Here is a 72,089-nt window from a genome sequence, read left to right on the forward strand (position 1 = left end):
TTTTCTTCTGCTTGTTTTCTTTTCTCTTTGTCAACAGGTGATCCAGGTGATTGATATATTTATTTATTTATTTATTTATTTTTTGTCTGCTTATTCTGTTGGTTTTTGTTTTTTGCCCTTCTCCCCCTTCCCTCTTCTCAGTTGTTTTTCTTTCCCTCTTTCTTTCCCTCTTTCTTTCTCCCAGTCAAGTCTGTCCCATATTCAGCAAGTGAAAATAAAATAAACAATAAAAGGTGAATCAAATAGACCAATACGGCAAGGCTGGGATGGTGGATTTAGTAAAGTAAATCCGTTGGGCATCTTTCTTCGCCTTTAGACAATAATTCTGATGGCAAAAGAGCCAAACAGGACAGGCAAAAAAAAAAAAAAAAAAAAAAAAAAAAAAAGAACACCATAACTAGCGCAGCAGCCAGATCCTGAACTTCAGCAGGTAACTGATGAGCAGTCAGGCTGCAGCCTCCGTCTCCACCTGTTCATGCTTCTATGGTAGAATCACTGGATAGACCCAGAACAAGCTGGAGAAATTAGATCTCTTGGCTGGCCTGGGAACGCCTTGATGTTCCCTTGGATAAGCTGGAGGAGGTGGCTGTTGAAGTGTGTCTCCCTGTAACCTGAGCCATCCAGCATCTAAGCCCAGTCTGAGTCAGGCAGCCTTCAAACGTTGACGCTGCTGCTAGGTCTGTCAGAGGTGAGAGGTCCCATAATGAAACCAGTTCCAGCTCAGTGACTGCTCCACCAGGGGCATCCCCAGTAACTGGTTGGAGTTTGAGCGTGGACACACTGCCCCAGTGAGTGTACCCCAGCCGGGTATCCCTGTGGAACCAGAGCCAGCGAGCCTAAAGATTTTCCTTTCTATTTGTCTGAGACCTCTGAGTTATCCAGCCAAGCCCGAGGAGGGCTCCTGTCTACCTCCAAGTCTCCAGAGAAACTCTGCCTTTGCAGCCAATCTTCAAAGCTGCCACTGTTAGCAACACGTCCGTCCTCCAGAGAAGTTCTTTCACCTCCTCCATTTTCATACTGTTCACACGTTCTGACCCTCTTCTCCTCTCTGCTTCCGGGCCAACCCCACCATTGTTTTTGTTTTTTTTTACTTTTACTTTCCTCTGGGCAGAAGCTGGATTACATCGCGGATCAGTTGGCTGCGGTCGTGAGGTCTCAGAATCTGTTCTGTGAGCAAAAGACTGAAAAGACCACGGAATTGAAGGTAAATAACATCATGGAGAAACTCGCAGCTATCCAACGGGAGATTGAGAGACCAGTGTCGGAGTGTTAAAAACAGCTTGAAATTCTCATGAGTTGTTTGTAAAAGAAAAATCACCATTATAATGCGGCTACCCCTTCGGCGCCAGCTGTGGGCTCAAGGCTGGAGCTGAACAAAAACTCCCTGATAACGACTGTATTTAGTCTGTTCCTTCCCATTCCATGCAAGGCCACCTGGGTTGGCTGGTAGACTGTTTACTTAGCCTGTTAGGGCGAAGGACACTGTCTCAGCTGAACTATGGACACACACACACATACATATACACTGATAAGCACTCACACATCCCCCCTCCCCTTCCAATGCCTTCGATGCTTGTTGCCTCCTGGGAACACGAGGCGGGTCTGGGCCCGCGCTGGAGAGTCGGCGCAGTGGCAGGATGGCTGCTGTGTTGCCTGGGATTACTCCTTATCCCCTACCCAACCCTGTGGCTTGTCACGTGCTCTATAATGTTGTTCTGTGGACATTTATGTGCATTCTGCGCAGAGGAGTTTTTTGTTTCCTGTTCTCGTGCTGTCCTCTATAGCCCAGCATGAGCAGAGGTCTCTTTTTTTCCTCTTGTACTTTCCCATTGTAGTGTATATTTCAGTGTTTTTTTTCTGTAATGCAACCGTTCTCTGACTTGTATCTCCATGTGATGTCTGTGTCGTGTGTGTAAGGTCGGGGGGGCGGGTTCATTCCACTGCAGGGCAACCTGCCACTGCATGTGGTGAATACAATTTGAACTTGAACTTGAACTGTTCCTGCTTCCCTCAAAATTTTTGCCATCACCCCAATAGTGAAAAAAAACTGGTCTAGATCCCAATAATTTTGATCATTTCCGTCCTATTTCCAATCTACCATTCCTTTCAAATATTCCTGAGAAGATAGTTGCCACACAACTCCACTCACATTTAACTAATAATAATCTGTATGAACAGTTCCAGTCTGGTTTTCGTCCCTCCCACAGCACAGAAACAGCACTTATAAAAATAACCAATGATCTTCTTATTGCAGCTGACTCCGGTTTACTTTCCATTCTTATTCTCCTCGATCTGAGCGCTGCTTTCGACACTATTTCTCACTCTGTACTTCTCAGTAGGCTAGCCTCCATCGGTCTCTCCCATACTCCACTAGCCTGGTTTAAATTGTACCTGTCTGATCACACTCAGTTCATTCAACTCAAATCCTTCACTTCCCAGTCCTTTCCTCTGGTCACTGGCGTGCCCCAGGGATCTGTCCTGGGGCCCCTTCTTTTCATTATCTACCATCTTCCGCTTGGACACATTTTTCATAAATATAATATCCAGTTTCACTGTTATGCTGATGACACCCAGCTTTATCTGTCCACTTAACCTGATTCTGCTCTCCCCCCATCCTCCCTCACCCTCTGCTTAGCCGAACTAAATTCATGGTTCTCTTCTACTTTTCTTAAACTCAACAATAACAAATCTGAGCTTCTCTTGGTCGACTCTAAATCAACATTATCCAGGACCAACAGTTTCTCTATTACGATCAATAACTTGCCGGTCTCCGTTTCTTCCTCTGTGAAAAGTTTGGGTATCATCCTTGACAGTACTCTATCTTTCAATTCACACATTAATAATGTTACTCAGTCTGCATATTTTCAATTGTGCAACATTAATTGTCTCCGTCCTTTTCTCACTCCACACGCCGCTGCCGTTCTTGTTCACAGCGTTGTTACTGCTCGGATCGATTACTGTAATTCACTTCTTTTTGGTCTTACTCAAAAATCCATTAATAAGCTTTAATGTGTCCAGAACTCTGTGGCTCGTATCATCACCAGGACCCCTTCCATCCATCACATCACTCCTGTCCTGCAGCAGCTTTGTCGTTTCCAACCCACTTCAACTTGCTTTCTCCCTGCATGTTTTTTTTTATTGGTTACACACATTAATATTCATAAAGCTTGTTGCTGTATTCTGGTTGCAAAGTGTGATTGTGCTGTGCAATCATGTGTGTGGTTATATGATGGGAGTGCAGCTCTCCCAGATTGTTGTTGGTAGAATCTGTTCTTCTCAAGGCTGCTTGTTCCCCTTATCAATGTCGTGCACGTATGCGTAGGTTACATAGATAGCAAACAGAAGCATTCTAGCTTTTTAAATGGCAACCTACAACACATACATTAAACCTAACAACTTTTGTACACATTTAAGGCTGTTCATCATCTATCTCTGATGATGATCCCATCTCGGTGTCTTAGATCTTCTTCTCTTTCTCTCTCTCTCCCCCCTGTCTTGCCACCGTGGCTTTCAGCTGCTCCTCAACTCTGGAATTCACGACCTCCTGATTTAAGAAATATCTCTTCCTTTTCTCTCTTTAAGTCTAGACAAAAATGCACTCGTTCAAAATAGCTTATCCCACATAACCTCTCCACTCTGCTATGTTAAATTAGTTTTATGCCTTATGACTTTATGATTGTGTAAACTGCCTGCTTTTCTGTTGCTTTTATTATTCTGCTGTGTACAGTGTCCTTGAGTGTTCTTCAAATCAAATGTGGTAAATTTAAACTGATGATGGTGGTACTCTAATGTTTCCATTACTGCCACCATCAGGCCAAACTTCGCTATGATTATAATTATTTAAAGTTGTAGTTATTCTGGGACCACTAACTTTTGTACATTTTGTTTGTACATTTACATATTTTACACTATTTAACCGTTTTTGTTTTTGTTTTTAAAGAAAAGCAGAACGATGTGCAGCCAGAGTTTATTTCATTATTTAAATCAACAAACTGAAGTTACAGGTTGCAGACATGGTACAGAGAGGGTGGAGCTGCCTGTAGCTGTCTGTGGTGCTGAAGCTTTCAAACATTTCATACCAACACTGACTACAACTGTGACCACAGGGGGGCAGCATAGAGCCAGAGAGTGTTAGTGTCGCTGTTCACCCCTATAGTAAGAAACAAGAAGACTGATGAAGGAAAAGCTTCTTCCACTGGTGTAACACACAGGTTTGTATGAAGTCACACTAACTAACCAGCAGTAACCCACATTTGATCAAAGCAGGGGCAGAACTTAAATTACAGGTTATAATGTGTCATCACAGTTGTTGTCAATCCAAACACACTTTCTGATCTTTCTAATGTAACTCACCTCTCCACCTCTCTGGGAACATCTCAGGTCGTCCAAAGTTTGGACGCCTATCGCCCCTCACCAGCTAGATTATTTTGATGGTGTTGTGTTTATTATGTTGCTCTCTTTTTTGCTTGTTTTATCTTTTTCTCTCAACGGGTGATCCGGGAATTTTTTTTTCTTTCTGTCCTCCTTCCTGTCTGTTTTTCTTTTCCTTCATCTTTCTTCCTTTCCTATCCCCCAGCCATGTCTGTCCCGTCTGTAACAGCTAACAGATCATCTGCAGAGGAATGGCTTATTTGAAGAGTTTCAGTCAGGTTTCAGAGCTCATCACAGCACAGAAACAGCTTTAGTGAAGTTTGCAAATGATCTTCTTATGGCCTCTGACAGTTCAATTCAATTGTATTTATATAGCTCCAAATCACAACAACAGTCGCCTCAAGGTGCTTTATATTGTACAGTAGATACAGAGAAAAACCCAACAATCATATGACCCCCTATGAGCAGCACTTTGGCGACAGTGGGAAGGAAAAACTCCCTTTTAACAGGAAGAAACCTCCGGCAGAACCAGGCTCAGGGAGGGGCGGGGCCATCTGCTGTGATTGGTTGGGGTGAGAGAAGGAAATTGTGTGGGATAAAAACATTTCCTCCTGTGTGACTTTCAGAGACTCACTCCCTCACCTACATCTACACGGCGCTCTCCAAACCTGTCGGCCTCCCGGGCATCCACGAGTTCACAGCCATGGGTTTGCTGGACGACAAGATGATCGACTACTTTGACAGCGAGCATCAGGCAACAGTTCCCAAACAGGAGTGGATGAGAGAGCGTTTACCTGCTGATTACTGGGAAAGAGGCACACAGTCCCGCAAGAGCAAGCAGCAGTGGTTCAAGGTCAACATCGGCATCCTGATGGAGCGAATGAGACAGAATGACTCAGCCAGTAAGTCTTTGCTGTTTTAATGATTTAATCACTCAGGTAAAATCCATGAAATCTGAATGATCAATAACGAAGCATGAAATGAACTAAACTGTCTGTAGAGGAATGTTTGAGCTTGAAGTTCCTCAACTCAGGAACAAATTGTTCCTGCTTACTGGTTTAAATTAAAAAGGTTTTAATGATTTGATTTATGTTCATATTTTCTCCTCTGATGTTTATTTAAACATTATTTATTTATTTCACCCTCCTGCTTCCAGACCTCCACGTTCTTCAGAGGATGGTGGGCTGTGAGGGTGAAACTCAGCCTGACGGCACGCTCAGGTTTGTCCGAGGTGTGTGGATGTACGCCTATGATGGAGACGACTTCCTGTCCTTCGATGATAAAAATGGAGTCTGGGTCGCTCCGACTCCCGAGGCACAAACCACCAAGAGGAAGTGGGACGGCGTCCAGGTGCTGAAAGAGTACACCAAGGGACACCTGGAGGAGGAGTGCATCGATTGGCTGAGCAAGTTTGTGAATTATGGACAGAAGCAGCTCAAAACGAAATGTATGTATGACATGAAAAAATTGTGTTTTTAAATTCATTATTAGTGGAGCCTGTAGAGTAGTTTTAGTTATAAAAGTTATAAATTCATGAACCCTTTTTTAAATTTTTAGCTCAGTGTGTGACAACATTTCACATTAAAAAGTATCAATAATGTTGTTTTTTTATTTCTAGTCTATTTTTTAACACCTCCTGAGGTGGAGGTGCAGCCACTGCTGGGCCTTCTTTACCAGGGTGTTGGTGTCGTGGGTCCAGGTGAGATCAGCATAGATGTGGGTGTCCAGAGGAGACCCAGGACAGGAGAGACATAATATATCTCGGCTGGCTTGGGAGCACCTTGGTGTTTTCCTTTTTTTTTTTTTTCTGTCCCATTTGGTTCTTTAGCCGTCAGAATTGTTGTGTGAAGACCAACAAGGATACCCAATGGATTTATTTTGCCAAATGGATCATCATGGCATTGCCGTATTGGTCCATTTGATCGACCTTTGACCTTTCGACTTTTACTTGAGTAATAATATTTTAAAGTAATGGTACTCTTACTTGAGTACAATTTTTGGATACTCGACCCACCTCTGCTGATAGTGTGCAGCTCGTTTCCTCCACCGTCTCCACTCAGACACATCTGCATGTAGAACTGTGAAACTCTTCAACAACAGTCAGTCTGGATCACAGTAAACTGTAGGATTACACTTCAGCATGTGATTCATTCACACTGCATGTTAATGAACATGCTGCTGAGGTCTGATGATGACATCAGAGTTGAGCTGCTTCACACATGCAGAACAAACCACTGAGTTCATCCATGATCACTGACAGTCTGTGTTACGTCTGTTTACAGGACGCAGACGTGGAGCCAACGACAACCAAGGTAACATCTTTATTTTTCTCTTATGAAGTTTGATGCTCAGAGACTCGAGTCAGTCTGAGCCGATCCTTTAACACCTTTAATCTGACAGTAACAGGACAGTAGCTGTCTGTCAGTTTGGTCCCTGCAGGATCACAGACAGTCTGTGACTCAGGTCCCTTCAGAGAGCTCTGCTCTCATGTTGGTCCCTGTGTTCAGTGTAGGTCAGCAGTTCATGTAACGAGCACATGTTTAACCTGTGGGAGAACACAAAGCCACAGAGAGGCTCCAGCTGAGTTTGAACCCACAACCTTCCTGCTCAGTGAAACCACCACAGCACCTGCTCACATCCCAAATACTGCATCTACTGCTTCCATACTAGAGGAACTGCTCCTGACACTTCCTGTGAAACACTGCCACCTGGTGGTGAAGTTTGAAATAAAGTGTAGTGAGGTCTGATTAAGAGCGACTCCTTTAAACGAGCAGCACAGCAGATCTTTGGTTCCTGCTCTCTCCTCTGTTTGTGCAGCTCAGTCTGCTGCTGAGCTCCTTCCTTTACAACAGCTGGGCTCCACACAGCCAGCTGTGAGCTTTGGCTCCACCCTGCAGTGGTTCACACCTGAGCCCGACAGGTGAAACATGGCTGCTGTCAGGTGTGTGCAGAGGACAGAGGTTCCTCTCTGTGACTGCGCTGCTCAGTTTCTCTTTATGAAACAAACAGAAGAAAAACTCAGACGTACTTTTGACTTTCAGTTTCTCTGTGGAGTCACTACTCTTTAACTTAACTCTGTTAAAATGTAATTTTTTATATGAACAGATCAAAAGACACAAACATGAAGCACTGACTGAATAAATATGTCCTTTGGTCTTTTGTGTTTGTTTACAGATTCTCCTCGGGTTGTTTACACTACTACACCACGTAAGCACTTTATTTTTCTGCTCTGGTTTTTGGTAAACGTTATCTTTTAATTTAAGTTTTAACACATAAGCTCTTATTATTTGATGTGGTAATAATATTTATACAGCAGCAGCTGAAAACCATAACCTCCTAGGACCTGCGTCCACATATGTGGACGTCACATTTTGGGTTATTTAGACCAAAATACTTAATTTTGCTCTACAAGGGCCTGATATCCATTTATGAGGACATTATGCTGCTGCTGTTCTATCAACATTTTAAACGAATATCCTCATACGTGGCTCTGATTTTTCATAAAAACAAAAATAAGGTAAAAAAAAATCTGGTAATTCTTTGTTTTTACATTTATCAGGTCCCAATCAGCCCAAATATCAAAGAGAAATTAAAAATGCTGCTGTGGAAGAGTTCAGGTCTTAGGAGACTAAAGCTGATTTTAACCTGCAGTTCATAAATAAAAGAATAAACAGAAACAGATCAGCTTCAAATGTTTCCTCACATGTGGAGCAGTTTGTCCTTAACTAACCTGTGTGTGTGTGAGAGAGAGAGAGAGATTACCTTTTTTTGTAACAACAAACAAAATCAAAACAAACAAAACAAAAAGGTTTTTAGGATAGTCGAGTCATTTCCTTCAGTCTTTGTGAGATGTTCAGGAACACTGGGGAATTACCAAGTTAATATTAATGACTACAAATATAACCTAGTGTATACTCTTCCACTCTTAACTACATGACAGCACCACTTATCACCATAACCATTTGGAAACAGATCAATAAGCAATGATCACTAACATCACATCAGTGTGTGACTAAAGTTTGCTGTTTTGCTTCATTCAGCTCAAAATGTTTGTCGTCTTTACAGGAAGTGTAGCAGCACCTACAACAAAGGATGAGTGTCTGTTTGGAGGATGTGATGCTGACGACAAACTTTTCAGAGGCAGCAACAGTAAGTCTGTCTCAGCTAACGTGTTGTATCAATGTGTAATTATAAGTCACATAATTTTGTACTCTGGTTTGACTGATTTTAAACTCATGTTGCAGCTGAATACTTTGTTTTTTTACCTTTCACAGAGCACATTTACCAAGACAGTGACTCTGGTGAGTACTTCTGGTTTATGCACTTCACAGATTCACAGTTTAGCATTCTTTTATTTTTTAATCCATTAAAAAAAAAAAAAGTTTTTATTTTTTTTTTATGCTTAAAAACGCCATCTGGTGGTGGCTCAGCGTATGTGCGAGGGCGCGCCCAAACACACGGCCTCGGGCACGCGCCCTCGCACATACGCTGAGCCACCACCAGATGGCGTTTTTAAGCATAAAAAACAATAAAAACTTTTTTTTTTTTTAAATAAAAGAATGCTATTTGATATACAAGAAATTTAAATAATCAATTAGTTCTTTTTAGGGGGAAAAAGCAATGAGCTATGAACTAGCATATTTTTATGAATATCATATTTTTATTACTTACTTTATTACTTTATTACTTCCTAGGACCATAAATCTCTCAGTTTGACATAAGGGGTATAATATCACTCTCTTATAGCTGTTGCTAATCTCAACCATTGTCCCTTGTTGGGCTTACAATCACAATACATACTTTTTACAATAAAACATAGAACCAAAATACATCATAAATAAAATTAATAGACAGTAAATTACATGAGTGTTACAAACTGTGAGATCACAGGACAGCTTATGAGGGTTTAAGGTACACAGGTGTGATCATTGTAATGGGGTGACAGTAGTTGATTCTTTGTTAATAAGGCCTTGATGAGTTTTGGGACAAATTGAGTGAATTGCAGAAACAAATTATCACTAACATCACATGAGTTTGTGGCTTAAGTTTGGTGTTTTGCTTCATTCAGCTCAAACTGTTTGTCGTCTTTACAGGAAGTGTAGCAGCACATACAACAAAGGATGAACTTTAACATTTTGTGTGTGTGTTTCTAGGAGGGGACACTGACTATGACGAGGAGGCTGATGAAGACTCTGATGAAGTCAAACCTCTCAGAGGCAGCAACAGTAAGTCTTTCTCAGCTAACGTGTTGTATCAGTGTGTAATATTTTTGTGTAATTTTTGTGTGTAAAGTTACATAATTTTGTACTCTGGTTTGACTGATTTTAAACTCATGTTGCAGCTGAATACTGTGCTTTTTTTCCTTTCACAGTGTCCATTGACCAAGACAGTGATTACGATAGCTCTGACTCTGGTGTCTCTGACTGATCTCTCGTAAGTATCTCAGATGTGCTTCACAGATTCACAATGAGTTAATTTAGGATATTAGAAAGTTGACATATGGAGAGGGATGCACCAGCCTGATATTGGTCTTGCAAAGCTGGATCAATAAGTTGTTAGACATTAATGAACGTGATGATTATGACATTTGGAATTATTGTACTAACTAGAAAGCGAAAATTTCAGAAGAAATTTAAAGTGTGCCTATGCCGCTGCTAATCAGTGTAGTTTGCCATTCATACGGCTACAGAGAGCAAAACTCAGCAGAGCAGCCATTCTCCACCATGAACTATGGTAAAAACAAACACCGCTCGCGCCTCACAGATGACAGCTTACAGTTTTGTGTAAAGATGAGGTGACTTCGTACAGCCCCGATTTGCAGACGCTGTGCACAGAGGTTCATGAGCAGAAGTCCCATTGTACCACGGCAGACCCGACAATGTTTGCATGAACACGCTTTGTAGCATTACTTTATTCTTTATTCTTTATTCTGAATGAGTAACAATGGTCTACAGCCAATATTGTGAATTAATATACAAACTTTGGTTGTAAGATTCAGATAACTGTTTAATAAAAGCTAAATATTTTATATGAGAGTAAGAAAGAAAAGTATTTCTTTGTGCCCCCCTTTTCCCTGTTAATGCCCTACCTGGCCCCCTGGCAAAACTTTGCTAGATCCGCCCCTGCACAGTTACCAGCTGTCAGCTACTTAGAAAACAGAAACAGTTCATAACTTCCCTTCAACTCATTCATGTCACCTAAAAGGTAAACCTGTTTCTCCATCACCTGTTCAGCTCTGATGATTCAGTAAGGACATCTCCTGGTTTCATCTTCATGTTTCCCTCTCACCACATATCCAAACATCATGACCAGCAGCTTTACAGCTGTGGCTCCAACAAACATCAGCTGATACTAGAAATTAATATTAAATCAATTCTAACAGCTGATCAAACGTGCTGCTGTTGTTTAGCGACATCCGCTGGTTTCCTCTTTCTGGCGCAAAGTGATAAACAAACAAGAGAGAAAAGCCGATCAGCTGATCATTGATCAGTTTCATGATTGAAGTTGCAACAGGCGAGAGAGGGGAGAGAATGACAGGGGAAGAGGCAGCTGTGCAGCGTAACGACAGAATAACTCCAGCTTTGTGTCTTTTTCCATTCTAGCTGAAGTTCGGGACAAACTGTTCCTTTTCAGCTCAACACGAAACGCGTAATATTTTCTCTGAATGTGGGACGATTTCGTTTGTACGGGACGGTTGGAAACTCTACTAAATAACCTTATAAATAAAATAAAGTTCAACATCAGTAACATCATAGCACCACCCAGCTGTATAGAAACTCCGTCATGCTAGCTAGCATGCAGTACGAGTTATTGTAACTGACTGTAAAAAGTCAGCACAACGAAAATAAACTCCACCTAAACTTGGTTTATATCTGACCAGATAAACTGCAGCTCATAACTTCTTACCTGAAGTTCAGTGTGTGTGTCTTTCAGTTTCTCTCGTTATGTTCCCTTTCAAACTTTAGAGACTTTATTTGAAAGAAGACACTAGTGTGAGTGTAAATAAGAGCAGTGAGCTGTAAAGACCGATTAAAGTGAAATGAGATGAGGTCAAATGAATGTGATGACTTTTTAATTTATTTTTTTTTTTTAACTTTTACATTTTCTAATAAATATCAGTAGGTTTCTATTGTTGAAGTCTTTGTTATATTTAACTGATTTAAAGTTTAAAAAGTTCAGTGTGATTACACACAAGAGTTTAAGTTGGTGCATCCCTCACTGAGAACCTGCTGTTACTCTACATGTAAAATAATACTGTTGCTCCTCTCTGCAGCTGATTCTGACAAACAAGGTCAGGCCCAGGAGTCATCCTGAATCTTCAGCTACATCAAGTTTCACGGCTCGCATGAACTAGATTATTGGCATACAGGCTACAATAATTAAAAATAATAATGGTAAATATAAATAGTTTATTTTACACTTTACAGATTAAAAATCTGAGGTATAATGTGGTTCTTTAGATTTCCATGAAATGGGTTTTAAAAGTGTTCATGCTTCCTCAATCTGAACCTTCATGACAGCAAAATTTATGAGTCAGTTTTGATAAGTTTAAAACTTTTAGAGTAAATCATAAATCTGAAAACATGTTTGTAAAGATATTTGAAACATTGTCACTGGTTTATGCACCTGTGAGAATAGTTTCATACCGATTGGACACAAAGCAGACGCTAAAGTCTGCATCTGATAAAGTGGGCGGAGCTCAGCAGTCACACCTGCTGCCTCTGCAGGAAACATCTCCAGGCAGGTGGAAGAAAATGTTTTAGTGTGACGTCTGTTAATGCATATAATGTTTTTATGTAGGAGAAATATAATTAAAATCATAATATTTAGAAGTGAATACATGAAATAAAATGGTTGGATACTAAACAAAGCATAAATGTAATGTGAAGGTTGGTGCTTTAACCCTTTCACTGTAAGTTGGCTTAATGAATCAGACCTTTACAAACAGCCAGACCTCAGGTGCTCATGAGAATTAAATGATTTTAGATACTCTGGTGTGATCATTGTAATGGGGGCGTGGCATAAACTGATTATCTCCTTTTTTCTTATGGCTTTTATGAGTTTTTGGCCAAATTGAGTGAACTTCTAGATGATTAAAAAAACTACAGTCTGTCTGTGTAAATACATTTATTGTTTTATTGTGCCTTAAATATTCATTTGCAGTGAAACTTTGTTTGAAAATAGAGAAACTTTTTCTGTGGGAAATTTAGGGCAGAAATCTGGAAAATGTTGTGTTTCAGTATTTTCTTGCATTTACATGTAAGCTCTTAATTTGAAAAGTTCTGTTTCCAAGGTAATTTCTACTTTTATTCAGCACGAGCTAGGATTACTTTATTGATTGGATAAGATGCTTTAATTATATTCTAGATTTTAAGTTTGAACTTTACGGTAAAAGGTTCAGTCCACATGATGAAACTGTCTGTGGATGAATCAGTGAAATATTTGCTGTAAGACTCAAATTCTTCTTGTAATCCTGAAATGTCTTCCATTGTGTGGGCGTTTACTGATAATAATGATGGATTGTAAAGCATCGTATATTTGAAGATTGTGTTCTTTCTTTAAAAAAGTTATTCTGTTTACTCTTTTTTCCCCATTTAAAAATAAAAATTTCATTTGTTTCTTTCTATTTTTTCTGTAATAAAAAATATAAGAATAAGAAAGTGTAAGACTTTTAATTCATTTGAAAGCCTGATGCTTAGCCTCGTCCACCCCAGCTGTGAAACTCAGAAACCAGTCTTACTTGTTATCATCTATCGTCCACCTGGGCCTTACACACAGTTTCTGTCTGATTTCTCAGACTTTATATCTAATTTAGTTCTGAGCTCAGATAAAATAATTATTGTGGGTGATTTTAACATCCATGTAGATGCTAAAAATGACAGCCTCAACATGGCATTTCATCTGTTATTAGACTCAGTTGGTTTCTCTCAAAATGTAAAAGAACCCACCCACCACTTTAATCACACTCTAGATCTTGTTTTAACATATGGCATAGAAACTGAACATTTAACAGTGTTTCCTGAAAACCGTCTCCTGTCTGATCATTTCCTGATAACATTTACATTTACAATCATTGATTACACAGCAGTGGAGAGTAGGGATGGGTATCGTTTAGGTTTTATCCGATACCGGTGCCAAACCGGTACTTTTGAAACGGTGCCGGTGCTTAAACGGTGCTTAAAGAATGGAGAACACACACTTTGTCCAAAAACCTCTCATGTTTAGCTTTTTTTTGTAAAAAGATAACAATGTTAGCCTTTTCTGCAGCTATAGGGCATATATGGTATCACTCTTGGCTGGAAGCAGTGCTTAAACAATGGAAAAAACACAAACTTTGTCCAAAAACCTCTCATGTTTAACGGTTTTCAACTTTTTCTTTGGTCATTTTAACCTTTTTAACCAGAAGGGTGAAGGGAGTATCTGCCATCAAACAAGAAGACAGCTGCATGTAACTACGACGGTGTTTGCTAGTTCACCTTACATGCATTAATGTAATAACGTGGTTAGCCTACTCAACGTAAATTACACACGAACAACATCGTCCTCTGCTATTCTCTTGTGGGGTGTCCCACAGGGCTCAGTTCTAGGCCCCCTAAAAAATTTTTTTAAATCAACAGACTTTAACCGTTTCCACTGTGAGGGTTGTTGTTTCTGGACTTTTCCTTCCTGTCATGCTGAAATGAACTTTGACCTTCAGTGTGTTAACGCTGTGCAGGCAGCTCGCTGCAAACTAAGCAGGAAGGTAAAGTTGTGTTTTGATGTAATTGAAGAAGAAGAAGGAAAGCTGTTTTAAACGGATTCATCTTCACTTATTCACACGTTGTAAGTTTGACAAACTGAATTTGTGCTGGTTTCAGTCTCTTGGTTCCTGATTTGTAGCTAAAAATAAGAAGCAGCTACTTTCAGCTGTTTGAGAGAAACTGAAGAAAACATTTACTGAAGTTTTAGGACCAACAGACTGATGAATAAACCAAGTAAACCAAAGTAAAGACAAGCTGCACTTTGACTTTTATTAGAACAATTTGCTGGAACTACAGAGTAATGAAGTACTTCAAGGTTTTGTGTGGATGACTTCCAACCTTACTGTACAGCACAGAGCACAGAGGGACAATATATTTAATCAATATATGATGCAGAATGAACAAGTAAAGACTGTAAGCTGAGTCTGAGGCTCATGCAGGACATTTCATAGTGAGGTGTCTTTGGTTGGATTATTCAAACATTTACATCAAAGCACCAAACTCATTTCTCACAGATGAAGGTCAGTGATCCAGAACTACTGTACTGCATCCATCTCCCATCATCGTCACAGCAGACTCCACAGTAACCATATTCAGGATTCCCATGTCCTTCTCCCCAGAACCTGTCAGAGAGATTTTATCTGATTTGAAACTGGACTAAACTCATAACTATTGTCACATTCATATAAATATGAGTCTCTTTTGGAATATTTCCAATATTTCCTGTATTTCTTTCCCAGGTTTCTCGCCCACTTTCCCTCCTTTAGACTTTTCTCTGAGAATCATCATGCACACTAAAACAGCTTTCAAGCTTTGATGAATATGAAATCTTCCTGCTGTAAAAATGGAGAATAAAAAGAAGTCAGAGCTGACTTTCTGCTGTTTGAAACTGTTTTGTCAGCTGTTTACAGACATCACTTTGAAATGTGTGTCTATCAGGTCATATTTACTGAAGCTTCTTCCTTCATATGTTCTGAAGTTTTACAAACACCAAAGAAGAAGAGACAGGAATTCTCTGAAACAGTTTTTGTTCTGTGAGAAAAGAAACATTACAGCACAAAAAACATGAAGACAAATTGAACAAAGTGAAATGTGTCGGTCGCTGCTTTGAACATGTTTCAATCCTGATTTCTTCAAACTGACTTGTTGTAACTGAACGTCATCACAGACTGCAGATGAAGAGAGTTCAAGCACAGCTGTTCATTCAAAGGAGGATTTCTGCTTTTCTTTGCATTCAGTTTGTGGGGCTGTTGGAAAATAGCTCAACTCATGTATTGCTGATCTATCTTCCAAAACATCAATGTTTCACTTCTAAATAATAACTCTGGAATATAAACAAACTAATGTCTCACGTTTCTGTCAGCGGTGCTCCGTCCACCCATTCCCATTCATATCCTCCTGATGTGTTTTTGGATCTCAGACCAATCCAAAAGTAGCTTCTGAAATTACTGACAAATTTACTGACAATTTCCTGTTTAAGAAGAGACACAAATATTGTCTCCAGTCATAATTCAGGACTTTTGTTGTGGTGACATCATCTTGTGAATATGTCTGAAGGAAGAATAAATGTGATGAAACTTTTCTTCCATTGTGCAGAAATCAGAGAGAAATCCATCAGAGTGGAAACAGGAAGCAGGTCACAGACTGACAGCAGGTCAAAAACACAAGTAACAGATGACTGTCAGCTCCATCAAAGATCACACAGACATGAACAAACACACCCACCTGTTCCTCTTTGCTGTTTATCATCACCAGATCAGCTCCTTTATCCTGACAGTCTCTCCTGCTGTTAGACCAAGTTTTCCTCTCACTGAATATAAAGTAACAGCTGCTTCCAAATCTGGTCCATCCTTCATCACACTTCCCTTAAAGTCAAACACATGTTTTAAAGTCAGACTTTGTGTCATGTTGTATCACATTAATCTTTGGTCCCTGTCATTTTCCCTGTAAATACTTCATTTAAACTCAGGTTTTCTCTCTTATTCATAATTAACTGAAACTTACATTTATACAGAGAAACTGTTACACAGCATCAAACATTTAGGATTCAAAACAAAGACACAATCAGGTTATCACTGTGTAACACTGATGTTTTCTATTAGTTATTCAAACTTTATTACCTTCTATCATCTTCTTCACTTCTTCCTGTAGCTAACTGTGGTTTTTACTCAGTTCATCATAACGGCTCTGTAACTGGGTCAGGCTGGTTTTTGTGTCTTTAGAGAAAAACAGATTCAAATTAAGTTAAAATGTTCTGCAAATATATCTGTGATATAAGAACTTGGTGTTTGCTTACCTTGAAGTTCATCCTGGAGCTCAGTGTGGCTGTTCTTCATTTTGTTGAATTCACTCTTGTTCAAAGCATCTGAAATATTTCAGTGAAATCAAAATAAAATAAAATGAGTGAAACATTGAACAGAAATAATCTTCTTCCTCTGCTTTGTCAAATATCAATAAGAGTCAGAAACTTGCAGCCATTGTTCTTTAACATGTCCTGTGGGTGGAGGTGTTAGAACTACAGGAAATCTGATGAGCTAAATACGTATCAACTGTGAACAAAAACCACTGACAAGATTCAGAATAATTGTGCTTCAGTGTGGAGGAAGAAGGTGAAGAATCAAACAGCATTTCTACACCTGTAGTCAGAGATGTTATCTATATGCTTTGAAAGAACAGACAACACTGGGAATCAACACTTCCTCATATCACAGGTGTTTCCATGTGATCAGGTACTTCCTGTGGAAGTGCAGCTCTCACTGTGTGTTTCCTGTTTCACTTCGAAGGAGTTTGTAGGGCTGAGCTGCCTTTGACTGTGAACAGTTTCTCCTGTTTATGTTAGTTTGGGAGGTCAGCTGCTGTAATTTGGTTTGTTTCTTTTTTATCTTAACACAAGAAGCTGATTCAAAATGTAAAATCAGTTACCTTTCAAATCCGTCTCCAACTCTGACAGTTTTTAATAGTTTCTTACCTTCCATCTCGTCCTTCAGCTGCTCGTTTTCCAAACTCACCAAAATATCTGGTTAGAAATGCAACAAAACCGAAGATTTAGAATTTAAAATGATTTAAATAAAGTTTTTCATTTTCCTATGAGATGAATGGAGCTAACATTAGCTTGTTAGCTACCTGCTTAATACACCAAGTGAACTAACTAGTCGCACAATGACAGACGGCCACTGTCTAACATAGTGTGACTGCACCTGCATCAGTCTGCAGCAGATGCTGCTGCCTGTCTGCTTTGTTGATATAATCACAGAATCACCGTGTTGAGTGAAGAGTTTGAAGGAACAACAAGAACATTCACTCCACCTCCACAACACACACAAGATATGAGCCAGGAATCATGCACACAGACACACACCTGCTAATCAGTGCTAAGTAACAGACTCATGAAATACTAGAAGCTCAGTCAGCAAAACCAACGTGTTGGTCAGGCTGTACCACACAGCAGCTCATATTATTGATCAGAGAATTCCATTTAAAATGCCACCGTGCAGTTTTTATGAAGAGGAAACGATCCTTAGAGACCAAAACTCATTTGGTCCTGAATGGAAACATGTTTTTAAGGCAGCAAAGGTGCTCATTTTAACATGGGAGTGTATCATGAGCATGATAATAAAACTCCTCACAGCGTGTTGTGATTCCAGCCAGAATCAGCAGATACAGAACCACCAGCTTCACTTCAACAGCTCTGAAACGGCTTCTTTTCACAGCTGGAAGCTTCTCCTGGGCTTTTATTTCTACGAAGGCAAAATGGAGAGAAAATAATTTGTTAATTGAATTATTAAACATGTTTTAATCATAATTTGTTTCCCATTTTTCAAGCGTATTTTATTGGTTTATCGTCAGAAAGACTTTCCACCTGCAGCCGACCTGATGACGAGCTGAACAAGTTCATTCTAGCAGTTTTGATATTTACAGGAGACTTTGTCACATGTTTGTCTTCAGGTGACTTTTACATATGTGAGAACAGAGACTCTGACAGAGAAACGCTTTGATGTGACTCAGAAACAGACGAATGTGTATCAGCCGTGTTTCACACAAAGACCAGATCATGAAGACAATGTTGGTTATTATAATATGAATATTATGTCATTAAAACAATATCTCCATGATTTGCTGAAATGAAAACAGAGTTGTTATTCATTGGTCTGATTTCCTGTCAGCTAAAACTAGCTGTGAAAAGTGTGCTTTGAGCAGTTTCCGTGGTTATACTCGCTCCACAGTGTCGACCAACACTTCCTTGTTTCTTATATTTCTGCCTTCACCACTGATCTGTGAGATAACTCCTCCAACACTTTTCTGTCAGCTTGTGGAGACTGAAGAGTTTCTACACTTACTAAAATAACACACTGATACTTTAAACTAGACAATTTTTATCATTTATTCTCTAAATAAACGGAAAACATTAAAAATATAGAAACACATAAACCATAATAAGAGCAGAGACTGCACACCTTCACCAAAGCTTGAACTTTCCTCCACACTATGAATAAACTGAGTCTCTGGACCCAAAAGCTTTGATGGATCTGTATTAGTTTGATATTTTATTGAGAAGATGGAAACAGTCTCTCCTGATTCCTGATCCCTCAGTATTTGATACTTACCTCCGTCCTGTGTTGAAACAGGGACCTGATGGTCTGTGCAGGAGTCCACATTCTCATGGAGGAGGACCAGTCCCTCCAGTCTCTCTCCTCTGTCCTCTCCTTTGCTGTATTTCACACTCATGCTCAACTCTGGATCCTCATCGATGATGGAAGACATTTTAAGATGCTCAGTTTTCAGCAGTATCAGTTTCCTGTACAGCAGAGCTGTCACTCAGTCGCTGTGTTTCTCTGTTAACTGGAGCTTTTCTATGTGAAGCTGATTCTGATTCTGCAGTAAATCATAAGTAAATGTTGGTCCTCTGTATTCTGATGCTGCTGTCGCTTCGCTTCCTCTGTCTCTCTGTGAGCTGCTTTGAACAGGAACTACAGACGTTATGACAGGAAAAGCTAAACCACATTTTTTTCATAGTTAGAATTAAAACTGATAACACAAAGTCCAGATAAACAGAATCAACTTTCTGGGTTTATTGAAGGTTTGTTCAACAAATTAAACTAAATTTCCTTCAAAATAAAATGTTTGCATTTTATTTTATTTATTTATTCATTCATGATTTGAGTTTATGAACTCTACTTTTTCACAGATATTTCTTTGTTGTTGTTTTTTGGACAGAGACCATTGAAACAGTAAAGAAAGTGGGGGGAGAGAGAGGGGTTGAGCTGCAGCACAGAGCCTGGGCTGAACACGAACGAGAGAGAGAGAGAGTCTTGAGATAAATAATAATTTGAATGCATCGTAGTTCTCGTCTGATAGTTTAATTTCCGGGCTTGCCCTGAAGGCATCACCTGCAGCTCGGTGCTCGGTGTGTGGTGTAGAAGAACAAAGACGGCAAGGAAAAACTCCATGCTGCCGCGGAGCACGGTTTTTCCCAGTTGAAAGAGAGAAAAGAGGTTCAATTAATATTTGTGAGAGAGCTGTCGTTAGCGGTGAACCACAGACGGGTACCTACCTCGAAGGAGAGCGGAGTGTTTCTTCGAACTTTTTGAACTATTCTGGTGAGTTAGCCTAGCTCACTTAGCACCGCTATTGCAGTTTAATGCACTGAAAAAAACAACTAACCAGTCAGAATAGTAGTAAATGTGTTTAGTTATGTTTAAGATGTGTTTTCATAGTATTGCAATGTTGTGACAGTTTTGTTTATTATGAGTGTTTAGTGTTTTTTCCTTTCTTGGGCCTGCTAGTTCAGCCGCGGCCAGCTAAGTGGTTATGCGCAGTTCAGGTGCAATAGCTGTGCTGTAGCTGTAACTGCGGGTGATCCACAGTAATGCCAGTGTATTTACTTTTAATGTGTCACAAGATGCAAATTTATTTTAATATTTCAAAAGAACCAAGGACATTAGGAACAAGGACATTTAAGGAATGTGGACGTCTAACATTCTGCGTATTTGTGTGCAGACTGTTTTTTTTTGAGGGACATTTCTGTGGAATCAGAACGATGCCACCTTGAAACGAAAGCGAAAAAAATATTGAAACCGAAAAAAAATATTGTAACTGAAATAAATGTATTGAAAAATCTTGTATTGAAACCGAAAAAAAATTTGAAATTCCGGCCCGCGTGTATTTGCATACATTATAGAGGCCACTAGTGCTGACCAAGCTGCCATCTTTCTCTCTTCCCGTCTTTCAATGGCTGCTTCAATTTCAGCTGGACCCTCCAAACCGCAAGTAAGTAATCATTTTTGTCATCTTTCCTTGCTGTCCCACTGGACTGGACATTAGTTTAGTTTTTTTTAGCTACATCTGGTGAAGTTGTGGTAAAATGCTGGTATTAGCCCATTCGTCATAGCAAGCTAGCCCGAAGCTAATATTAGCTAAATTTAGGGACACCCGTGTCTCTTTAGTAGTTGGAGGCCGGTGTTTTAGGAACGGCACAAGATCTCATCAACAGGCAGTGTTGGGCAGTAACGTAATACATGCGTTACGTATTTAAAATACAAAATATGAGTAAATGTATCCGTTACAGTTACCGTTCAATAGGTGATATTGAGAATACAGTTAGTTTGTTGAAATAAATGGATTACATGGCGGTATTTTCCTGTTTCATATGTTAGGCTATGGTCTCTCTAGTTTTGGTAATTCCACGCCGGTGGAAACCCAAACAAAACACGCAATAAGAGCCTCTAAAAATTATTATACAAAAATGATTTAATATGAAGACAATAGCAGAGTGTTACAGGCATCGCCCTAAACAATGTAGCCTCATGGGCAGTGTAGTCCGTGCTGCAGGGAGAATGGACTGCCATACCTGTTATGTGTCTGTGAGCGAGGGAGGGAGAAAAAGGAAAAGTACGAGCTGTCATCGAGCAGAAACGGGAGCTGGAAGCATGTAAATATAATAATAACCACTGCAGCCAAGAAGAGAGCCTGACGAGCCCAGCTGTAAGTAAGCTATTAAGACTCAACTGTACACCGTGTTCGTGTTTTCCTCTGAAACCATAAGTCCCGTTGGAGCAGCCTTTCAACGCCTCTCTCTGTCTCTGCTAGCAAAGTTGACCCAGACAACAAAGTAAATCTAGTTTTCAGCTACAAGCCCGACACGAACTCGACGTATTAGCCAGAGGTCCCTTTACTACGGTTCGGAGCCGCTGACCTGTTTTATATACGCGCGGAATAGTTTTCTACATGAGATCGCTGCAAAAAGTGCAGCCTTACCTAATGTCCACCTACTGTTACTCATTTGTATTATGATTTTAACATCTAGTTGGTTTTGGTATGGCGAGTAGCCTTCAGTAATAGTAATAAATCACACAGCAATAGTACATTCATGTAGTTGTAAAGTATTCAGAATACATTACTTCTATAATCTTTGGTGGAATACATTTTAAAATTAACCTTCCCAACACTGTCAACAGGTTAGCACCTCATACCACAGTGCAGCAAAGCAGTCTCATGAGCGCTGGGAAGGACAAGCCCAGAGCCCAAAACAGACAGTGCAGGAGATGACAAGGTTAGTAATTGTATGGTGAAAATTATACTTTTAGTTATCTTGATTGGAAAAGAAAAGTAAATACAAAATCTGCTTCTCACATATAGGGCATTTCCAAGATTTTTTTTTTTTCAAAACTTCTTCAATTTCTTTCATTACAGCTGTCCTGTGCCAGATGTTCTGTTGACCCACAGTGAGAGGCATCATTTCAGAAACACCAGGAAGAATGAAACTCATCGCCGGGATCAAGCAGGGCTCAAAATTGCATATTTTGACGCGTGTGAACCGGAAATGTGGGAGGGATGTGGGAGGAAGTTGTGCCAGACCGGTATCTTTGCTAGATGGCAGCTGTCGAGCTAGCGTTTGAAGAGAGAGTCTCCCTTCTCTATTTACTGTGGAGAGCAGAGCAGCGGCGTTAAGGACGTCCTCGCCGTACGTCCATCAGGTCCTTCAGACGCGTGAGCAGTTTGGTGAGTTTCACCACTTGCTTCAGGAGCTGCACCTGGATGACGTTCGATTTCAGCGATATCGCCGTCTTCCCCTCGCCCAGTTTGAGGACCTGCTGTCCCGCGTTGGTCCAAGCATCGCCCACGTAGACACCAACTACAGGCGCTCAATCCCACCTGCAGAGCGCCTGTCCGTCTGCCTGAGGTTAGTAAAAGTGTTTAATACGGTAGTCCTTTATCGATACCTGTGCTAATATATGTCAATCGTTTATAGACTGCTAACATGGATGTGCTATGCTATCAATGAATGCCGTCAGTGTTTACTGAAAGCAAACTGTGGTATGGAGACGACTGTTTATAATATTTCTAGTGCACAGAGCCTGGGCTGAACACGAACCTGAGACTCTGCAGTACTTTTTACTGCTGCTAGTTTTTCTGTCCTGACAGATGTGATGATCTGATCTGTGACTAAATAAGAACACAGAAGTGTTTATATGACAGCCGAGTCACATGATGGAACAAATTTATAGGACAACATGATAAAAGTGCATCTGAACGGTTTCTGAAAATGTTTTTCTTATCTGATATGAAACTCACAAATACGTTGTGCAACATTTAATGTGCCACGCATCCTCGTGTCCTCATTTTACATCATCAGATGTTACAGCCGAGATAAAGTGGAGAGAGAGAGAGAGAGAGAGAGAGAGAGAGAGAGAGAGACAGCGAGTCTTGAGATGTGAGAGATTTGTCATGTTTCGTGTGTTTGGAGTGTGTAGATAGCAGTGTTGCGCAAGTTCCTATGAAAAAGTAATTAATTATAGTAACTAGTTACTACTTCAAAAAAGTAACTGAGTTAGTAACTGAGTTACTAGATTCTAAAAGTAATTAATTACTTGAAAAGTAATTTTTGTGTTACTTTAAAAAAATGTTTAACCCTCTGAGGTCCAACTACTTTTGATGTTTCCTCCACATTTCACCTTTAAAAACTATTTATTTGCCTTGTTTGGTCTCATTGTTTTCAGCACAACCTCACGTGTCTGAATTTACAGTCATGTTTTCATTTTGACAAACTGTGTTAACACAATTGATCAAAATCAGACAAAAAACTGTAACAACCACAAACATGTTTTAATGATCATATTTCATAACTTTAAATGCAAATATAAACTGTCAATTTTAAAATCATATGCACAAGTTTTGCAAACAACAAAGTTATTTGCATCCATTTAATTTTACCTTGATTTTTTAAATAACCATTTCAAACTATTTACAGAACAATCAGCTGTTCTTCAACAAGATGCTACAAATTATTTGTGCCACTGCAAATATTTCTGTCCACTATAAAGGAAACATCACAGCCTGATACCTGCAGGTCTGACAGCAGCAGGTGTATCACTCCTGTTTCTAGGACATTCGCGGCTAAAACACTGTTAAAAGTGTAGTTGGTGACAGAAAAACGGGGTATTTTAAAACTACACCACCACCTTTGCTGCCTGTGATTTGAAATGCATTCTGGGATACCTGGCTGCCCCAAGTCTACACAAGCAATCGATTATCTAGGATCGACCTGTTTTGACTTACTTTGCACGGCAACAATCAAATGTTAGAGAAGCTGCATGGGCAGCGTTAACCCCGCCCCCTGCGTTTGATGGGTGAGGTTGACAGATAAAATTAATTCAAGATGAGAGCCAGGCGCCAGGACTGCCAAAATGAAATAAATAAATATATCATTAAATAGTTAATTAAATGTGTCAATAATTAATTAAATGTGAAATACATAAATAATTAATTAAATGTGTCAATAAATAATTAATTAAATGTTGATTTGAAAAGGAACGCAGTTTTTCCCGGACTTCAGCTAGAATGAAAAAAGAAACAAATGTAACCCTGGTAAGATTTACAGCAATCAGAAGTACAGGGTTCTTTGAATGCATCATAGTTCTCGTCTGATAGTTTAATTTCCGGGCTTGCCCTGAAGGCATCATCTGCAGCTCGGTGTGCGGTGTGTGGTGTAGAAGAACAAAGACGGCAAGGGAAAACTCCATGCTGCCGCGGAGCACGGTTTTTCCCAGTTGAAAAAGAGAAAAGAGGTTCAATTAATATTTGTGAGAGAGCTGTTGTTAGCGGTGAACCACAGACGGGTACCTACCTCGAAGGAGTCGGAGTGTTTCTTTGAACTTTTTGAACTATTCTGGTGAGTTAGCCTAGCTCACTTAGCACCGCTATTGCAGTTTAATGCACTGAAAAAAACAACTAATCAGTCAGAATAGTAGTAAATGTGTTTAATTATGTTTAAGATGTGTTTTCATAGTATTGCAATTGACAGTGTGAGTGTTACATTGTGACAGTTTCCATAAAAGCCTGCAAATTCTCTGAACAGGTAGCCATGAAGCAACCATATTTTTCTCAAGAATAATTTAACTTAATATTATTTGTATGGCCATATCACAGCAACAGCATAGCCTTAAACTAGTTTTGGAGTAAAGAGAACTGCACATATAGTTGCTTTTTTGGGTTACTTTTATGTCAAGAAAGTTAATTTGTTTAGAACTGTGATCAAGGATAACACAAGTGTCAATATAAAAACTGTACAAACTCCAGAAAAGTCGCAACTGAGGTGGCAAAAGTGCAGGCAATTTTTACAGAAGTACAGCTGCTAGTGTCAAAAACACTCGAGTAAAGGTTTGATAAAGTATCGGTTGACAAAATGTGCTCAAAGTAAGAAAGTCAAAATACAGGAATTACAGGAAGTGTAGCAGCACATACAACAAAGGATGAACTTTAACATTTTGTGTGTGTGTTTCTAGGAGGGGACACTGACTATGACGAGGAGGCTGATGAAGACTCTGATGAAGTCAAACCTCTCAGAGGCAGCAACAGTAAGTCTTTCTCAGCTAACGTGTTGTATCAGTGTGTAATATTTTTGTGTAATTTTTGTGTGTAAAGTTACATAATTTTGTACTCTGGTTTGACTGATTTTAAACTCATGTTGCAGCTGAATACTGTGCTTTTTTTCCTTTCACAGTGTCCATTGACCAAGACAGTGATTACGATAGCTCTGACTCTGGTGTCTCTGACTGATCTCTCGTAAGTATCTCAGATGTGCTTCACAGATTCACAATGAGTTAATTTAGGATATTAGAAAGTTGACATATGGAGAGGGATGCACCAGCCTGATATTGGTCTTGCAAAGCTGGATCAATAAGTTGTTAGACATTAGTGAACGTGATGATTATGACATTTGGAATTATTGTACTAACTAGAAAGCGAAAATTTCAGAAGAAATTTTAAGTGTGCCTATGCCGCTGCTAATCAGTGTAGTTTGCCATCCATACGGCTACAGAGAGCAAAACTCAGCAGAGCAGCCATTCTCCACCATGAACTATGGTAAAAACAAACACCGCTCGCGCCTCACAGATGACAGCTCACAGTTTTGTGTAAAGATGAGGTGACTTCGTACAGCCCCGATTTGCAGACGCTGTGCACAGAGGTTCATGAGCAGAAGTCCCATTGTACCACGGCAGACCAACAATGTTTGCATGAACACGCTTTGTAGCATTACTTTATTCTTTATTCTTTATTCTGAATGATTAACAATGGTCTACAGCCAATATTGTGAATTAATATACAAACTTTGGTTGTAAGATTCAGATAACTATTTAATAAAAGCTAAATATTTTATATGAGAGTAAGAAAGAAAAGTATTTCTTTGTGCCCCCCTTTTCCCTGTTAATGCCCTACCTGGCCCCCTGGCAAAACTTTGCTAGATCCGCCCCTGCACAGTTACCAGCTGTCAGCTACTTAGAAAACAGAAACAGTTCATAACTTCCCTTCAACTCATCCATGTGACCTAAAAGGTAAACCTGTTTCTCCATCACCTGTTCAGCTCTGATGATTCAGTAAGGACATCTCCTGGTTTCATCTTCATGTTTCTCTCACCACATATCCAAACCATCATGACCAGCAGCTTTACAGCTGTGGCTCCAGCAAACATCAGCTGATACTAGAAATTAATATTAAATCAATTCTAACAACAGCTGATCAAGCTTAAACGTGCTGCTGTTGTTTAGCGCGACATCTGCTGGTTTCCTGTTTCTGGCGCAAAGTGATAAACAAACAAGAGAGCCGATCAGCTGATCATTGATCAGTTTCATGATTGAAGTTGCAACAGGAGAGAGAGGGGAGAGAATGACAGGGGAAGAGGCAGCTGTGCAGCGTAACGACAGAATAACTCCAGCTTTGTGTCTTTTTCCATTCTAGCTGAAGTTCGGGACAAACTGTTCCTTTTCAGCTCAACATGAAACGCGTAATATTTTCTCTGAATGTGGGACGATTTCGTTTGTACGGGACGGTTGGAAACTCTACTAACTAACCTTATAAATAAAATAAAGTTCACTGTCAGTAACATCATAGCACCACCCAGCTGTATCCACAGTATTTCTGATTTCGCGCCATTACCCCGATTCATAGCGGAAGCCGGTTTTTTACTTCCGCTTGCGCTGTTGTTGACAGTTGCGGGGTTACACCTTGACTGTTGATAAAGATTTCTCTCACTGCAGTTTCTTTTACCTGGAGTAAATGGCAACACATCGAAGGTGGATACACAGTAGAGATGTTTTAAAAAGCAGCGAGGACAGTTCAGTTGCAGTGCCTCACCCGTCACTTCTCACGGAGTGGGTAGATGACATGAAACTATGGCCCGATGTTAGCTACATCGACATTATTAATTACCTTGTATTTTCCGAAGGCGTTGATGGCGAGGAATTACGTAATTACAAGAGCACCGAGGCGTATAATTACCTGCACAGCAACAAAATTGATAAAGTACTGCTCAACAAACAAGGCGACTTGATTTTTCTTAAAGCAGCTGTAGAGCCGAGCCAGAGTATTAATCAAGCGAAACACTTAGCATGGGTAATGCTAAGAGAAAGTGGAGTAGTGGAGACAGTCGGCTGTTCCTGTATCGCCGGATTAGGGAGATCATGTAGTCATGCGGCTGCTATTCTGTGGAAGGTATATCACTTATCTGGATATCACAATGTTTAAATCACTGAAACAGAAACACTGGACTGGTCAAAGGCTGTGATTAAGGAGTCACGCTACTGCCATCTAGCCAAGTATTACGTGGAGCACTGTTTACATGTGAAAGCCACTCGTTAACTTTGTGTGGGCTGTATGCTGTACAATCACATGAAGATAAAATATTAAAAAAATTAATAAAAGACTGCACATTAAGGGCAAATTTACAGGACAAGAAAAACTATAGTTATAAGAAGTGACACAGGGTAGTATAATACACGTTTGTTTATATATATGTATATTTGTACACACACTACTTTGAAAAAAATTAGACTGTGGATGAATATTTCTGCATCAAAAAGTAACTGACTATTAATATGAAATGGATAATATGGGTGACTTTGCCAGTGTTTATATCTGTTTTGGATAGGATTCAGGTGTATTGACCCAGTGTATTGTTAGTGTAAACTTCCTCGTTATGTTAAATCTAGAGTATTGACAGAAAAAACTATTAATGTTTGTTACAGGTGCAGAATTCTGTGATCAGTGGAAAGACAGGGCTTGCGTGTACAGACGAGCAGCGCAGGTGGAATGCAGGGACAGCAAAGAACCTTGAACCTAAACGTCTAAGCCAGATAAACTTCAGACATCATAGGGCAGAGCAGCAGTACGATGTGAACTCCCGGACTGCAGTGACACAATCTCTCCCTAACACACCATATCACCTTACACACCAAGACTTTATTGACAGTGTTAGCAAAGCACCAGTGAAGCCACTTTTCGTCCTCAAGAACACATTAATTGGAAAGTGTTACAATGCCTCTCCATCTGCAGGTCCTCACCGCAACAGTAAAGTTGATGAGCAATTTTTTCAGCCACACCAAGCACACAGTTACAAACTAAGCTGTAATCCATGCAGGGCATTCTACCAGGCATACATTCAAGTTTCTGAAGAGCAAGCAGAACAATTACAAGAAGAAACAAAAGAGCAAAGTGCATCTGATTTGTGGCACAACTGCAGGAAAATCAGACTTACAGCAAGCTCTGCTAAAAAAGTTCCAGTACGTGCCACCACAAAAAATGATAAATTTTTATCTGAGCACATGTACCCTTCCTTTCGTGGGAATTATGCAACAAACCATGGTAAAGAAAATGAAGTTAGAGCTTGTCATCAGCTGAAAGAACAGGGTATGAACATCCTTCACATGGGTAGTGTTATCAGCATCCAGGAGCCATGGCTCTCTGCGAGTCCTGACGGGGTCATTGACTCAGATGTGCTTCTAGAAATAAAATGTCCTGTGCCGACTTATCCTTCACTCACGGAGCAGCTTACCCAGAAATGCAGCGATATCAAACTGGTAGATGGAGAACTGCAGCTGCAGAAAACTGGCAGCAGAGGCTATTACATGCAAGTGCAACTTACAATGTTTTGCACAGGGCTCAAGACTGCCACACTTGTGATCTGGACACCTACTGAGCATGTTTCATTTACAGTGCAATATGATGAAGCATTTGTAAAGGAACAAGTAAAGCGCTTGAGAGGGTTTTACTTTTCATATTTCTTACCTCGACTTGTAGAGGAGTATGCAGCAGGACGGTTTCAGTTAAATGAGAGATACTTGAAGATAATGGGCAAGGTTTAATGCATGTTACAACTATAAATGGGACAGTCAGACACCAACATGTCTGCAGAGTTTGGTCTCTGTCTTGTGAATGAAAGGACACATTCAATATGAAATCTGTTAAATATTTCAATACAACTAAAATGTACAAAGTTGTAACATATGGTGGGAAATGAATGACAAACTGGCAACATTAAATGCTGTGAATAGTTCTGTATTTCTGTAATCTTCCAACACAAAAAAATGTCAAGAATGCACAACTAATTATTGTAGATTTGAGAAAAACATCTTTTTTTTTCATTTAAGAAATTTATCACATTGTGGTTGAATAAAAAAGTAATAATTGTTCAATTGATTGCAATTGTTATATATATATATATATATATATATATATACACACACATATACACACACACACACACACACGTACTGTATCACATAACCTTTCTTCTAGAACAGAAGATAAAAAAGGGAGACCTGGAATTATTTACTCTCTACATATATGTACATCAAATTTTAACTTTAAAATAATTACATTACACTACACAACTTTATGTCCTGAGTAACCATCTTAATATCCCAGAGTCCACAATTGTTCATAACATACACATTTATTGTGTATCACGAATGAGATCCTCTCTTAAGTTCACTAGAGCAGCACATATTCTCAGTATCGTGTCTACTTTAGGAGCCATGCTTATAGGAACAATTTGTGAAAGTATTTTGTAGACTTTCAAGCGTCTGATTGCTCTTTCAACATGGATTCTTACATTTGCAATCCGACGTGTGTATGTTACCTGTTCCTCAGTTAGCTGTCTACGTTTTTTTGTGAAAGCGGGTATTACTAATCTAACTTTTCTCTCAAAGAGTAAGTCTTTAATTGTAAAACCTCTATCTGCCATGACTTCATCACCAGGTTTTAGGTATGTTAATATTCCAGAGTCCATTGTGATAAATTTGTCACTACATCGGCCGCCATATGCCGCAGACACAAACATGATTAGTCCACATGGTGCAACAGCAACCAAATATTTGACTGTGTTGTGTGAATAATAATGGCTGTATGATTCCCCTCTTGAGCCCAGATTTCTGGGTTTCTGTAAAAGGGTCTCACTGCAGTCTATAATACATGTAGTATTTGGAAAGTTCTTCTTGAAGGCTTCAGGCATAGTTGCTTGAATAGTTTCTTTTGGCAGCCATGGAATTAATGGTCGGAGAACTTCCTCCAGCTTGTCTAACCGGTGTGAGATGATCTTGCTGGCCATGCTTTGTGATATATGAAACTGGCGGCTTAGGTCACCTATTACTCGGTTACTCTTTAATTTCATAAGTGTCATGAGGACTTGATCTCGGACAGGCATGGTAAATTCATTGTTGTCATATCCTTCCAGTGTCGACACAAGTGTGTTAAATGTTTCTAAGGCTATCCCAGTGTACAGCAAAGCGTCTGCATCATTTTGAAGAATGAAATATGCAACTTCATCACACTGAGTCATCTTATCCTGCACATCTTTTCTGCGAGACCTGTTGCAGTATTGATAGTCTTGTTGCGAAGGATCCTCCCACTGTGTGTGGACTGAGTGCAGATGTGGCTCAGGGGGTTGTGTGGAGATGCTGGCCTGGTCTAATTCCACTGAACATAACACTGTTGAGTCTGAATAAGACAAAAATATGATCAGATGTACAGTCAAACTGTTAGCATAAGAGAAACTGTAAAGTGTCACTTAGCTTATTATATTTTTTGAGTGAAATTTCTCATTCTACATTTTTTCACACAAATGCAAAATCATAAATGTCAACATAAAATGTTCCTAGGTCCCCTAAAAATCTGTCACAATTTTATTCCATTACTGTGATTAGATTTTATTTTTCATTCTAAAAAAAAAGTCACCAATGTTGGTATTTTTGCAAAGGTTGCTTTTAACGTTTTTACTTGAGTTTTCTCGACTTGAAAAAACATGTTCTTTATAAACACAAACCTAAGACTTTTACAGCCCTTGGAGCTAATCTTTTGGCAGCATGCGGCTGGTGTTAATTACCACCAAAGGAGTAAACTTTCGTTAAAATTGAGACTTTGCTGCTAATAACCAGCTAGTGCTGATACTAACGCCATTCACCATAGGCTATTATTTAGTAAAAGTAATTGCGTGATTAAAATGCGAAACGGTGGCAAACCACATTTACACTTTCACTTACCGGGTACAGATTCTGTGTTTTTGTTCGTATTACTGGAAGCTGTCACACTCAAAGTGGTCCGAGTGAGCTTTCTTCTTTTCTTCGGTGGGGGTCGGTCATAGCCAAGATAAAGCTCCGGGTCGGGGTGTAGCTCTGTGGGCTTTTTATCGATAAAATGAAAGGAGCAAACATAAACTCTCTTTGGAGGGTGTTTGAGTCTTAAAGCTGCCAGCCACGCTAGTTTCCGATCCTCCTTCCGCGGCATAGAGTGCAGTGCGTAGGGCGGTGGGCACGGACAGGCCTTTCTAAGTTGCTCATGTTCAAGGCAAAATGTTTCTAATGCGTTTTTCAGTTTTCTTGAATTATTGTGGCAGCCGACGACAGCACACGTTGAACCCGAGCTCATCTTCGAACAGGTAAAGCCACTTATTACCGCACAAAGTAACTAATTTTGTTGTTAGCAACGACTGAACGCTGGGTCTCGCTTTGAGTAACCGGAAGTATAAAACCGGACAACGGAAGTAGTGGTCTGTCATGGCAGCCTACGTACGCTCTTACAGAAACCTGTGGATAGAAACTCCGTCATGCTAGCTAGCACGCAGTACGAGTTATTGTAACTGACTGTAAAAAGTCAGCATAACGAAAATAAACTCCACCTAAACTTGGTTTATATCTGACCAGATAGACTGCAGCTCATAACTTCTTACCTGAAGTTCAGTGTGATTACACATAAGAGTTTAAGTTGGTGCATCCCTCACTGAGAACCTGCTGTTACTCTACATGTAAAATAATACTGTTGCTCCTCTCTGCAGCTGATTCTGACAAACAAGGTCAGGCCCAGGAGTCGTCCTGAATCTTCAGCTACATCAAGTTTCACGGCTCGCATGAACTAGATTATTGGCATACAGGCTACAATAATTAAAAATAATAATGATAAATATAAATAGTTTATTTTACACTTTACAGATTAAAAATCTGAGGTATAATGTGGTTCTTTAGCTTTCCATGAAATGGGTTTTAAAAGTGTTCATGCTTCCTCAATCTGAACCTTCATGACAGCAAAATTTATGAGTCAGTTTTGATAAGTTTAAAACTTTTAGAGTAAATCATAAATCTGAAAACATGTTTGTAAAGATATTTGAAACATTGTCACTGGTTTATGCACCTGTGAGAATAGTTTCATACCGATTGGACACAAAGCAGACGCTAAAGTCTGCATCTGATAAAGTGGGCGGAGCTCAGCAGTCACACCTGCTGCCTCTGCAGGAAACATCTCCAGGCAGGTGGAAGAAAATGTTTCAGAGTGTGACGTCTGTTAATGCATATAATGTTTTTATGTAGGAGAAATATAATTAAAATCATAATATTTAGAAGTGAATACATAAAATAAAATGGTTGGATACTAAACAAAGCATAAATGTAATGTGAAGGTTGGTGCTTTAACCCTTTCACTGTAAGTTGGCTTAATGAATCAGACCTTTACAAACAGCGAGACCTCAGGTGCTCATGAGAATTAAATGATTTTAGATACTCTGGTGTGATCATTGTAATGGGGGCGTGGCATAAACTGATTATCTCCTTTTTTATTATGGCTTTTATGAGTTTTTGGCCAAATTGAGTGAACTTCTAGATGATTACAAAAACTACAGTCTGTCTGTGTAAATACATTTATTGTTTTATTGTGCCTTAAATATTCATTTGCAGTGAAACTTTGTTTGAAAATAGAGAAACTTTTTCTGTGGGAAATTTAGGGCAGAAATCTGGAAAATGTTGTGTTTCAGTATTTTCTTGCATTTACATGTAAGCTCTTAATTTGAAAAGTTCTGTTTCCAAGGTAATTTCTACTTTTATTCAGCACGAGCTAGGATTACTTTATTGATTGGATAAGATGCTTTAATTATATTCTAGATTTTAAGTTTGAACTTTACGGTAAAAGGTTCAGTCCACATGATGAAACTGTCTGTGGATGAATCAGTGAAATATTTGCTGTAAGACTCAAATTCTTCTTGTAATCCTGAAATGTCTTCCATTGTGTGGGCGTTTACTGATAATAATGATGGATTGTAAAGCATCGTATATTTGAAGATTGTGTTCTTTCTTTAAAAAAGTTATTCTGTTTACTCTTTTTTCCCCATTTAAAAATATAAATTTCACTTGTTTGTTTCTATTTTTTCTGTAATAAAAAATATAAGAATAAGAAAGTGTAAGACTTTTAATTCATTTGAAAGCCTGATGCTTAGCCTCGTCCACCCCAGCTGTGAAACTCAGAAACCAGTCTTGTTATCATCTATCGTCCACCTGGGCCTTACACAGAGTTTCTGTCTGATTTCTCAGACTTTATATCTAATTTAGTTCTGAGCTCAGATAAAATAATTATTGTGGGTGATTTTAACATCCATGTAGATGCTAAAAATGACAGCCTCAACATGGCATTTAATCTGTTATTAGACTCAATTGGCTTCTGTCAAAATGTAAAAGAACCCACCCACCACTTTAATCACACTCTAGATCTTGTTTTAACATATGACATAGAAACTGAACATTTAACAGTGTTTCCTGAAAACCGTCTCCTGTCTGATCATTTCCTGATAACATTTACATTTACAATCATTGATTACACAGCAGTGGAGTGTAGGGATGGGTATCGTTTAGGTTTTATCCGATACCGGTGCCAAACTAGTACTTTTGAAACGGTGCCGGTGCTTAAATGGTGCTTAAAGACTGGAGAACACACACTTTGTTGAAAAACCTCTCATGTTTAGCTTTTTTTTGTAAAAAGATAACAATGTTAGCCTTTTCTGCAGCTGTGGGGCATATATGGTTTCACTCTTGGCTGGAAGCAGCTTAAACAATTGAAAAAACACAAACTTTGTCCAAAAACCTCTCATGTTTAACGGTTTTACACTTTTTCTTTGGTCATTTTAGCCTTTTTGTCCAGGGTGAAGGGAGTATCTGCCATCAAACAAGAAGACAGCTGCATGTAACTACGACGGTGTTTGCTAGTTCACCTTACATGCATTAATGTAATAACGTGCTCTAAAAGAACGTACGTACCTGGGCCCGCCTACTATCCTTGGAAACGTAAAATGATTGGCTAGAATCTGAAGCCTATGACATCTCAGGAAAGTAAAGCACCGAAATGTGCGCTGCTTTTCGGTCTGGTTACTACCGTTTATTACCGGTACCCATCCCTAGTGGAGAGCAGACTTTATCACAGTAGATGTCTTTGTGAAAGTGCTGTAATTAAGTTTAAGAATATAATCCACCCACTGTTATCATCTTCAATGCTCATAGAGCAGAGCAGCTATCTGAAGGCTACTCCAACAGAGGTCGATTATCTTGTTAATAACTTTGACTCTTCACTACGTACGACTCTGGATACTGTAGCTCTGGTGAAAAATAGAGCCTTGAAAGAGAAGAACTTGACTCTGTGAACTTTTTGTGTCTGTCTCTGTGACCATGTGTCGTCCTCTGCTATTCTCTTGTGGGGTGTCCCACAGGGCTCAGTTCTAGGCCCCCTAAATTTTTTTAAATCAACAGACTTTAACCGTGTCCACTGTGAGGGTTGTTGTTTCTGGACTTTTCCTTTCTGTCATTCTGAAATGAACTTTGACCTTCAGTGTGTTAACGCTGTGCAGGCAGCTCGCTGCAAACTAAGCAGGAAGGTAAAGTTGTGTTTTGATGTAAGTGAAGAAGAATAAGGAAAGCTGTTTTAAACGGATTCATCTTCACTTATTCACACGTTGTAAGTTTGACAAACTGAATTTGTGCTGGTTTCAGTCTCTTGGTTCCTGATTTGTAGCTAAAAATAAGAAGCAGCTACTTTCAGCTGTTTGAGAGAAACTGAAGAAGACGTTTACTGAAGTTTTAGGACCAACAGACTGATGAATAAACCAAGTAAACCAAAGTAAAGACAAGCTGCACTTTGACTTTTATTAGAACAATTTGCTGGAACTACAGAGTAATGAAGTACTTCAAGGTTTTGTGTGGATGACTTCCAACCTTACTGTACAGCACAGAGCACAGAGGGACAATATATGTAATCAATATATGATGCAGAATGAACAAGTAAAGACTGTAAGCTGAGTCTGAGGCTCATGCAGGACATTTCATAGTGAGGTGTCTTTGGTTGGATTATTCAAACATTTACATCAAAGCACCAAACTCATTTCTCACAGATGAAGGTCTTAGAATATAAACTGTACTGTTTCCATCTCCCATAATAGTCACAGCAGCCTCCATAGATACCATATTTGGGATTCCCATATCCTTCTGCCCAGAACCTGTCAGAGAGATCAAATCTGATATGAAACTGGACTAAACTCATAACTATTGTCACATTCATATAAATATGAGTCTCTTTTGGAATATTTCCAATATTTCCTGTATTTCTTTCCCAGGTTTCTCGCCCACTTTCCCTCCTTTAGACTTTTCTCTGAGAATCATCATGCACACTAAAACAGCTTTCAAGCTTTGATGAATATGAAATCTTCCTGCTGTAAAAATGGAGAATAAAAAGAAGTCAGAGCTGACTTTCTGCTGTTTGAAACTGTTTTGTCAGCTGTTTACAGACATCACTTTGAAATGTGTGTCTATCAGGTCATATTTACTGAAGCTTCTTCCTTCATATGTTCTGAAGTTTTACAAACACCAAAGAAGAAGAGACAGGAATTCTCTGAAACAGTTTTTGTTCTGTGAGAAAAGAAACATTACAGCACAAAAAACATGAAGACAAATTGAACAAAGTGAAATGTGTCGGTCGCTGCTTTGAACATGTTTCAATCCTGATTTCTTCAAACTGACTTGTTGTAACTGAACGTCATCACAGACTGCAGATGAAGAGAGTTCAAGCACAGCTGTTCATTCAAAGGAGGATTTCTGCTTTTCTTTACATTCAGTTTGTGGGGCTGTTGGAAAATAGCTCAACTCATGTATTGCTGATCTATCTTCCAAAACATCAATGTTTCACTTCTAAATAATAACTCTGGAATAGAAACAAACTAATGTCTCACGTTACTGTCAGCGGTGCTCCGTCCACCCATTCCCATTTAGATCCTCCTGATGTGTTTTTGGCTTCCAGACCAATCCAAGAGTATACTCCGAATTTACTGACAATTTCCTGTTTGAGAAGAGACACAAATATTGTCTCCAGTCATAATTCAGCACTTCTGTTGTGGTGACATCATCTTGTGAATATGTCTGAAGGAAGAATAAATGTGATGAAACTTTTCTTCCATTGTGCAGAAATCAGAGAGAAATCCATCAGAGTGGAAACAGGAAGCAGGTCACAGACTGACAGCAGGTCAAAAACACAAGTAACAGATGACTGTCAGCTGCATCAAAGATCACACAGACATGAACAAACACACCCACCTGTTCCTCTTTGCTGTTTATCATCACCAGATCAGCTCCTTTATCCTGACAGACTCTCCTGCTGTTAGACCAAGTTTTACTCTCACTGGATTTAAAGTAACAGCTGCTTCCAAATCTCCACCATCCTTCATCACACTTCCCTTAAAGTCAAACACATGTTTTAAAGACAGACTTTGTGTCATGTTGTATCACATTAATCTTTGGTCCCTGTCATTTTCCCTGTAAATACTTCATTTAAACTCAGGTTTTCTCTCTTATTCATAATTAACTGAAACTTACATTTATACAGAGAAACTGTTACACAGCATCAAACATTTAGGATTCAAAACAAAGACACAATCAGGTTATCACTGTGTAACACTGATGTTTTCTATTAGTTATTCAAACTTTATTACCTTCTATCATCTTCTTCACTTCTTCCTGTAGCTGACTGTGGTTTTTACTCAGTTCATCATAACGGCTCTGTAACTGAGTCAGGCTGGTTTTTGTGTCTTTAGAGAAAAACAGATCAAAATTAAGTTAAAATGTTCTGCAAATATATCTGTGATATAAGAACTTGGTGTTTGCTTACCTTGAAGTTCATCCTGGAGCTCAGTGTGGCTGTTCTTCATTTTGTTGAATTCACTCTTGTTCAAAGCATCTGAAATATTTCAGTGAAATCAAAATAAAATAAAATAAAATGAGTGAAACATTGAACAGAAATAATCTTCTTCCTCTGCTTTGTCAAATATCAATAAGAGTCAGAAACTTGCAGCCATTGTTCTTTAACATGTCCTGTGGGTGGAGGTGTTAGAACTACAGGAAATCTGATGAGCTAAATACGTATCAACTGTGAACAAAAACCACTGACAAGATTCAGAATAATTGTTCTCAGTGTGGAGGAAGAAGGTGAAGAATCAAACAGCATTTCTACACCTGTAGTCAGAGATGTTATCTATATGCTTTGAAAGAACAGACAACACTGGGAATCAACACTTCCTCATATCACAGGTGTTTCCATGTGATCAGGTACTTCCTGTGGAAGTGCAGCTCTCACTGTGTGTTTCCTGTTTCACTTCGAAGGAGTTTGTAGGGCTGAGCTGCCTTTGACTGTGAACAGTTTCTCCTGTTTATGTTAGTTTGGGAGGTCAGCTGCTGTAATTTGGTTTGTTTCTTTTTCTTATCTTAACACAAGAAGCTGATTCAAAATGTAAAATCAGTTACCTTTCAAATCCGTCTCCAACTCTGACAGTTTTTAATAGTTTCTTACCTTCCATCTCGTCCTTCAGCTGCTCTTTTTCCAAACTCACCAAAATATCTGGTTAGAAATGCAACAAAACCGAAGATTTAAAATTTAAAATGATTTAAATAAAGTTTTTCATTTTCCTATGAGATGAATGGAGCTAACATTAGCTTGTTAGCTACCTGCTTAATACACCAAGTGAACTAACCAGTCGCACAATGACAGACGGCCACTGTCTAACATAGTGTGACTGCACCTGCATCAGTCTGCAGCAGATGCTGCTGCCTGTCTGCTTTGTTGATATAATCACAGAATCACCGTGTTGAGTGAAGAGTTTGAAGGAACAACAAGAACATTCACTCCACCTCCACAACACACACAAGATATGAGCCAGGAATCATGCACACAGACACACACCTGCTAATCAGTGCTAAGTAACAGACTCATGAAATACTAGAAGCTCAGTCAGCAAAACCAACGTGTTGGTCAGGCTGTACCACACAGCAGCTCATATTATTGATCAGAGAATTCCATTTAAAATGCCACCGTGCAGTTTTTATGAAGAGGAAACGATCCTTAGAGACCAAAACTCATTTGGTCCTGAATGGAAACATGTTTTTAAGGCAGCAAAGGTGCTCATTTTAACATGGGAGTGTATCATGAGCATGATAATAAAACTCCTCACAGCGTGTTGTGATTCCAGCCAGAATCAGCAGATACAGAACCACCAGCTTCACTTCAACACCTCTGAAACGGCTTCTTTTCACAGCTGGAAGCTTCTCCTGGGCTTTTATTTCTACGAAGGCAAAATGGAGAGAAAATCATTTGTTAATTTAATTATTAAACATGTTTTAATCATAATTTGTTTCCCATTGTTCAAGCGTATTTTATTGGTTTATCGTCAGAAAGACTTTCCACCTGCAGCCGACCTGATGATGAGCTGAACAAGTTCATTCTAGCAGTTTTGATATTTACAGGAGACTTTGTCACATGTTTGTCTTCAGGTGACTTTTACATATGTGAGAACAGAGACTCTGACAGAGAAACGCTTTGATGTGACTCAGAAACAGACGAATGTGTATCAGCCGTGTTTCACACAAAGACCAGATCATGAAGACAATGTTGGTTATTATAATATGAATATTATGTCATTAAAACAATATCTCCATGATTTGCTGAAATGAAAACAGAGTTGTTATTCATTGGTCTGATTTCCTGTCAGCTAAAACTAGCTGTGAAAAGTGTGCTTTGAGCAGTTTCCGTGGTTATACTCGCTCCACAGTGTCGACCAACACTTCCTTGTTTCTTATATTTCTGCCTTCACCACTGATCTGTGAGATAACTCCTCCAACACTTTTCTGTCAGCTTGTGGAGACTGAAGAGTTTCTACACTTACTAAAATAACACAATGATACTTTAAACTAGACAATTTTTATCATTTATTCTCTAAATAAACAGAAAACATTAAAAATATAGAAACATATAAACCATAATAAGAGCAGAGACTGCACACCTTCACCAAAGCTTGAACTTTCCTCCACACTATGAATAAACTGAGTCTCTGGACCCAAAAGCTTTGATGGATCTGTATTAGTTTGATATTTTATTGAGAAGATGGAAACAGTCTCTCCTGATTCCTGATCCCTCAGTATTTGATACTTACCTCCGTCCTGTGTTGAAACAGGGACCTGATGGTCTGTGCAGGAGTCCACATTCTCATGGAGGAGGACCAGTCCCTCCAGTCTCTCTCCTCTGTCCTCTCCTTTGCTGTATTTCACACTCATGCTCAACTCTGGATCCTCATCGATGATGGAAGACAGTTTAAGATGCTCAGTTTTCAGCAGTATCAGTTTCCTGTACAGCAGAGCTGTCACTCAGTCGCTGTGTTTCTCTGTTAACTGGAGCTTTTCTATGTGAAGCTGATTCTGATTCTGCAGTAAATCATAAGTAAATGTTGGTCCTCTGTATTCTGATGCTGCTGTCGCTTCGCTTCCTCTGTCTCTCTGTGAGCTGCTTTGAACAGGAACTACAGACGTCATGACAGGAAAAGCTAAACCACATTTTTTTCATAGTTAAAATTAAAACTGATAACACAAAGTCCAGATAAACAGAATCAACTTTCTGGGTTTATTGAAGGTTTGTTCAACAAATTAAACTAAATTTCCTTCAAAGTAAAATGTTTGCATTTTCTTTTATTTATTTATTCATTCATGATTTGAGTTTATGAACTCTACTTTTTCACAGATATTTCTTTGTTGTTGTTTTTTGGACAGAGACCATTGAAACAGTAAAGAAAGTGGGGGGAGAGAGAGGGGCTGAGCTGCAGCACAGAGCCTGGGCTGAACACGAACCTGAGACTCTGCAGTACTTTTTACTGCTGCTAGTTTTTCTGTCCTGACAGATGTGATGATCTGATCTGTGACTAAATAAGAACACAGAAGTGTTTATATGACAGCCGAGTCACATGATGGAACAAATTTATAGGACAACATGATAAAAGTGCATCTGAACGGTTTCTGAAAATGTTTTTCTTATCTGATATGAAACTCACAAATACGTTGTGCAACATTTAATGTGCCACGCATCCTCGTGTCCTCATTTTACATCATCAGATGTTACAGCCGAGATAAAGTGGAGAGAGAGAGAGAGAGAGAGAGAGAGAGAGCGAGTCTTGAGATGTGAGAGATTTGTCATGTTTCGTGTGTTTGGAGTGTGTGGATAGCAGTGTTGCGCAATTTTCCTATGAAAAAGTAATTAATTATAGTAACTAGTTACTACTTCAAAAAAGTAACTGAGTTAGTAACTGAGTTACTAGATTCTAAAAGTAATTAATTACTTGAAAAGTAACTTTTGTGTTACTTTAAAAAAATGTTTAACCCTCTGGGGTCCAACTACTTTTGATGTTTCCTCCACATTTCACCTTTAAAAACTATTTACTTGCCTTGTTTGGTCTCATTGTTTTCAGCACAACCTCACGTGTCTGAATTTACAGTCATGTTTTCATTTTGACAAACTGTGTTAACACAATTGATCAAAATCAGACAAAAAACTGTAACAACCACAAACATGTTTAATGATCATATTTCATAACTTTAAATACAAATATAAACTGTCAATTTAAAAATCATATGCACAAGTTATGCAAACAATTTGCATCCATTTAATTTTACCTTGATTTTTTAAATAACCATTTCAAACTATTTACAGAACAATCAGCTGTTCTTCAACAAGATGCCACAAATTATTTGTGCCACTGCAAATATTTCTGTCCACTATAAAGGAAACATCACAGCCTGATACCTGCAGGTCTGACAGCAGCAGGTGTATCACTCCTGTTTCTACCTGGAGACAGCAGTCGCCTCATTGTTCTGACACACAACACAAAACTATCCACAACACTACACACTAAGTATACAAGACAACACACTAACTACACACTGCAAACACGCTGAACGTCACTAATCTCTCTCTCTCTCTCTCTCTCTCTCTCTCTCTCTCTCTCTCTCTCTCTCTCTGTCACTCCTAAAACTTCCCCCTCTTCCTAAACAACCAAATGTCATGTTGCCATATCATTTTTTAATTGGTCGACATGGTGCATTTTTCCACAAACACAAAATGGGTGTTTTTGCTTTGTTTTTTTATTTTTTGCTCATAAGCAGAGAGGTCTCGCTGCGCTGTCCTTAGACAGCAAACGTGACGAAACTATTGAGGAAAAAACGCTGCGTATATCTTGTTTATCATGACTCTGGTTTTACTGGCCTATCAACACAGTTTACAAACTGGTATATGTCACCTTGTTGCTTTGTCATCTTTAAAAAAAACAAACAACTCATGATGTGATATTATAGTATATAGTATATCAGAAATCTGTGCACTATTTGTATTACAAATTATATCAGTAAGGAAGCTGACTAAATATTAAGTGATAATTTATGGCAAAGGGGTGGGATTAAATAAGTGTTTACTTCTTCCCTTTCAACATGTAAATTAATCAGAATGTTTTTTTTGTATGTAATTTGTATAGTATTTTTTTTCTTTCTTGTTTTCTTTTCTAAATGTACTTGTATATTGTTCACATGTTGAAATAAATTACCAATTGCCGTCCCGTACAAACGGGATCGTCCCACATTCAGAGAAAATATTACGCGGTAAATGACGTCAGTGTGCACACTGTGTCTGAGGAGGATGTGTGGAAGTGCTTCAGGAAGGTGAACGCACGCAAAGCTACTGGTCCGGACGGGATTCCCGGCTGCGTCCTGAAGTCACGCGCGGCTCAGCTGGCTGGAGTGTTTACACACATCTTCAACCTCTCCCTCTCTCTGTCTGTAGTCCCAGCCTGCTTCAAAATGGCCACCGTCGTCCCTGTACCCAAATCCTCCACCATCTCCTCATTGAACTTCTGGTGACCTGTAGCCCTGACCCCCATTGTGAGCAAATGCTTCGAGAAGCTGGTCAGGGACTTCGTTTGCTCTGCACTACCCGACTCACTGGACCCTCTACTATTTGCATACCGCCACAACAGGTCCACCGATGACGCCATAGCCCTGACACTACATACTGCCCTCTCACACCTGGAGAAGAGAGACGCGTATGTGAGAATGCTGTTTGTAGACTACAGCTCAGCATTCAATACCATCGTTCCCTCGAAGCTGGACAGGAAACTGCAGGATCTAGGACTGAGCAGCTCCCTCTGCAGCTGGATCCTTAACTTCCTGTCTGACAGACTCCAAGTGGTCAGAATGGGCAGCATCACGTCATCCCCCATCACACTGAACACTGGTGCTCCACAGGCAGTGATGGGAAGGTTACTTTTAAAATGTATTCCATTACAGATTACAGATTACATGCCCCAAAATGTATTCTGTAACGTATTCCGTTACGTTACTCAATGAGAGTAACGTATTCTGAATACTTTGGATTACTTAATATATTATCATGCTGTTTACAACTACATGAATGTACTATTGCTGTGATTTATTACTGTTACTGAAGGTCCGCGGCTCCGAACCGTAGTAAAGGGACCTCTGGCTAATACGGTGGGTTCTGTGTCGGCTCGTAGCTGAAAACTAGCTTTACTTTGTTGTCTGGGTCAACTTTGCTAGCAGAGACAGAGAGAGGCGTTGAAAGGCTGCTCCAACAGAACTTATTGTTTCAGAGGAAAACACGAACACGGTGTACAGTCGAGTCTTAATAGCTTAGGCTCTCTTCTTGGCTGCAGTGGTTATTATTATATTTACATGCTTCCAGCTCCCGTTTCTGCTCGATGACAGCTCGTACTTTTCCTTTTTCTCCCTCCCTCGCTCACAGACACTTAACGGGTATGGCAGTCCATTCTCCCTGCAGCACGGACTACACTGCCCATGAGGCTACATTCTGCATTCTGCCTGTTAGCTTAGCATAACAACAACAAAAAGGCCTCTCTCACCGAGGAAACACGCAGAGAGAGAGAGCGTAGCCCTGTAACCATGGCAACCGTAACGCTGCCTGGAACAACAGAACGTAGCTGTCAAACAAAACCCAAACAGTCCTGACCCGCCACAATATGAAACAGGAAAGTACCGCCGTGTAATCCATTTATTTCAACAAAGTAACTGTATTCTAAATACCACCTTTTTAAACGGTAACTGTAACGGAATAGTTATTTTGTATTTTAAATACATAACGGCGGTACATTCAATTCAATTCAATTTTATTTATATAGCGCCAAATCACAACAAAAGTCGCCTCAAGGCGCTTCATAGATACAGAGAAAAACCCAACAATCATATGACCCCCTATGAGCATGTATTCCGTTACTCCCCAACACTGTCCACAGGGGTGTGTACTGAGCCCTCTCCTGTACTCACTCTACACCTATGACTGCACAGCCACTAACAACTCCAACATCATTGTGAAGTTTGCGGATGACACTACAGTGTCGGCCTAAAGGGAGGAAGTCAGCGCCCTGACCCACTGGTGTCAAGACAACCATCTCACCCTCAACGTCGCAAAGACAAAGGAGTTGATAGTGGACTTCCGGAGGTGCAGAGAAGTACACCCCCCCATCACCATGAACGGAGCTGCTGTGGAGAGAGTGAGCAGCTTCTGCTTCCTTGGTGTACATCTGGCTGAGGATCTTTTGTGGTCAGTACACACAAACAAAACAGTGAAGAAGGCGCAGCAGCGCCTCTTTTTTCTCAGGAGACTGAAAAGATTCGGCATGAGTCCCCGCATCCTCAGGACCTTCTATCGCTGTGCCATTGAGAGCATCCTCACTGGATGCATCACCACCTGGTACGGCAACAGCACCGCTTACAACAGCAAAGCTCTCCAGAGACTAGTGCAGTGCTCTGAACGGATAATTGGAGGTGACCTTCCCTCCCTCCAGGACATCTACAGGAAGCGGTGCCTGAGGAAAGCGGATCATCAAGGACTCCAGTCACCCCAGCCATAAACTGTTCAGACTACTTCCATCAGGAAGGAGGTTCTGCAGCATCTGGTCCCGAACCAGCAGACTGAGAGACAGCTTTTTCCACCAGGCCATCAGACTGCTGAACACTTCATAGACACCTCAGCTTCACTACTGGAACTTCAAAATTATGCACTCCACACTGTATATAAATGCCACTTGTTTTGCACATATCCAACTACCAACCTCTGTATATTTTATATATTTAATTTTATTGTTTACTCTATTTAATTTGTAAAATATGTATACATACACACACACACACACACATATATATATACACACGTAGAAAAACATATTTAGTATACACATTCAGTAATATGCATACACTCTTATATTGTACATATATTTATTCATATAATTCTCAGATTTAGCCATTCTTATATTTTGCTTGTTCTTATGGTATTGTATTTTTGCACACCTCTGTTGCTTGTGAAGCTCGCACACAAGAATTTCACTCACATGTAGTGTACCAGTGTAACTGCACATGTGATGTGACTATAAAAGTCATTTGATTTGATTTGATTTGAAAAGGAACACAGTTTGTTCCGGACTTCAGCTAGAATGAAAAAAGAAACAAATGTAACCCTGGTAAGATTTACAGCAATCAGAAGTACAGGGTTCTTTGAATGCATCGTAGTTCTCGTCTGATAGTTTAATTTCCGGGCTTGCCCTGAAGGCATCACAAGCAGCTCGGTGCGCGGTGTGTGGTGTAGAAGAACAAAGACGGCAAGGAAAAACTCCATGCTGCCGCGGAGCACGGTTTTTCCCAGTTGAAAGAGAGAAAAGAGGTTCAATTAATATTTGTGAGAGAGCTGTTGTTAGCGGTGAACCACAGACGGGTACCTACCTCGAAGGAGTTGGAGTGTTTCTTCGAACTTTTTGAACTATTCTGGTGAGTTAGCCTAGCTCACTTAGCACCGCTATTGCAGTTTAATGCACTGAAAAAAACAACTAACCAGTCAGAATAGTAGTAAATGTGTTTAATTATGTTTAAGATGTGTTTTCATAGTATTGCAATGTTGTGACAGTTCTGTTTATTATGAGTGCTTAGTGTTTTTTCCTTTCTTGGGCCTGCTAGTTCAGCCGCAGCCAGCTAAGTGGTTATGCGCAGTTCAGGTGCAATAGCTGTGCTGTAGCTATAACTGAAGGTGATGCACAGTAATGCCAGTGTATTTACTTTTAATGTGTCACAAGATGCAAATTTATTTTAATATTTAAAAAGAACCAAGGACATTAGGAACAAGGACATTTAAGGAATGTGGACGTCTAACATTCTGCGTATTTATGTGCAGACTGTTTTTTTTTTTAGGGACATTTCTGTGGAATCAGAACGATGCCACCTTGAAACGAAACCGAAAAAAATATTGAAACCGAAAAAAAATATTGTAACTGAAATAAATGTACTGAAAAATCTTGTATTGAAACCGAAAAAAAATTTGAAACCGGGGATTCCGCCCCGCGTGTATTTGCATACATCATAGAGGCCACTAGTGCTGACCAAGCTGCCATCTTTCTCTCTTCCCGTCTTTCAATGGCTGCTTCAATTTCACCTGGACCCTCCAAACCGCAAGTAAGTATCATTTTTGTCATCTTTCCTTGCTGTCCCACTGGACTGGACATTAGTTTAGTTTTTTTTAGCTACATCTGGTGAAGTTGTGGTAAAATGCTGGTATTAGCCCATTCATCGTAGCAAGCTAGCCCGAAGCTAATATTTGCTAAATTTAGGGACACCCGTGTCTGTTTAGGAGTTGGAGGCCGGTGTTTTAGGAACGGCACAAGATCTCATCAACAGGCAGTGTTGGGCAGTAACGTAATACATGCACCGGCGTTACGTATTTAAAATACAAAATATGAGTAAATGTATCCGTTACAGTTACCGTTCAATAGGTGATATTGAGAATACAGTTAGTTTGTTGAAATAAATGGATTACATGGCGGTATTTTCCTGTTTCATATGTTAGGCTATGGTCTCTCTATTTTTGGTAATTCCACGCCGGTGGAAACCCAAACAAAACACGCAATAAGAGCCTCTAAAAATTATTATACAAAAATGATTTAATATGAAGGCAATAGCAGAGTGTTACAGGCATCGCCCTAAACAATGTAGCCTCATGGGCAGTGTAGTCCGTGCTGCAGGGAGAATGGACTGCAATACCCATTATGTGTCTGTGAGCGAGGGAGGGAGGAAAAGGAAAAGTACGAGCTGTCATCGAGCAGAAACGGGAGCTGGAAGCATGTAAATATAATAATAACCACTGCAGCCAAGAAGAGAGCCTGACGAGCCCAGCTGTAAGTAAGCTATTAAGACTCGACTGTACACCGTGTTCGTGTTTTCCTCTGAAACAATAAGTTCCGTTGGAGCAGCCTTTCAACGCCTCTCTCTGTCTCTGCTAGCAAAGTTGACCCAGACAACAAAGTAAAGCTAGTTTTCAGCTACGAGCCCGACACGAACTCGACGTATTAGCCAGAGGTCCCTTTACTACGGTTCGGAGCCGCTGACCTGTTTTATATACGCGCGGAATAGTTTTCTACACGAGATCGCTGCAAAAAGTGCAGCCTTACCTAATGTCCACCTACTGTTACTCATTTATATTATGATTTTAACATCTAGTTGGTGTTGGTATGGCGAGTAGCCTTCAGTAATAGTAATAAATCACACAGAAATAGTACATTCATGTAGTTGTAAAGTATTCAGAATACATTACTTCTATAATCTTTGGTGGAATACATTTTAAATTAACCTTCCCAACACTGTCAACAGGTTAGCACCTCATACCACAGTGCAGCAAAGCAGTCTCATGAGCGCTGGGAAGGACAAGCCCAGAGCCCAAAACAGACAGTGCAGGAGATGACAAGGTTAGTAATTGTATGGTGAAAATTATACTTTTAGTTATCTTGATTGGAAAAGAAAAGTAAATACAAAATCTGCTTCTCACATATAGGGCATTTCCAAGATTTTTTTTTTCAAAACTTCTTCAATTTCTTTCATTACAGCTGTCCTGTGCCAGATGTTCTGTTGACCCACAGTGAGAGGCATCATTTCAGAAACACCAGGAAGAATGAAACTCATCGCCGGGATCAAGCAGGGCTCGTGATCTTCACCAGCAGCTCCCTCACAAGAAGGATAAACCCAGCATTTCATGAACACTGATGGAGACCTTTGCTTTGTGTAATGTTAGAACTACTCAGATAATCCTCAGAGGGTCTGGACTTTTACATAATGGAATAGATTAGAATAGAATAGAATAGAATTCAACTTTATTGTTATTGCACATGCACAGGGCAACAAAATGCAGTTTGCATCCATCCAGAAGTGCTTTAGCCATGATATAGATATATTACAATATATATTAGCAATAAAATAGATATGTAAGTATATTACAGAAATGGGTCTATTATGGTATGTTATAATGTACACGGTACAAGAACATCATGTGCTCTTCATGTAGCTGAGTACATTCAGTGTTTAAAACAGAAGTTGTGCAGGTCTGAGATCAGCAGTTTTCTGAAACACCAAACTGAGGTCCTGTTAATGCTGATGTGTAGTGACAGAGTTACAGGGGTCATTAATCCTTTTGACTTTTTGTCTTTAAATTTATCAATAAAACAGCTGCAGCTTTCACTGACAGCACATTCAGTTAATTTTGGAGTTACTACAAAGATTGAAGCTATAAGATGATCTGTCTGCTGTCACTGGGTGGTGCTGAGGTCTGAATCTGAGGACAGCTCCTGTAATCACAAACAGAACAGAATCATCACAAACTGAAATATAAAGTGTATCTCAAATCTGAAATAGAGCTGATCCTTCTGTCCTCACACACTCGGGATCTGAAGTTGTTCAGTCCTACAGTTCTGCCGACAGCTGTTTATTTTTTATTTGTTTTAAAGGCCTTATATACTAACACATTTTCTAATATCATGTTTACCTTTGAGTTGTTGATGCTTTATAAATGGACATCTGCAAAGATGAGATGATGGAGCAGGTTTCAGTTGAGGTTCAGTCTGCTGCTGCATCCTGGTCACAACATACAGAGGTGTTATCAGCTCAGTATTGAACAAGAAATATTAATGTTTCTAATTATTTGTCCTAAAGGGTGCAAGCTGTACAGAGTACTGCACATGTGACTTTGTGAACATAATTCATTAAAAATAATTTTTTAACCTGAATATTTGTAACAAACTCAGTAAAACAAATGCTAAAAAAAATAATCAGAGGAAAAATGTAACATTTTAACTTAAGCTGACAAGCAGAAGTAGTTGGTTTCAGTACATAAGTATTGGGCTTTGCTATTTAATCCGTAAGAGAGTGATATTATACCCCTTATGTCAAACTGAGTGATTTATGGCCCCTAGAATAATTTATGGCCCTAGGAAGTAATAAAGTAATAAAGGAAGTAATAAAAATATGATATTCATAAAAATATGCTAGTTCATAGCTCATTGCTTTTCCCCCTAAAAAGAACTAATTGATTATTGATTATTATTTTTTAAGTTTCTTATATATCAAATAGCATTCTTTTATTTTTTAATCCATTAAAAAAAAAGTTTTTATTTTTTTTTATGCTTAAAAAACGCCATCTGGTGGTGGCTCAGCGTGTGTGCGAGGGCGCGTGCCCGAGGCTGTGTGTCTGGGTCTGTGTCTCCGGACTTTGTGTGTCTCGGGCTCCGTGCTTATGTGTGAAAACGTGTTAATAATACATAGTAAAATAGTGAAACTGTTTAGTTAAACTTGTGCTTTTGTAACGTTCAGTATGGCCAGAAATACAGGCTGCATGCCTTGGAGGAAAACTTTATTTCAATTTATATGCATTTGTTTAATCCGAACAAGGAGATTTAGAATAAAACTCAGAATCGTGAAAAAAAAAAACAAACTCTGGCGATCCCCGAAAAACGCACCGCGGCTCCCAACATAAAAAACTCTTTTTCTCCAAAAAACCCCGATAGGTACCCCTCTATTCCCAAAAACCTTATATTCGAAAACAGGGGAAAAATCCTTAGTCTTTTGTCTCCCCGCGGCTCCCACCCCCGATCCTCCGCGGAGGAAAAGCAAAACTCCTTAAAAAAATCCTCCGTTTTCTCCAAAAACGCACGTCCAAAAACCCTTGTTAGGTATCCCTTCTATTCCCAAAACCTTCGAAAACAGGGGAAAAGTCCTGAAAAATCCTTAGTCTTTTTTCTTCAAAACGATCCCTCTTACCAGCTACCTCTAAAATTCTTCTAAAAAATTATCTAAAAAACTTCGCCCCGCTGCCAATCACATAACAATGGGGCGGCTCCCCTCGCACCCCGGTTAGCCATTCGGCTGCAGGTATGATGGAGGAGAGATTCAGGCTCAACACCGGTGGGCTTTGGGGCTATGCTTTCAGCCTTAGAGAGAACGAAATCTATTTCTACCAGCTCAAAGCGGGTGAAAGTTTTGGTCACACCGCGGATCGCCTTTACTTTGTCTGATTGGGGTGTTTTGAGCCTCATCGCTACGCCCGAAGTGCAGAAGAGCCTGTGGGAAACGAGCTCGCAACAACCACGAACCAGGGATCAACAACTGCCGTCGCTTTCCCTATGTGCATATCATTCGGTAAGTGTTAATCTTCCTCTCTAACTACATTTTTACATTTTCCTTTTTACCATGTCAATCCTTTCATTTAAAAAATATCACAATGGTTTGTAACATGTACAATACACCATCCGTCCATCCATTCGCTTCCGCTTATCCTTTTTTTCAGGCTCGCGCGGTGCGCTGGAGCCTATCCCACGTACAATACACTTTAAAATATATATAAGCTCGACTTTAACTCCCGTACAAGTTTATACATTACATGTCTACATCACCTATCATGGCCTCATCAGGTATCTCATATCATCTTGTTATTGTTATGTTATGCTCCTTTGATATTTTGCTAGTTTGCGTGTTTTAAAACTCTTTTTGTTTTTCTTTATATTTTTAGACTCTGATTTAAGCCAGATGTGTTAACCTGATCGCTGCGATAAACCAGCACTGCGTGGATTTTGACCGCGAGTGACCGGATGTTGTTTCCGGCCTGAGGTTGCCTGAAATGCCGTGAGGCTCGTTTGAAAGATTGCGCCCGAGACCAACTCCGCCTCCAAGGCGTGCCTACCTTTAGCTGCCACCAGTGAGATATCAGAGCCGGGCTCCACATATCCAATCAGGAGCACGAGCAAGACAGCTTTTGCAGACTCTCCAGAAATACTCTCCCCGCACTAACATCGCTTTTTGAGATATTTTTTATGAACCACCAAAAGAGCCATTTTACCCCCCAGTACAGAAGACTGCATCTGGATCTGAGGGCAGCAGCGGGGACAAATGATTGTAATGAAGCGACGGACATTTCATGGCTGGTCTTAGATAATCGTGAGTTATTGTGTCTTATGGTGAAAAGTACAAAGTTTTGCAAGAGGCATACAAGCGCTGTGGAAAAAGTAATCATAAAACTGTTTTTGTGAACACTCTGCTCCCTACGTTATGCTTTAAAGAATGTGATAATGTGATCATCAAAGAACAAGATTTTTTTTTTTTTTTTAAAAACTTTTATTCTTATGCTTTTAAAGTATGTCAGATTATCTTAAAACACTTATTTGTATGTTATAATGTTTTTCTTACATCATGTGTAATTTTCATAGACACCTTGTTCATTGTATCAATGTGTAATTATGTGTCTTTGATAAATAAATAAAATATTTAATCTTGTATTTGTGTACTTTCTGGTTTGCAGATCTGATTACATCTGATTGCCGCTCAGGTGGGTCCACCTCCCCTGCAGCGGCACTGCAGACCACGCCCCGCCACACACATATAACACGTAAAATAAATATTTATGCACTTTTGCATTCACTTTTTGTTATTTTTACACAGTGTTCTGAATGATTAACAATGGTCTACAGCCAATATTGTGAATTAATATACAAACTTTGGTTGTAAGATTCAGATAACTGTTTAATAAAAGCTAAATATTTTATATGAGAGTAAGAAAGAAAAGTATTTCTTTGTGCCCCCCTTTCCCTGTTAATGCCCTACCTGGCCCCCTGGCAAAACTTTGCTAGATCCGCCCCTGCACAGTTACCAGCTGTCAGCTACTTAGAAAACAAAAACAGTTCATAACTTCAACTCATCCATGTCACCTAAAAGGTAAACCTGTTTCCCCATCAGCTGTTCAGCTCTGATGATTCAGTAAGGACATCTCCTGGTTTCATCTTCATGTTTCCCTCTCACCACATATCCAAACCATCATGACCAGCAGCTTTACAGCTGTGGCTCCAGCAAACATCAGCTGATACTAGAAATTAATATTAAATCAATTCTAACAACAGCTGATCAAGCGTAAACGTGCTGCTGTTGTTTAGCGACATCCGCTGGTTTCCTGTTTCTGGCGCAAAGTGATAAACAAACAAGAGAGAAAAGCCAATCAGCTGATCATTGATCAGTTTCATGATTGAAGTTGCAACAGGCGAGAGAGGGGAGAGAATGACAGGGGAAGAGGCAGCTGTGCAGCGTAACGACAGAATAACTCCAGCTTTGTGTCTTTTTCCATTCTAGCTGAAGTTCGGGACAAACTGTTCCTTTTCAGCTCAACACGAAACGCGTAATATTTTCTCTGAATGTGGGACGATTTCGTTTGTACGGGACGGTTGGAAACTCGACTAAATAACCTTATAAATAAAATAAGATCAACATCAGTAACATCATAGCACCACCCAGCTGTATAGAAACTCCGTCATGCTAGCTCACGCAGTACGAGTTATTGTAACTGACTGTAAAAAGTCAGCACAACGAAAATAAACTCCACCTAAACTTGGTTTATATCTGACCAGATAGACTGCAGCTCATAACTTCTTACCTTTTTTTAACTTTTACATTTTCTAATAAATATCAGTAGGTTTCTATTGTTGAAGTCTTTGTTATATTTAACTGATTTAAAGTTAAAAAAAAGTTCAGTGTGATTACACATAAGAGTTTAAGTTGGTGCATCCCTCACTGAGAACCTGCTGTTACTCTACATGTAAAATAATACTGTTGCTCCTCTCTGCAGCTGATTCTGACAAACAAGGTCAGGCCCAGGAGTCGTCCTGAATCTTCAGCTACATCAAGTTTCACGGCTCGCATGAACTAGATTATTGGCATACAGGCTACAATAATTAAAAATAATAATGATAAATATAAATAGTTTATTTTGCACTTTACAGATTAAAAATCTGAGGTATAATGTGGTTCTTTAGCTTTCCATGAAATGGGTTTTAAAAGTGTTCATGCTTCCTCAATCTGAACCTTCATGACAGCAAAATTTATGAGTCAGTTTTGATAAGTTTAAAACTTTTAGAGTAAATCATAAATCTGAAAACATGTTTGTAAAGATATTTGAAACATTGTCACTGGTTTATGCACCTGTGAGAATAGTTTCATACCGATTGGACACAAAGCAGACGCTAAAGTCTGCATCTGATAAAGTGGGCGGAGCTCAGCAGTCACACCTGCTGCCTCTGCAGGAAACATCTCCAGGCAGGTGGAAGAAAATGTTTTAGTGTGACGTCTGTTAATGCATATAATGTTTTTATGTAGGAGAAATATAATTAAAATCATAATATTTAGAAGTGAATACATAAAATAAAATGGTTGGATACTAAACAAAGCATAAATGTAATGTGAAGGTTGGTGCTTTAACCCTTTCACTGTAAGTTGGCTTAATGAATCAGACCTTTACAAACAGCGAGACCTCAGGTGCTCATGAGAATTAAATGATTTTAGATACTCTGGTGTGATCATTGTAATGGGGGCGTGGCATAAACTGATTTTCTCCTTTTTTATTATGGCTTTTATGAGTTTTTGGCCAAATTGAGTGAACTTCTAGATGATTACAAAAACTAAAGTCTGTCTGTGTAAATACATTTATTTTTTTATTGTGCCTTAAATATTCATTTGCAGTGAAACTTTGTTTGAAAATAGAGAAACTTTTTCTGTGGGAAATTTAGGGCAGAAATCTGGAAAATGTTGTGTTTCAGTATTTTCTTGCATTTACATGTAAGCTCTTAATTTGAAAAGTTCGATTTCCAAGGTAATTTCTACTTTTATTCAGCACGAGCTAGGATTACTTTATTGATTGGATAAGATGCTTTAATTATATTCTAGATTTTAAGTTTGAACTTTACGGTAAAAGGTTCAGTCCACATGATGAAGCTGTCTGAGGATCAATCAGTGAAATATTTGCTGTAAGACTCAAATTCTTCTTGTAATCCTGAAATGTCTTCCATTGTGTGGGCGTTTACTGATAATAATGATGGATTGTAAAGCATCGTATATTTGAAGATTGTGTTCTTTCTTTAAAAAAGTTATTCTGTTTACTCTTTTTTCCCCATTTAAAAATATAAATTTCATTTGTTTGTTTCTATTTTTTCTGTAATAAAAAATATAAGAATAAGAAAGTGTAAGACTTTTAATTCATTTGAAAGCCTGACGCTTAGCCTCGTCCACCCCAGCTGCAAAACTCAGAAACCAGTCTTGTTATCATCTATCGTCCACCTGGGCCTTACACAGAGTTTCTGTCTGATTTCTCAGACTTTTTATCTGATTTAGTTCTGAGCTCAGATAAAATAATTATTGTGGGTGATTTTAACATCCATGTAGATGCTAAAAATGACAGCCTCAACATGGCATTTAATCTGTTATTAGACTCAATTGGCTTCTCTCAAAATGTAAAAGAACCCACCCACCACTTTAATCACACTCTAGATCTTGTTTTAACATATGGCATAGAAACTGAACATTTAACAGTGTTTCCTGAAAACCGTCTCCTGTCTGATCATTTCTTGATAACATTTACATTTACAATAATTGATTACACAGCAGTGGAGAGTAGGGATGGGTATCGTTTAGGTTTTATCCGATACCGGTGCCAAACCGGTACTTTTGAAACGGTGCCGGTGCTTAAACGGTGCTTAAAGAATGGAGAACACACACTTTGTCCAAAAACCTCTCATGTTCAGCTTTTTTTTGTAAAAAGATAACAATGTTAGCCTTTTCTGCAGCTATAGGGCATATATGGTTTCACTCTTGGCTGGAAGCAGTGCTTAAACAATGGAAAAAACACAAACTTTGTCCAAAAACCTCTCATGTTTAACTGTTTTTCACTTTTTCTTTGGTCATTTTAGCCTTTTTAACCAGAAGGGTGAAGGGAGTATCTGCCATCAAACAAGAAGACAGCCGCATGTAACTACGACGGTGTTTGCTAGTTCACCTTACATGCATTAATGTAATAACGTGCTCTAAAAGAACGTACGTACCTGGGCCCGCCTACTATCCTCGGAAACGTAAAATGATTGGCTAGAATCTGAAGTGTATGACATCTCAGGAAAATAAAGCACCGAAATGTGCGCTGCTTTTCGGTCTGGTTACTACCGTTTATTACCGGTACCCATCCCTAGTGGAGAGCAGACTTTATCACAGTAGATGTCTTTGTGAAAGTGCTGTAATTAAGTTTAAGAATAGAATCCACCCACTGTTTTCATCTTCAATGCTCATAGAGCAGAGCAGCTATCTGAACGCTACTCCAACAGAGGTCGATTATCTTGTTAATAACTTTGACTCTTCACTACGTACGACTCTGGATACTGTAGCTCTGGTGAAAAATAGAGCCTTGAAAGAGAAGAACTTGACTCTGTGAACTTTTTGTGTCTGTCTCTGTGACCATGTGTCGTCCTCTGCTATTCTCTTGTGGGGTGTCCCACAGGACTCAGTTCTAGGCCCCCTAAAATTTTTTTAAATCAACAGACTTTAACCGTGTCCACTGGGAGGGTTGTTGTTTCTGGACTTTTCCTTTCTGTCATGCTGAAATGAACTTTGACCTTCAGTGTGTTAACGCTGTGCAGGCAGCTCGCTGCAAACTAAGCAGGAAGGTAAAGTTGTGTTTTGATGTAAGTGAAGAAGAAGAAGGAAAGCTGTTTTAAACGGATTCATCTTCACTTATTCACACGTTGTAAGTTTGACAAACTGAATTTGTGCTGGTTTCAGTCTCTTGGTTCCTGATTTGTAGCTAAAAGTAAGAAGCAGCTACTTTCAGCTGTTTGAGAGAAACTGAAGAAGACGTTTACTGAAGTTTTAGGACCAACAGACTGATGAATAAACCAAGTAAACCAAAGTAAAGACAAGCTGCACTTTGACTTTTATTAGAACAATTTGCTGGAACTACAGAGTAATGAAGTACTTCAAGGTTTTGTGTGGATGACTTCCAACCTTACTGTACAGCACAGAGCACAGAGGGACAATATATGTAATCAATATATGATGCAGAATGAACAAGTAAAGACTGTAAGCTGAGTCTGAGGCTCATGCAGGACATTTCATAGTGAGGTGTCTTTGGTTGGATTATTCAAACATTTACATCAAAGCACCAAACTCATTTCTCACAGATGAAGGTCATTATTCCAGAATAATGTGACCATGTCCATTTCCCATAAAGGTCACAGCAGTCTCCATAGTAACCATATTCGGGATTCCCATATCCTTTTGCCCAGAACCTGTCAGAGAGATCAAATCTGATATGAAACTGGACTAAACTCATAACTATTGTCACATTCATATAAATATGAGTCTCTTTTGGAATATTTCCAATATTTCCTGTATTTCTTTCCCAGGTTTCTCGCCCACTTTCCCTCCTTTAGACTTTTCTCTGAGAATCATCATGCACACTAAAACAGCTTTCAAGCTTTGATGAATATGAAATCTTCCTGCTGTAAAAATGGAGAATAAAAAGAAGTCAGAGCTGACTTTCTGCTGTTTGAAACTGTTTTGTCAGCTGTTTACAGACATCACTTTGAAATGTGTGTCTATCAGGTCATATTTACTGAAGCTTCTTCCTTCATATGTTCTGAAGTTTTACAAACACCAAAGAAGAAGAGACAGGAATTCTCTGAAACAGTTTTTGTTCTGTGAGAAAAGAAACATTACAGCACAAAAAACATGAAGACAAATTGAACAAAGTGAAATGTGTCGGTCGCTGCTTTGAACATGTTTCAATCCTGATTTCTTCAAACTGACTTGTTGTAACTGAACGTCATCACAGACTGCAGATGAAGAGAGTTCAAGCACAGCTGTTCATTCAAAGGAGGATTTCTGCTTTTCTTTACATTCAGTTTGTGGGGCTGTTGGAAAATAGCTCAACTCATGTATTGCTGATCTATCTTCCAAAACATCAATGTTTCACTTCTAAATAATAACTCTGGAATAGAAACAAACTAATGTCTCACGTTTCTGTCAGCGGTGCTCCGTCCACCCATTCCCATTTATATCCTCCTGATGTGTTTTTGGCTTCCAGACCAATCCAAGAGAGTCCTCTGATTTCACTGACAAATTCCTGTTTGAGAAGAGACACAAATATTGTCTCCAGTCATAATTCAGCACTTCTGTTGTGGTGACATCATCTTGTGAATATGTCTGAAGGAAGAATAAATGTGATGAAACTTTTCTTCCATTGTGCAGAAATCAGAGAGAAATCCATCAGAGTGGAAACAGGAAGCAGGTCACAGACTGACAGCAGGTCAAAAACACAAGTAACAGATGACTGTCAGCTCCATCAAAGATCACACAGACATGAACAAACACACCCACCTGTTCCTCTTTGCTGTTTATCGTCACCAGATCAGCTCCTTTATCCTGACAGTCTCTCCTGCTGTCAGACCAAGTTTTAGTCTCCCTGGATATAAAGTAACAGCTGCTTCCAAATCTCGTCCATCCTTCATCACACTTCTCTTAAAGTCAAACACATGTTTTAAAGTCAGACTTTGTGTCATGTTGTATCACATTAATCTTTGGTCCCTGTCATTTTCCCTGTAAATACTTCATTTAAACTCAGGTTTTCTCTCTTATTCATAATTAACTGAAACTTACATTTATACAGAGAAACTGTTACACAGCATCAAACATTTAGGATTCAAAACAAAGACACAATCAGGTTATCACTGTGTAACACTGATGTTTTCTATTAGTTATTCAAACTTTATTACCTTCTATCATCTTCTTCACTTCTTCCTGTAGCTGACTGTGGTTTTTACTCAGTTCATCATAACGGCTCTGTAACTGAGTCAGGTTGGTTTTTGTGTCTTTGGAGAAAAAAATATTCAAATTAAGTTAAAATGTTCTGACAATAGTGATTTTAGAATCCAGGATTCAATTACCTTGAAGTTCATCCTGCATTTGATTCTTGTTCAAAGCATCTAAAATATTTTTGTAAGAACCTAAATTAAATTAAATTAAATTAAATTAAATTAAATTAAATTAAATTAAATTAAATTAAATTAAATTAAATTAAATTAAATTAAATTAAATTAAATTAAATTAGTTCATCCTGGAGCTCAGTGTGGCTGTTCTTCATTTTGTTGAATTCACTCTTGTTCAAAGCATCTGAAATATTTCAGTGAAATCAAAATAAAATAAAATAAAATGAGTGAAACATTGAACAGAAATAATCTTCTTCCTCTGCTTTGTCAAATATCAATAAGAGTCAGAAACTTGCAGCCATTGTTCTTTAACATGTCCTGTGGGTGGAGGTGTTAGAACTACAGGAAATCTGATGAGCTAAATACGTATCAACTGTGAACAAAAACCACTGACAAGATTCAGAATAATTGTGCTTCAGTGTGGAGGAAGAAGGTGAAGAATCAAACAGCATTTCTACACCTGTAGTCAGAGATGTTATCTATATGCTTTGAAAGAACAGACAACACTGGGAATCAACACTTCCTCATATCACAGGTGTTTCCATGTGATCAGGTACTTCCTGTGGAAGTGCAGCTCTCACTGTGTGTTTCCTGTTTCACTTGGAAGGAGTTTGTAGGGCTGAGCTGCCTTTGACTGTGAACAGTTTCTCCTGTTTATGTTAGTTTGGGAGGTCAGCTGCTGTAATTTGGTTTGTTTCTTTTTTTTATCTTAACACAAGAAGCTGATTCAAAATGTAAAATCAGTTACCTTTCAAATCCGTCTCCAACTCTGACAGTTTTTAATAGTTTCTTACCTTCCATCTCGTCCTTCAGCTGCTCTTTTTCCAAACTCACCAAAATATCTGGTTAGAAATGCAACAAAACCGACGATTTAGAATTTAAAATGATTTAAATAAAGTTTTTCATTTTCCTATGAGATGAATGGAGCTAACATTAGCTTGTTAGCTACCTGCTTAATACTCCAAGTGAACTAACTAGTCGCACAATGACAGACGGCCACTGTCTAACATAGTGTGACTGCACCTGCATCAGTCTGCAGCAGATGCTGCTGCCTGTCTGCTTTGTTGATATAATCACAGAATCACCGTGTTGAGTGAAGAGTTTGAAGGAACAACAAGAACATTCACTCCACCTCCACAACACACACAAGATATGAGCCAGGAATCATGCACACAGACACACACCTGCTAATCAGTGCTAAGTAACAGACTCATGAAATACTAGAAGCTCAGTCAGCAAAACCAACGTGTTGGTCAGGCTGTACCACACAGCAGCTCATATTATTGATCAGAGAATTCCATTTAAAATGCCACCGTGCAGTTTTTATGAAGAGGAAACTATCCTTAGAGACCAAAACTCATTTGGTCCTGAATGGAAACATGTTTTTAAGGCAGCAAAGGTGCTCATTTTAACATGGGAGTGTATCATGAGCATGATAATAAAACTCCTCACAGCGTGTTGTGATTCCAGCCAGAATCAGCAGATACAGAACCACCAGCTTCACTTCAACAGCTCTGAAACGGCTTCTTTTCACAGCTGGAAGCTTCTCCTGGGCTTTTATTTCTACGAAGGCAAAATGGAGAAAATAATTTGTTAATTTAATTATTAAACATGTTTTAATCATAATTTGTTTCCCATTTTTCAAGCGTATTTTATTGGTTTATCGTCAGAAAGACTTTCCACCTGCAGCCGACCTGATGACGAGCTGAACAAGTTCATTCTAGCAGTTTTGATATTTACAGGAGACTTTGTCACATGTTTGTCTTCAGGTGACTTTTACATATGTGAGAACAGAGACTCTGACAGAGAAACGCTTTGATGTGACTCAGAAACAGACGAATGTGTATCAGCCGTGTTTCACACAAAGACCAGATCATGAAGACAATGTTGGTTATTATAATATGAATATTATGTCATTAAAACAATATCTCCATGATTTGCTGAAATGAAAACAGAGTTGTTATTCATTGGTCTGATTTCGTGTCAGCTAAAACTAGCTGTGAAAAGTGTGCTTTGAGCAGTTTCCGTGGTTATACTCGCTCCACAGTGTCGACCAACACTTCCTTGTTTCTTATATTTCTGCCTTCACCACTGATCTGTGAGATAACTCCTCCAACACTTTTCTGTCAGCTTGTGGAGACTGAAGAGTTTCTACACTTACTAAAATAACACACTGATACTTTAAACTAGACAATTTTTATCATTTATTCTCTAAATAAACAGAAAACATTAAAAAATATAGAAACACATAAACCATAATAAGAGCAGAGACTGCACACCTTCACCAAAGCTTGAACTTTCCTCCACACTATGAATAAACTGAGTCTCTGGACCCAAAAGCTTTGATGGATCTGTATTAGTTTGATATTTTATTGAGAAGATGGAAACAGTCTCTCCTGATTCCTGATCCCTCAGTATTTGATACTTACCTCCGTCCTGTGTTGAAACAGGGACCTGATGGTCTGTGCTGGAGTCCACATTCTCATGGAGGAGGACCAGTCCCTCCAGTCTCTCTCCTCTGTCCTCTCCTTTGCTGTATTTCACACTCATGCTCAACTCTGGATCCTCATCGATGATGGAAGACATTTTAAGATGCTCAGTTTTCAGCAGTATCAGTTTCCTGTACAGCAGAGCTGTCACTCAGTCGCTGTGTTTCTCTGTTAACTGGAGCTTTTCTATGTGAAGCTGATTCTGATTCTGCAGTAAATCATAAGTAAATGTTGGTCCTCTGTATTCTGATGCTGCTGTCGCTTCGCTTCCTCTGTCTCTCTGTGAGCTGCTTTGAACAGGAACTACAGACGTCATGACAGGAAAAGCTGAACCACATTTTTTTCATAGTTAAAATTAAAACTGATAACACAAAGTCCAGATAAACAGAATCAACTTTCTGGGTTTATTGAAGGTTTGTTCAACAAATTTAACTAAATTTCCTTCAAAATAAAATGTTTGCATTTTCTTTTATTTATTTATTCATTCATGATTTGAGTTTATGAACTCTACTTTTTCACAGATATTTCTTTGTTGTTGTTTTTTGGACAGAGACCATTGAAACAGTAAAGAAAGTGGGGGGAGAGAGAGGGGCTGAGCTGCAGCACAGAGCCTGGGCTGAACACGAACCTGAGACTCTGCAGTACTTTTTACTGCTGCTAGTTTTTCTGTCCTGACAGATGTGATGATCTGATCTGTGACTAAATAAGAACACAGAAGTGTTTATATGACAGCCGAGTCACATGATGGAACAAATTTATAGGACAACATGATAAAAGTGCATCTGAACGGTTTGTGAAAATGTTTTTCTTATCTGATATGAAACTCACAAATACGTTGTGCAACATTTAATGTGCCACGCATCCTCGTGTCCTCATTTTACATCATCAGATGTTACAGCCGAGATAAAGTGGAGAGAGAGAGAGAGAGAGAGAGAGAGTCTTGAGATGTGAGAGATTTGTCATGTTTCGTGTGTTTGGAGTGTGTGGATAGCAGTGTTGCGCAAGTTCCTATGAAAAAGTAATTAATTATAGTAACTAGTTATTACTTCAAAAAAATAACTGAGTTAGTAACTGAGTTACTAGATTTTAAAATTAATTAATTACTTGAAAAGTAACTTTTGTGTTACTTTAAAAAAATGTTTAACCCTCTGGGGTCCAACTACTTTTGATGTTTCCTCCACATTTCACCTTTAAAAACGATTTATTTGCCTTGTTTGGTCTCATTGTTTTCAGCACAACCTCACGTGTCTGAATTTACAGTCATGTTTTCATTTTGACAAACTGTGTTAACACAATTGATCAAAATCAGACAAAAAACTGTAACAACCACAAATATGTTTAATGATCATATTTCATAACTTTAAATACAAATATAAACTGTCAATTTTAAAATCATATGCACAAGTTATGCAAACAACAAAGTTATTTGCATCCATTTAATTTTACCTTGATTTTTTTAAATATCCATTTCAAACTATTTACAGAACAATCAGCTGTTCTTCAACAAAATGCTACAAATTATTTGTGCCACTGCAAATATTTCTGTCCACTATAAAGGAAACATCACAGCCTGATACCTGCAGGTCTGACAGCAGCAGGTGTATCACTCCTGTTTCTAGGACATTCGCGGCTAAAACACTGTTAAAAGTGTAGTTGGTGACAGAAAAACGGGGTATTTTAAAACTACACCACCACCTTTGCTGCCTGTGATTTGAAATGCATTCTGGGATACCTGGCTGCCCCAAGTCTACACAAGCAATCGATTATCTAGGATCGACCTGTTTTGACTTACTTTGCACGGCAACAATCAAATGTTAGAGAAGCTGCATGGGCAGCGTTAACCCCGCCCCCTGCGTTTGATGGGTGAGGTTGACAGATAAAATTAATTCAAGATGAGAGCCAGGCGCCAGGACTGCCAAAATGAAATAAATAAATATATCATTAAATAGTTAATTAAATGTGTCAATAATTAATTAAAATGTGAAATACATAAATAATTAATTAAATGTGTCAATAAATAATTAATTAAATGTGTCAATAATTAATTAATTACATGTGTCATAACTATTTATTTAATTAATTATTTCCCATTTTAATTAATTATTGCCACATTTAATTCATTATTTAATGGTGTATTTAATTAATTCATTATGGCAGTCCTGGCGTTCCATACTTGTGAAGCTCGCACACAAGAATTTCACTCACATGTAGTGTACCAGTGTACCTGCACATGTGATGTGACTATAAAAGTCATTTGATTTGATTTGATTTGAAAAGGAACACAGTTTGTCCCGGACTTCAGCTAGAATGAAAAAAGAAACAAATGTAACCCTGGTAAGATTTACAGCAGTCAGAAGTACAGGATTCTTTGAATGCATCGTAGTTCTCGTCTGATAGTTTAATTTCCGGGCTTGCCCTGAAGGCATCACCTGCAGCTCGGACCGCGGTGTGTGGTGTAGAAGAACAAAGACGACAAGGAAAAACTCTGTCCTGCCGCGGAGCACGGTTTTTCCCAGTTGAAAGAGAGAAAAGAGGTTCAATGAATATTTGTGAGAGAGCTGTCGTTAGCGGTGAACCACAGACGGGTACCTACCTCGAAGGAGTCGGAGTGTTTCTTCGAACTTTTTGAACTATTCTGGTGAGTTAGCCTAGCTCACTTAGCACCGCTATTGCAGTTTAATGCACTGAAAAAAACAACTAACCAGTCAGAATAGTAGTAAATGTGTTTAATTATGTTTAAGATGTGTTTTCATAGTATTGCAATGTTGTGACAGTTTTGTTTATTATGAGTGCTTAGTGTTTTTTCCTTTCTTGGGCCTGCTAGTTCAGCCGCGGCCAGCTAAGTGGTTATGCGCAGTTCAGGTGCAATAGCTGTGCTGTAGCTGTAACTGCGGGTGATGCACAGTAATGCCAGTGTATTTACTTTTAATGTGTCACAAGATGCAAATTTATTTTAATATTTCAAAAGAACCAAGGACATTAGGAACAAGGACATTTAAGGAATGTGGACATCTAACATTCTGCGTATTTGTGTGCAGACTGGTTTTTTTTTGAGGGACATTTCTGTGGAATCAGAACGATGCCACCTTGAAACGAAACCAAAAAAAATATTGAAACCGAAAAAAAATATTGTAACTGAAATAAATGTACTGAAAAATCTTGTATTGAAACCGAAAAAAAATTGATAGTGAAAAACACTTAGTTGAAACTGTAATTTTTTTGTTTTCGCTTACAATTTTTTTTTTCAAACCATTTTTCAGTTTCAATCAAAGTGTTTTGGCGTCTGGGGGCGCGCTGGGGCGGGGAATCAGACCCGCGTGTATTTGCATACATTATAGAGGCCACTAGTGCTGACCAAGCTGCCATCTTTCTCTCTTCCCGTCTTTCAATGGCTGCTTCAATTTCAGCTGGACCCCCCAAACCGCAAGTAAGTAATCATTTTTGTCATCTTTCCTTGCTGTCCCACTGGACTGGACATTAGTTTAGTTCTTTTTAGCTACATCTGGTGAAGTTGTGGTAAAATGCTGGTATTAGCCCATTTGTCGTAGCAAGCTAGCCCGAAGCTAATATTAGCTAAATTTAGGGACACCCGTGTCTCTTTAGGAGTTGGAGGCCGGTGTTTTAGGAACGGCACAAGATCTCATCAACAGGCAGTGTTGGGCAGTAACGTCATACATGCACCGGCGTTACGTATTTAAAATACAAAATATGAGTAAATGTATCCGTTACAGTTACCGTTCAATAGGTGATATTGAGAATACAGTTAGTTTGTTGAAATAAATGGATTACATGGCGGTATTTTCCTGTTTCATATGTTCGGCTATGGTCTCTCTATTTTTTGTAATTCCACGCCGGTGGAAACCCAAACAAAACACGCAATAAGAGCCTCTAAAAATTATTATACAAAAATGATTTAATATGAAGGCAATAGCAGAGTGTTACAGGCATCGCCCTAAACAATGTAGCCTCATGGGCAGTGTAGTCCGTGCTGCAGGGAGAATGGACTGCCATACCCGTTATGTGTCTGTGAGCGAGGGAGGGAGAAAAAGGAAAAGTACGAGCTGTCACGGAGCAGAAACGGGAGCTGGAAGCATGTAAATATTATAATAACCACTGCAGCCAAGAAGAGAGCCTGACGAGCCCAGCTGTAAGTAAGCTATTAAGACTCGACTGTACACCGTGTTCGTGTTTTCCTCTGAAACAATAAGTTCTGTTGGAGCAGCCTTTCAACGCCTCTCTCTGTCTCTCGCTAGCAAAGTTGACCCAGACAACAAAGTAAAGCTAGTTTTCAGCTACGAGCCCGACACGAACTCGACGTATTAGCCAGAGGTCCCTTTACTACGGTTCGGAGCCGCTGACCTGTTTTATATACGCGCGGAATAGTTTTCTACACGAGATCCCTGCAAAAAGTGCAGCCTTACCTAATGTCCACCTACTGTTACTCATTTATATTAAGATTTAAACATCTAGTTGGTGTTGGTATGGCGAGTAGCCTTCAGTAATAGTAATAAATCACACAGCAATAGTACATTCATGTAGTTGTAAAGTATTCAGAATACATTACTTCTATAATCTTTGGTGGAATACATTTTAAAATTAACCTTCCCAACACTGTCATCAGGTTAGCACCTCATACCACAGTGCAGCAAAGCAGTCTCATGAGCGCTGGGAAGGACAAGCCCAGAGCCCAAAACAGACAGTGCAGGAGATGACAAGGTTAGTTATTGTATGGTGAAAATTATACTTTTAGTTATCTTGATTGGCAAAAGAAAAGTAAATACAAAATCTGCTTCTCACATATAGGGCATTTCCAAGATTTTTTTTTTCAAAACTTCTTCAATTTCTTTCATTACAGCTGTCCTGTGCCAGATGTTCTGTTGACCCACAGTGAGAGGCATCATTTCAGAAACACCAGGAAGACTGAAACTCATCGCCGGGATCAAGCAGGGCTCGTGATCTTCACCAGCAGCTCCCTCACAAGAAGGATAAACCCAGCATTTCATGAACACTGATGGAGACCTTTGCTTTGTGTAATGTTAGAAGTACTCAGATAATCCTCAGAGGGTCTGGACTTTTACATAATAGAATAGAATAGAATTCAACTTTATTGTCATTGCACATGCACAGGTACAGGGCAACGAAATGCAGTTTGCATCCATCCAGAAGTGCTTTAGCCATGATATAGATATATTACAATATATATTAGCAATAATATAGATATGTAAGTATATTACAGAAATGGGTCTATTATGGTATGTTATAATGTACACGGTATGAAGTATGTTATGAATATGCTATAACTATAAGTATGTAAAGGCTGTAGTGAGTACAAGCTATGTACAGGCTATGAACAGGATATAAATATGAAATAAAAAACTATACAGAAATCTGAGATATACAGCTATACAGAAATGTGAACTATGCAAGTTATAAACAGTTGTAGGATTTAAAATTATCATATGTACAGAATGATTATTTACACAGAGCTATACAGTAGTGCAGCTTTAAGTCCTGTAGAAAGTTAAATATATGTTGTGCTCTCTGGTTACTCTGGTATGAATGACTCTGAATTACTTTATGATAAATAACACACTATTGTCAAAAAACAGTGAAAGAATTCGAGATCACACGTTTTAGTTCAAATACAAGTAACAACCTTTGACTTTAATCAGGTTTTATTTAATTGTGTCAGAGAAAACATCACGTGCTCTTCATGTAGCTGAGTACATTCAGTGTTTAAAACAGAAGTTGTGCAGGTCTGAGATCAGCAGTTTTCTGAAACACCAAACTGAGGTCCTGTTAATGCTGATGTATAGTGACACAGTTACAGGGGTGATTAATCCTTTTGACTTTTTGTCTTTAAATGTATCAATAAAACAGCTGCAGCTTTCACTGACAGCACATTCAGTTAATTCTGGAGTTACTGCAAAGATTGAAGATATAAGAGGATCTGTCTGCTGTCACTGGGTGGTGCTGAGGTCTGAATCTGAGGACGGCTCCTGTAATCACAAACAGAACAGAATCATCACAAACTGAAATATAAAGTGTATCTCTCAAATCTGAAATAGAGCTGATCCTTCTCTGTCCTCACACACTCGGGATCTGAAGTTGTTCAGTCCTACAGTTCTGCCGACAGCTGTTTATTTTTTATTTGTTTTAAAGGCCTTATATACTAACACATTTTCTAATATCATGTTTACCTTTGAGTTGTTGATGCTTTATAAATGGACATCTACAAAGATGAGATGATGGAGCAGGTTTCAGTCGAGGTTCAGTCTGCTGCTGCATCCTGGTCACAACATACAGAGGTGTTATCAGCTCAGTATTGAACAAGAAATATTAATGCTTCAAATTATTTGTCCTAAAGGATGCAAACTGTACAGAGTATGTGACTTTGTGAGCATAATTCATTAAAAATAATTTTTTAACCTGAATATTTGTAACAAACTCAGTAAAAAAAATGCTAAAAAAAATAATCAGAGGAAAAATGTAACATTTTAACTTAAGCTGACAAGCAGAAGTAGTTGGTTTCAGTACATAAGTATCGGGCTTTGCTATTTAATCCGTAAGAGAGTGATATTATACCCCTTATGTCAAACCGAGTGACCCCTAGAATGATATATGGCCCTATGAAGTAATAAAGTAATAAAGGAAGTAATAAAAATATGATATTCATAAAATATAATATTCATAAAAATATGCTAGTTCATAGCTCATTGCTTTTTCCCCCTAAAAAGAACTAATTGATTATTTAAGTTTCTTATATATCAAATAGCATTCTTTTATTTTTTAATCCATTAAAAAAAAAAAGTTTTTATTTTTTTTTATGCTTATTAACGCCATCTGGTGGTGGCTCAGCGTGTGTGCGAGGGCGTGTGCCCGAGGCTGTGTGTCTGTGTCTCCGGACTTTGTGTGTCTCGGGCTCCGTGCTTATGTGTGAAAACGTGTTAATAATACATAGTAAAATAGTGAAACTGTTTAGTTAAACTTGTGCTTTTGTAACGTTCAGTATGGCCAGAAATACAGGCTGCATGCCTTGGGGCAAAACTTTATTTCAATTTATATGCATTTGTTTAATCCGAACAAGGAGATTTAGAATAAAACTCAGAATCGTGAAAAAAAAAAAACTCTGGCGATCCCCGAAAAACGCACCGCGGCTCCCAACATAAAAAACTCTTTTCTCCAAAAAACCCCGATAGGTACCCTCTATTCCCAAAAACCTTATATTCGAAAACAGGGGAAAAATCCTGAAAAAAATCCTTAGTCTTTTGTCTCCCCGCGGCTCCCACCCCCGATCCTCCACGGAGGAAAAGCAAAACTCCTTAAAAAAATCCTCCATTTTCTCCAAAAACGCACGTCCAAAAACCCTTGTTAGGTATCCCTTCTATTCCCAAAACCTTCGAAAACAGGGGAAAAGTCCTGAAAAATCAGTAGTTTTAGTCTTTTTTCTTCAAAACGATCCCTCTTACCAGCTACCTCTAAAATTCTTCTAAAAAATTCTCTAAAAAACTTCGCCCCGTTGCCAATCACATAACAAAGGGGCGGCTCCCCTCGCACCCCGGTTAGCCATTCGGCTGCAGGTATGATGGAGGAGAGATTCAGGCTCAACACCGGTGGGCTTTGGGGCTATGCTTTCAGCCTTAGAGAGAACAAAATCTATTTCTACCAGCTAAAAGCGGGTGAAGGTTTTGGTCACACCGCGGATCGCCTTTACTTTGTCTTATTGGGGTGTTTTGAGCCTCATCGCTACGCCCAAAGTGCAGAAGAGCCTGCGGGAAACGAGCTCGCAACAACCACGAACCAGGGATCAACAACAACTGCCGTCGCTTTCCCTATGTGCATATCATTCGGTAAGTGTTAATCTTCCTCTCTAACTACATTTTTGCATTTTCCTTTTTACCATTCTGTCAATCCTTTCATTTAAAAAATATCACAATGGTTTGTAACACGTACAATACACCATCCGTCCATCCATTCGCTTCCGCTTATCCTTTTTTTCAGGTTCGCGCGGTGCGCTGGAGCCTATCCCACGTACAGTACACTTTAAAATATATATAAGCTCGACTTTAACTCCCGTAAAAGTTTATACATTACATGTCTACATCACCTATCATGGCCTCATCAGGTATCTCATATCATCTTGTTATTGTTATGTTATGCTCCTTTGATATTTTGCTAGTTTGCGTGTTTTAAAACTCTTTTTGTTTTTCTTTATATTTTTAGACTCTGATTTAAGCCAGATGTGTTAACCTGATCGCTGCGAAACACCAGCTCTGCGTGGATTTTGACCGCGAGTGACCGGATGTTGTTTCCGGCCTGAGGTTGCCTGAAATGCCGTGAGGCTCGTTTGAAAGATTGCGCCCGAGACCAACTCCGCCTCCAAGGCGTGTCTACCTTTAGCTGCCACCAGTGAGATATCAGAGCCGGGCTCCACATATCCAATCAGGAGCAGGAGCAAGACAGCTTTTGCAGACTCTCCAGAAATATACAAGTCCTTACCAACTGCTCTGCAACCCAGTGTTTCTGGTCCCCGCACTAACATCGCTTTTTGAGATATTTTTTATGAACCACTAAAAGAGCCATTTTACCCCCCAGTACAGAAGACTGCATCTGGATCTGAGGGCAGCAGCGGGGACAAATGATTGTAATGAAGCGACGGACATTTCATGGCTGGTCTTAGATAATCGTGAGTTATTGTGTCTTATGGTGAAAAGTACATAGTTTTGCAAGAGGCATACAAGTGCTGTGGAAAAAGTAATCATAAAACTTTTTGTGAACACTCTGCTCCCTACGTTATGCTTTAAAGAATGTGATAATGTGATCATCAAAGAACATGATTTTTTTAAAAAACACTTTTATTCTTATGCTTTTAAAGTATGTCAGATTATCTTAAAACACTTATTTGTATGTTGTAATGTTTTTCTTACACCATGTGTAATTTTCATAGACACCTTGTTCATTGTATCAATGTGTAATTATGTGTCTTTGATAAATAAATAAAATATTTAATCTTGTATTTGTGTACTTTCTGGTGATTCAATAAAAAAATAGTCACATATCGCTCTGATAAACACAGATGTCTGAAAGAAATGTTTGATGGGACAAAGGAAACAAATGTCTCGCTGCTAAACTTTTAAGTCACCATGGTTCAAATGAGAAAATGCCACTAGGAAACTAGCAGCTCTAAGTCTTTATGTAAAACATGAAAAACACCCTTTTCAGTGATATCTACAAAGGTGCACTCATTTCTTTGTTATGTACTTTACTGTTCCAATGAAACAAAAAGAAAATCTCATTTTTAAGTACATTTTTCGGCCATCCTGACCTATTTTCAGGGGCAAGAATGTTGATGTTAGACTGTGTTTTAAATCAGGTTTTGATCTTAAACTAACTATCACAGCACTGATTTTACTGATTACAGTTGTAATCTCAATTAGATTACCAAACTGGCTTTTCTCCAGTCAGTGTTATGGTGAAATTTAACTTGTTCTTTTGTGTAATTGCACATGGCCCATCACAGGACCCCTTAGTAAGCTGTAAAGCATAAGTTTTCAATTCACTTTTGTCAGAAAACTTCACAGTATGAGAAGTTACAGCACAGTTTCTCCAAGTGTGTGCTTCTTTTTCAGTCAGCGTGCTTTTAGAGCATCTGCATTAGCTCATGTAGTAAAAGTACAATCAGTAAGTGTACTTTAACATTTGAGATTCCAAGTTACTCTTGCTTAGATCGTGTGAACTATGTCATGAGCCTTTTTCTTTTTTGTATAATGCATCAAACCTGTTCAAATCAGTTTATTTTCAATTTATTTCAACTAATCTAGAGACAAGCAACTCCTGTTTAGCTTCTGTTATGCATTTACCTCTCACACATTAAACTAAATGTTAGAGTTCTCAGAGTTAACATGTCTCATGTTACCATGTTGTATTTCTAATACCCAGCCTCAGTGTTTCGCCCTGTTGACCCTCAAATCCAAACACCAATGATCTAGATATTCACAAAATTCATCAGGACATCTGTAACATCTAAAGTTTTTGTTGTTTTTATGTTTTACATAAAAAAAACTTTAGATTTTCAAATGAAAGTGACATGCAAGGATATTTTTCTTTAGTGATGTTGCTTCAGCAATCTCAAATACTAATTATTCTGGGAATTTTTATGGTCAAACTGTGATTTTCCAAATGTGCGTTTGTGTGTGTGTGCGCGTGTGTGTGTGCGTGCGTGTGTGCGTGCGTGTGTTTGTGTGCGTGTGTGTGTGCGCGTGTGTGTGTGCGTGCGTGTGTGCGTGCGTGTGTTTGTGTGCGTGTGTGTGTGCGCGTGTGTGTGTGTGCGTGCGTGTGTGCGTGTGTTTGTGTGTGTAAAATGACCTTCTTCTTATGATGTTGTCACAGTGAAACATTCAGGATTAACAACACAAATTGTATCGATAGCAGAAACATTCTTATAACTTATAATTCTCACACGTTTCCGCTAGTTTTACAAACACAGTCTTCTTCATCTCTGTTTATGTAGCTTTTATGAAACTGATTTTCCATAGTACAAGTAGCATTTAATCTTTCTTTGCTGTCCGGTATAAATGCAAGAATTTGCAGGCTTTATTGAAACTGTCACAAATGTAACACTCAGTGCCAAAAACAGAGTTAATTAATGTCTCTATGAACACTGCTGCGTATATCAACAGCTCTGAAACCCCCCTTTATTTTTTTTAAAGTAATGCAGGACAGGATCTCTGTTACTCTCTGTGTCTCTAAAAATCCCAACCAAACTGGCAATCACCTTGTAGAGGAATTTCTTTCATTTATGTATTGATCACTTTGTTTATTGGTAATGCTTTTAGCTCACTGTTTTAGCATGTCTGCCTCATACTCCATTCAAACAGTTAGACAGGTGGTGGGGGTCTGGTAACAAAGTTGTCTTGATTAAAGAATGTTAGCTACCGTTCATCGCTTGTCTGCAGGCTTTATTAAATGGAAAACTTCCACAACAACCTCTAAACAATGGTTTATGGCTCTTTATCACCTGCAGCACCATGTAACACCTAGATGTTAGACTTTTTTTTACCAGTCAGTGTTGTTAGCCCCCCAACCTCCAGGCTCCAGGTGTCTGAGCTCTAACCCTTGCTGCCAAATGTGCCTCTGAGGCCTTTGTACCTTTTATGACCACACTAAGTTTGTAGTCCTATCTACTAATATTATTTAATTTTTTTTATTATTATAGCACACGGTTCAGTTAGGTTACTACTTTGACTTTCTCACTTTGAGCACATTTCTGACCCGATACTTTATCAAACGTTTTACTCAAGTGTTTTTGACACTAACAGCTGTACCTCTACTTAAGTAAAAAAAAATTGCCTGCACTTTTGCCACATCAGTTGCCACTTTTCTGGAGTTTATACAATTTTTACATTCACATTTTCAAGGGTTTATGTGTTATCCCTGATCACAGTTCTAAAAAAGTTAACTTTCTTGACATAAAAGTAGCCCAAAAAAGACAAATATATGTCCAGTTCTTTTTACTCCAAACCTACTGATCGGAAAACATTATGTGATGCTGGAAGTTTTTATCCTATCCACCTCCAAAACAAGTTTACCTGTAAGCCAACACATTAGACTTAAACAAATTTGTGAAATTCCTGAACAATATGCTTTGTGCAGTAGCAGTAGTACTAGAACTAGTGCTAGTAGTCCTAGTACTGTGCAGCAACCAGGCTTCAAGAGTGATCACTATTCTGGCTTGCAAATGGTGAAAACATGTCACAGTCTTAGCTGCAAATCAGAAATGTTGGTAAATTTAAAAAAGGAGTTTAAACTTCAGGTTTGGCATAGACACAGACTTTATTAATGCCATACTGGGGAAATTCACATGTTACACATGATTTAGCTCACCTGCTAAATCCCCAGCGCAACAACCACATCAGCATCATTAGCCTGAGTCTTGATCCTCCAGGTGAGTGAGTGGAGTTAAGTGTGTTTGTGTGTGTGATCAGAGGTGAAGCTGCTTTCTGCAAAGTCTCATCAACAACATCTTTAGAAACAATCATCAACAACCAGGAAGAGTCTAAAAGCACTGAATATGAAACAGACCATTTACCATACCCAACACTGAGCTCCTGCACAGTCAGATGGAGTGAAACATAAGGTCCCAGTGGTGTTCTGTTGGATTTAGCAGGTGAGCGTTGTTGCCAGTCAAAACCTTTTTGGAAACTCTTTACAATGTAATTATTGGTTTTACAAACAAATGTATTGGTTTGGTTACTTGAAATAAAAATCTTTTGGAAACCCGTTACATCAAATAAAACTTTCTTGGAAAAACTTTACAAGTATCAATGTAATTATTTGTTTTACAAACAAATGTATTGGTTTTGTTTTATTTGAAATAAAACTTTTTTGGAAACCTTGTACATGAAGGAAAAAGGTTTTTGATGTTGTAAGTTC

General features: G+C 39.0%; 3 protein-coding genes and 1 long non-coding RNA gene across 7 annotated transcripts; 2 read left to right on the plus strand and 2 right to left on the minus strand.

The window, feature by feature from the left end:
* Positions 1-4,999: 4,999 nt before the first annotated feature.
* On the plus strand, positions 5,000-9,969 carry LOC148096556 (major histocompatibility complex class I-related protein 1-like). The gene is made up of 9 exons (XM_087835461.1): positions 5,000-5,273; positions 5,528-5,818; positions 5,990-6,070; positions 6,654-6,683; positions 7,546-7,578; positions 8,437-8,520; positions 8,646-8,672; positions 9,525-9,596; positions 9,743-9,969. The coding sequence occupies exons 1-9, from the start codon at positions 5,075-5,077 to the stop codon at positions 9,796-9,798; spliced, it is 873 nt and encodes a 290-aa protein (XP_087691587.1). The 5' UTR covers positions 5,000-5,074; the 3' UTR covers positions 9,799-9,969.
* Positions 9,970-22,024: 12,055 nt separating this feature from the next.
* On the plus strand, positions 22,025-28,995 carry LOC148096557 (uncharacterized). Its single transcript, XR_015717069.1, has 4 exons — positions 22,025-22,290; positions 24,893-24,964; positions 25,111-25,172; positions 27,632-28,995. It is a non-coding gene; the product is annotated as an uncharacterized LOC148096557 (long non-coding RNA).
* A 5,797-nt stretch (positions 28,996-34,792) lies between these two features.
* Positions 34,793-42,036, minus strand: LOC148096558 (uncharacterized). Its single transcript, XM_087835462.1, has 9 exons — positions 41,795-42,036; positions 39,160-39,350; positions 38,182-38,292; positions 37,524-37,571; positions 36,846-36,914; positions 36,670-36,765; positions 36,275-36,414; positions 35,914-36,020; positions 34,793-35,184 (listed from the first exon to the last, which is right to left on the minus strand). Exons 1-9 carry the CDS (start codon positions 42,034-42,036, stop codon positions 35,067-35,069), a joined length of 1,122 nt encoding a protein of 373 aa, XP_087691588.1. The 3' UTR covers positions 34,793-35,066.
* Positions 42,037-55,349: 13,313 nt separating this feature from the next.
* LOC148096559 (CD209 antigen-like protein C) lies at positions 55,350-59,924 on the minus strand. Of its 4 annotated transcripts, XM_087834644.1 has the most exons (9): positions 59,598-59,924; positions 58,621-58,731; positions 57,963-58,010; positions 57,305-57,352; positions 57,127-57,141; positions 56,956-57,051; positions 56,561-56,700; positions 56,200-56,306; positions 55,350-55,470 (listed from the first exon to the last, which is right to left on the minus strand). In XM_087834644.1, the coding sequence occupies exons 1-9, from the start codon at positions 59,752-59,754 to the stop codon at positions 55,350-55,352; spliced, it is 843 nt and encodes a 280-aa protein (XP_087690770.1). In that variant the 5' UTR covers positions 59,755-59,924. The 4 variants fall into 4 exon arrangements, with proteins under 4 accessions (XP_087690770.1, XP_087690773.1, XP_087690772.1 ...); XM_087834647.1 differs by lacking the exon at positions 57,963-58,010; XM_087834646.1 differs by lacking the exon at positions 57,963-58,010 and having other exon boundaries at positions 56,561-56,695; positions 56,948-57,051.
* Between the last annotated feature and the right edge of the window lie 12,165 nt (positions 59,925-72,089).

The sequence above is a fragment of the Neolamprologus brichardi genome, chromosome 22 (assembly GCF_056152115.1).
Source record: "Neolamprologus brichardi isolate AB-2024 chromosome 22, ASM5615211v1, whole genome shotgun sequence".
NCBI classification, from domain to species: domain Eukaryota; kingdom Metazoa; phylum Chordata; class Actinopteri; order Cichliformes; family Cichlidae; genus Neolamprologus; species Neolamprologus brichardi.

Bases quoted from the DNA above. Each gene is read 5' to 3' on its own strand.
- LOC148096556 (XM_087835461.1), top strand. From the start codon at position 5,075: ATGGGTTTGCTGGACGACAAGATGATCGACTACTTTGACAGCGAGCAT. The intron at 7,579-8,436 runs GTAAGCACTTTA...TCGTCTTTACAG, and splicing joins TGTTTACACTACTACACCAC to GAAGTGTAGCAGCACCTACA. The intron at 9,597-9,742 runs GTAAGTCTTTCT...TTCCTTTCACAG, and splicing joins ACCTCTCAGAGGCAGCAACA to TGTCCATTGACCAAGACAGT.
- LOC148096558 (XM_087835462.1), bottom strand. From the start codon at position 42,036: ATGGCGTCATCGGTGGACCTGTTGTGGCGGTATGCAAATAGTAGAGGG. The intron at 36,021-36,274 runs GTGGGTGTGTTT...CTTCTCAAACAG, and splicing joins TAAACAGCAAAGAGGAACAG to GAAATTGTCAGTAAATTCGG. The intron at 35,185-35,913 runs GTGAGACATTAG...TCTCTCTGACAG, and splicing joins GGAGCACCGCTGACAGTAAC to GTTCTGGGCAGAAGGATATG.
- LOC148096559 (XM_087834644.1), bottom strand. From the start codon at position 59,754: ATGTCTTCCATCATCGATGAGGATCCAGAGTTGAGCATGAGTGTGAAA. The intron at 58,011-58,620 runs GTGAGGAGTTTT...ATTTCTAACCAG, and splicing joins GGCTGGAATCACAACACGCT to ATATTTTGGTGAGTTTGGAA. The intron at 56,701-56,955 runs GTAATAAAGTTT...TTTGACTTTAAG, and splicing joins AGTGAAGAAGATGATAGAAG to AGAAGTGTGATGAAGGATGG.